The sequence below is a fragment of the Alligator mississippiensis genome, chromosome 7 (genome assembly GCF_030867095.1).
Source record: "Alligator mississippiensis isolate rAllMis1 chromosome 7, rAllMis1, whole genome shotgun sequence".
Taxonomy (NCBI): Eukaryota; Metazoa; Chordata; order Crocodylia; family Alligatoridae; genus Alligator; species Alligator mississippiensis.
The window spans coordinates 6,399,440-6,470,239 of record NC_081830.1 but is presented as its reverse complement, the minus strand read 5'-3'; the positions used below and the strand labels follow the sequence as shown (position 1 = coordinate 6,470,239).

General features: G+C 52.4%; 2 gene segments (V, D, J or C); both read right to left on the bottom strand.

Moving 5' to 3' along the window:
• Nucleotides 1-31,806: 31,806 nt before the first annotated feature.
• Nucleotides 31,807-32,345, bottom strand: LOC132251570 (Ig heavy chain V region PJ14-like). The segment is given in 2 exon segments: nt 31,807-32,153; nt 32,245-32,345. Coding segments are annotated over 2 exon segments (393 nt in total).
• A 13,704-nt stretch (nt 32,346-46,049) lies between these two features.
• On the bottom strand, nt 46,050-46,430 carry LOC132251569 (immunoglobulin heavy variable 3-72-like). The segment is given in 1 exon segment: nt 46,050-46,430. A coding segment is annotated over 1 exon segment (381 nt).
• Between the last annotated feature and the right edge of the window lie 24,370 nt (nt 46,431-70,800).

The following is a 70,800-nucleotide window of genomic DNA, read 5'->3' as shown; positions in this document are numbered from 1 at the left end:
CATCCACCACCACCCTCTGTGTGAGACCCCTAATTCAGTTTGCTGCCAATTCTACTGTATAATCATCCATGGCAAATCTCCTCAGTTTATTAATAAGGATGTTATGGGATACCGTGTCAAAGGCCTTCTTGAAGTCCAGATTGGCCAACACCAAGTCAAACAAGGCGTTACCCCTGGTGGGCCTCCTTTCCTCTTGTGTTAGGTAGAGGTCCTGAGTGCAGGTTAGATGTAACTGGCTGTTCCTCCCAGCATATGTCTGGGTAGTTAAGGTCCCCCATGACTATCATGTTACTAAACCGCCCAGCGTCTGACAGCTGTCTGGAAAATTCCCCATCTAGCTCATCTTCCTGGTGCAGAGGCCTGTAGTAGACCTGCACCACCAGGTCCCTTTCCTCCTGACCCCCTTGGATCCTAACCCACAGAGTCTCTGCTTGTTCATCTTCTGATCCCAATTTGATTAGGAAAGATATGTACTGTTCTTTGACAGAGAGAGCAACACCCCCTCCATTTTTTCCTTCTCTATCTCTCCTGTGCAACCTATAGCCCTCTATTCCTACCACCCAGCCATGAGTAGAGTCCCACCAGGTTTCCATTAGACCCACTAGGTCAAAGTTACTGCTCGCAAGCAAGAGTTCTAGATCCTCTTGCTTGTTTCCCATGCCCCTGGCATTTGTCTGCTTTGGGCACACAGGAGACCTCACATCTCATGGAATCAGTTTGACAGATGGGCCCCTCTGTTTTTCTCAGGATGGAGTCGCCTATGATGAGCACCGCACCCGGTGTCTCCTCTTCCTCTGGGTGTTTTGGCCTCCTCCAGTCTGTGCTGTGCGTGGAGTGGCCTCCTCTCCCGGGGTTTCCTCCTCCAATGTTGCCATGGCCTCATACCTGTTCCCCAGCTGGACTGGGGGAGCTGATACTGCACCACCGTGAGCAGCCCTGGCTCTGGAGGGAGCCTTCTGCCATTCTGCTGTGGGTGGCACTGCCCAGGGTGCTTCTGCATCTGGTGCTTGGCCCTGCAGAGAATGGAAATACCCAACAATTTAATCCTCTGCCTCCCTGATCCCCCTCAGCCTACTAACCTCTGCCTGGCGCTCCCTCACCTGCCCCTCCAAGGCCTGAAGAAGGGCAGTTGTGAGACAGGTGGGGAGACCCCCGCTCCCTGCCCCTCCTGCCCCAAAGGGCATCCACACAAGCAGGGGGGCAGGGTGTCACCATCCCCGCTGTGGGCTCCATCTGGGTGGCTGCCTCAGAGGAGCCCCCGGTAGGCGGCACCCCGCGTCCTTACCATTACTGTAGTTTGTGGTGCCTCCTTCCCCACTTTGCTGCAGACTTCCTCCTGGCCCTCCTGCTTTCCCTCTTGCTTGCCCACCAGTGTGAATACCAGTGTGCCCTTACAGAGTACACCTGTTTGTGCGATCTGTTCACATGCGCAGCTCAGGAGCGTGGCTCCCTGCCGGCTCAGTCAAAAAGGATCTTCGGGGCTCCCCCTCCTGGATCCTCCTCAGCTGCGCCGGTTCCTCTACCCCACTTACCTTCTGGGGATCAGCTGCTGCTGCCCCCGCCTCCACCGCTGCTGGTAAGATTTAGGGTTCACGTGTGTGTGGCAACTCGCGTGTGCCCCGTTTCCTTCCCCTTTTCCCCATGCCTCTGCCAGATCCCAGCTGCCAACTGACTGCTACAAAGCAAACGCCGTGCCCCCATTCTGGACAGCTCTGTGCTGAGCCCTGCTCTGGCCCCAGAGCTCCACTCTGTCATGTGGGTTCCTCCGGGGACAGAGGGAGCTGACTCTTGACCCCAGGAGCCTGTCTCTCAGCCCTATCACTTTTGCCCTGCCCATCTCCCTCACACTGCTGTTGCTGAGTTCATTGACAGTGATGGGGACAAATGGGGACAGATAAGAGTGCAGGGGACGGCCAGTCAGAAAGACATCTGTACATGATAGGACACTACAGGGGCCAGGCTTCCTTCTCCCATGGTCCATGCAACACTCCTTCCCCTCTTGTGTCCTGCAGGTCAGAGTTCTCCAGACCAGGGCTCCTGCTTGCTGCCAGCAGGACCCTCTGTCCCTGCCCCAGGCCTTAGGAATAAGTGTGGCTACCTGAGCAGGGCAGCAGAGCAGGGCCAGAGTTGGGGCCAGCTTTTCAAGCCCAGGCCCAGTCGGAGGGCTTGAAAGCAGGGGGAGCTTTGAACCAGGACCCCACCAGGCCAGGGCTGGTCCTGCTGGTTTCCAGGTGGGTGTCAGAGCTTTATCATGCTTTGGGCTTCAGGACAGGCAAGGGATTCAGGGGTCTCAACCCCCCCACAAACCTGTGTCTAGATGTGAGTCTCTGCATGGGGTTGAGATCCCAGGGAACCCCTGCCTGGGTTGCTTTTATTCTTGTATTTTGTTTGTCTGGCTCTCTGTGTCTCAGAACAGCACTTGTCACTGATGACTAATAAGGACCTGCTTCCCCTTTCCGTGCAGCCCCTGCTCAACTCTGAAGCACTGTGTATAGATCTGGCACAGTAATAGGTGGCCGTGTCTGCAGCTGTCAGTGATGGAAGTTGGAGGGAGAACTGATTCTTGGCGGTGTCCCTGGAGATGGTGAGCTGGCTTTGCAGGGATGGGTTGTATTTGGTGCTGCTACTGTAGCTAATCTCCCCCATCCACTCCATCCCTTTCCTTGGAGGCTGCCGGATCCAGTGCCACCATGTGTTGCTTGCTGTGATGGATTGTCCAGAGACAGTGCAGGTCAGGGTGAGGGTCTCTCCAGGCTTCACCACTCCTGGGCCAGACTCAAGAAGCTGCACCTGAGAGACAGCACCTGGGGACAGCAAACAGAGCATGTAAGGAATTAGGCCCCTAACGACTCCTTCAGTGTGCCCCTATTCCCCTCCTCTCCCCCCTGAAGACTCACAGCCTGGGGCAGAGAGCAGGGAAAGGAAAAGCAACAGAAATCTCATCCTTGTTGGCTGTGATTGAAGGCTTCTTCCCTGAAGGTAGGAGGCAGTAGGGCAGGGGCACGGCAGGGACTGAAGTTCTGGGACCTGGAGCTCTATTTACGCAGAAGTCACCAGGCAGAGATTTGCATGGGGTTTCACTTGTCAGGAGGGGGATAAGAGCTGAAAGTATTTGACTCCTGCCTGCCCTGGTGGGTCTGTGCAAAGGAGAGGCATCCCCCTGAGGGAGGGTTGAGGCAGGGTGGGAGTTTGGGGGAGAGTTAGGGTTGCTGAGGCTGCAGGTGAATGCTGTTGGCACTTGGAGAGTCTCCCTTGCAGACACCTGGGCTGCACCAGGACTTCCTAGAGCTCTGCCCCCCTAATCCCGGGACTGGTGTCTGCAGTGCAGCAGTGTGAGGATGTTAAGTTCCTTACTTAAAGAATACTGAGACTTACTTTTCTCCAGGCCCAAAACAACAGGCTGTTTTATTCAGGAGCAAACACCTAAAAACTGGGGGGAGGGGGGACAGGACAGTAACTCTGAAACAACAGAGGGTGGAATTCTAGCTCTCAAGCTCCATCCCATTATAAGAAGGACTAACAATTTAACCCCAGTTAATCACCCAATTACTATATTCCTCCCCTCTTAATTTGCAACCCAGATATAATCTTTCAAATAACCAGGAGCTCTCTGTTCTCTGGCTGGATAAGGTTGGTTCGTAAGCAGATGTGGTCCTGATGTTGTGTCACCATTTGGCCATTACTGACTCCATTTTAAAAGATAAGGGTCCTATTTGTTCTTGGATCCTGCCTACAATCCTAGTAGGTTGGTGGGTACTGAAACTTTTTTGTCTAAACAGGATCACCCTCCCCCCCCCCCCCCCCAACACTCTGTATTTAGTGTGATAATCATGGTTGTGTTTTTGAAGGGTCTGTTTTTTCCATACTTCTTCCTTTATATTGGGATACAGTAAATCCAAATGAGTCCTGATCCTCCTTCCCATTAATATTTGGGCAGGGCCCATGTCTGTGGTGGTTTGAGGTATAACTTGATATTTCAAAAGGAATTGAGTCAATTTTGTCTCCAAACTTCCTCTGGTCATTTTTCTCATCCCTTCTTGGAAGGTCCTCATGGCTGTCTCTGCCAGACTATCTGAAGCTGGGTGGGATGGTGATGTTTGAATGTGCTTAATTCCATTCTTACTAAGGAACTACTTAACTTCATGACTAGTGAAATTTGGGGCATTATCTGTGACCAATACAGGCAATCTGTGTGTGGCAAAAGTCTGTCGAAGCTTGTCACAGGTTGCTTCTGAAGTTGTGGAGTTCATGGGGCACGTTTCCAGCCATTTTGAACGAGCATCTGTTATGATCAAACACATTTTTCCTAATTAGGGACCAGCATAGTCTATGTGCAGATGAAACCAAGGCAGGTCCCCATCTGCAAGGAATTTTTTCATTTTGACATCACCGGCTCCACAAACAAATCTGGCTCTCAAACATATCCTTTAGGACATTTCCAAAAGAGCAATGTTCAGTTACCTTTTTGAGCTCAGCAATATACTCTAAGATAGATGCACCTTCCTTCCTCATTCTGTTATGGGATTGGAAATGTTTTACAATAGTGTTTGGTTTTGGAGTATAATGCTCAGATAAGATCTTTTGCATTTATGCCAAATGTTTATCTCTTGGCTTTTGAGGTTGCAACAAACTTTTTAAAAGGGAATATGTTTTGCTGCCACACACACTGTGAAATATTGCCTTCTGTTTGTCACTGGTTTCATTAGCTTGAAAATAATGGCCCAATCTCTCAATATATTGCTGCCAATTCTCAGTGTCTGGATTAAATTCCTCAATTTTTTTCCCATAGGAAGACATAATTAGATTTTTTTCATCACCACTATTAAGTTCCTTACTTGACAAATAATACTGAGACTTACGTTTCTCCAGGCCCCAAACAACAGGCTGTTTTATTCAGGAACAAACAACACCTAACTGGGGAAATGAAAGTAACTATGGAACAACAGAGGTTGGAGCTCTCAAGCTCCATCTCATAATAATGACTAACAATTTAACACTATAATTGCCCAATTATGGCACCTCTATTCAGGGCCAGCGGCAGAATAAGCCCCTACCTGCTGGGAGGGAACTAGCCCCCAGCACAGAGCAGAGGTGACGGCGGCTGGGTTGGCCAGACCATAGTTTCTCAACCTCTGGTACATGTACCCCTGGGGGTATGCAAGACACAAGCAGGGAGTACGTGGGTACCCCAACACTCTCTTTTCCTCTCTCTCACACCCCTTTCTCCTCTCAAAACTATAGGAAAGAAATTGGTGCACCACTTTAAAATCCCCATTAAAAATTTGGTGTGCCACGGTTTGTGCCCCCCCTAGCTTTGGCCAACATCACCTCTAGCCCAGGTACATACTTGAGTTGTGCACCCCTGGTGTAAAAGGTGGCAACACTACCCACACCAGATCAGACATCTGTCACATCATGGCATTGTAAACGCAGCCCCTCTTCCAACATATTAGTCTGCAAATATAAAATCCCTGGGAAAATTGAGTTTTGGGGTACTTACTAAAATTTTCAGAAGTTAGGGGGTACTTGCTACTTAAAAGGTTGAGAAACACTGGGCCAGACCCCACTGCCATGTGAGTGGCGGCTGTGATTGAGGCCAGCTCCCTCCTGGCAGGTGGGGACTATTTGGTGTCCTCAGGTTCAGGGAATGCCATCAATGTCTTTGGGCTGCCAATAGGTGAGCCGCCGGCATGTCATCACGGCGTCCGGATCTCTGTTGAGGTCTGGACAGATGTTCTTCGATGTTTCACATTCTTAAAAGCAGCTAGGGGCCGCCACTGGGTGGGGACTTCTTCTGCCACTGGCCCTGAGCACAGGCCAAGTGACAGCTGCAGGCTGCAGTGCCAGTGGCAGAATAAGCCCTCTCTTACCAAGAGGGGAATTGCCCCAGCCAGGGCCATCCCTAGGGGTGGGCAAGTGGGGCAGCTACCCCGGGCCCCGTGCTTTTGGGAGCCCCATGGATAGTGCCATACAGTCCCCATCATGGCTGCTGTGCACCACCAGCTGCAGAGTGTGGCCGCTCGCTGCCACCCCCTTTCCCCCTCCACGCTGCACAGGCTGATATGCACACCCCTAGGGACAGCTCTGGCCCTGGCGCAGAGTGAGCGGCAAGGGCTGGCTTGCCAAGCCCAGCAGCTGGAGTGGTGGAGCGGTAGAGGTGAGTGACAGCCCCTTCCTGGCAGGGCCCGCACTGTGGGGCTGGCAGAACTGCTGTGCCATGCATCGGCACTGTGGGGTGGGGGGGACGGACTCTGGCCCACTTGGGACCCCAGCGCTGCGTGCAGCCAGCCACAGCTGTGCTGGCCCCACAGCACAGCCCCTCACCAGGAAGGGATCACGCTCCCTGAGACTGTGACGGGGCTGCTGCCCCCAATAAGGGCCCTGCCCCCTCCAAGTGCAGCAATGGGGAGGGGGTACAGCCAGTCAGTGCCCCTGGGGGGGCAGAGGTAGGGGTTATTCCTCCTCACTCTGGGCCTCCGTTGGAGGGGTAGCCGGGGGCCTATTTCAGGCAGGGAGCGAGTGCGGTGGTCACGGTGGGTAAACCCAGCTGCCAGTGGGATACAGGGGAAACTAGCTCTGCTGCCTGCCCCCGTCTGCCTTAGGGGCCATGGTGCCCCCCTGCTGCAGCAGCGAGGTGGGAGTGCGAGCAGACCCAGCTTGGGTCCCTGCCAGTTGCACAGGAAGGGAGAATTACATCCTTCTCTGGCCAATTCAGCCTGGGTTGGCCACCCTCCTGCCCTGTTTGTAGGAGGGGATGAGATTGGTTAGACAAGACCTACCTACGATGAAGCCGTGCTGGCTGGCATTCAGAATCTTACCCTCAATGAGCGTATCACATTTAGATTCTTTAATGACTTTTTCCAGCTACAGCTTTGGGTGGTGGCAAGGTGCAGCAGGGCTGGGGAGCAGGGGCATAAGCAGGGTATCCTGCCATGTACCCACTGCCCCCATTTGGTTTTTCTGGCATGCCAGGACTCCAGCACCTTCCAAGGTAGGCATTGTGGGGTTTTTTTGCACTCCGGCCAAAAAATGTTGCCTACCCGTGTAGTACCACCTAGAATTCCTATTAATCTACAAACTAGTGATGGCAGCCGGTATCTCAGGAGGTGTCACAGCCAGCTTCTACCAATCTCAAATCCTGTAAGAGACCCCAGATGTTCACTCTCTCCTTCCTGGACTGTTCATCTTGAAAAGTGTTGGACTTATCTACCTGCTCCCCTGACATGTCCCTATGTCATGGAAACAGTTCTGAGATAAAAGGACCTGTGTACTTTGGAACCTAAATCCCTTTGGATTGCCCTGGAATTAGGCTGCTCCCCCCCACCCTGGCAGTCTTAGCTTATGTAGTCCTATTGACATCACCTTTGGGGGCCCAATGAAGGCCAGGTGTATTGGGTGTTAACCGATCAATTTAAAAAGCATCACAGGTACACTCAGAGATTGACATCTTTGCAGCCCCTTCCCCCTGGCCATGAGGTCAGTGCCCAAACAAGAGAGGTTAGAGTAACCTGGGGCAATCAGGTTGACAGACAGGTGAGAGAACAGGACACATGACTTGCAGTCCTGGGAAACTTGAGACAAAGAGGAGCAGGTCCCCGCTCCCTCAGGAATGTCTTCAGCCCTGTTACTTTGGAGACCAGGTGCCTCGAAGGTTTGTGACCAGAGGGGGACAGGCAGGCAGAGAGGTTGATTCCTCCACACAGGCCACCTAAATATATTTGGGCATCTGTCCTCTGGTGCTGTCCTTGGAGGCACAGAGTGTATAGACATCCCTGGCTGCCTTCAGGCCTGGTTAGATTTGCAGGAAGAAAAGCAGACATCAGGACAGCTGGTTTGTAGCAGAAAACGGATGTTCCTCTTCTCTTTCCATGACCAGATCAGAGTTGGGAGCAGGGTCGGGCTGGTGAGGGGCCCTGGTTGGTGCAGTATTCAGCTGACACGAGCATTGAGCTTTGCAACCTGCTAGTAAGTGGGATGAAGAGAGCCCGAAATTCTGCACTGATGACCCCCCTCTCTGTGTGTCTGTCCAGTGCAGACTTCTGATGATCAGTCCCAACACTGATGATTGGCGGAGTCCCTGTGTGACTAGGCTGTGATAAGGACTCCAGGGCGTGGGGGCCAAAGTGAGCAGAGCAGTGGAGCCTATGCCTCGAGTGCCTTGCAGCCCTGTGTCCTGGGGCTCCTAAATGGCCACATCTCACTTCAGGTGCTGGACAGTACTGCCAAGCCCTGACACATAGAAGGGCAGATGAGTCGGTCTGAAACAGATGTCCCTTCCATGCATGTCCTGCTGCAGATAAATATGGTGCAAGTAAATGTTCTTGCTCTGGGGAGACACGTTTTTGTATGGGCACTCCATTGCCTTGTGTCACTGTGTTCTTATGATCCCTGGCACAGTAGTACGTGGCTGTGTCGGCTGCTCCCATGTTGTTCAGTTGCAAATACACCCGGTTATTAGAGTTGTCCCTGGTGATGCTGATTCGGTTCCTGAAGGCTGGATTGTATTGCACGTTTCCATTCCCTTGGATATGCCCTAGCCACTCCAGACCTTTGCCAGGACGCTGTTGGACCCAGCTCCAAGTGTGATCCCAAATGGCAGCACCATAGATAATGCACGTGAGCGAGGCAGACTCTGTGGGCTTCACCAGCTCCGTTCCCTCCTGCTCCAGTCGCACCTCAGAGACACCCTCTGCAAGAGATGCACAGAACAGGTAAGACCCTGAGACTGCTGGTCCATGAGACATCCCTCCCAGTGCTACCCACTGTGAGGGCAGGGAGTATCTAGCTTAGGGCTCAGCCCAGCCCTGATGAGGCCCTCAGGGGTTATGGAGAGGGATGAGCACTGACCTAAGGGCAGGGCCAGGAGGGAAAGGACAACAAGGAGCAGATGCATGGTGGCTTTGACCTGGGGGCTTCCCTCAGCTGCTGGGATGGGGCAGTGATGAGACGCCGAGGGGCCCGATATATATGGGGTGCGCTCAGCTTAGGGATTTGCATAGGGATGGGCCCAGGCAGTGGCAGTACAAAAGCTGCCAGAATGATCTGGCTCAGTGCAGCTCAGCCCATCCTGCTGCAGGGACAGCAGGAGTTGGAGCAGCCTCAAGAGCCAGCTCCTCCTTCACTGCTTCTCAGCAGACAGAGCTCAGTGCAGATGGGGAGAAGGAGCTCAGGGATGTGGGACTCAGGCAGGAAACACACTGCCCCAGTCAGCGGTGCAGATGGAAGAGCTGCCTGTGTCCACTCCAGCCTGTCTGTCTGTCCACCCCTCCGCTTAGGGCCTGACAGATGACTATTCTGTCTGTGTCCTTTAGTCCCAACTCAGATCACTACTGGGTGCCAATGTGTGTCACTGCATTATGGCAGATTGTGAGCCCAGTTCCTCAGAAAGTGCTCAACGGGGTCCCCGGAAGAGGTTGGAGTGGACGGGGTCTCAATACACAACCAGCGGCACCATGCACTATACCCCCCCCCCCCCCTTGCAGAGCCAAATTAGACCAGGTCCCTTGGGTAATTCCCACAGACATCTTGCTGTGTGGTTGGTCTCCATAATACTCTGATCAATGGGGCTGACCTGGGTTCTAGTCCTGGATGTGACCTTGAGTAAATCTCAATACCTCTGTGCTCAGTGACCCTGCTCTTGTCTCATCCTGTTTATAAGCTCCTTGTGACAAGGACAGCTTCTTGCTACTGGAGTGTGCAGCATTCAGCAGCGCAGGTGGGGTGCGCTGGCCATGCGCAACATGAATGATTAATGCTCCTCAACCATTGCGAAGGTCCTAGTCTGGGTTAATTAGACAGGGCACCCATGGCACAAAACAGTGCTTTTAAAGGCTGGTATTTCAGAGCTGCTGAGAGGGGAAGGTGTGTCCAAATCCTCTTGATTTCTAATGGTAACTCAATGTCAAAATCCATTGGGTTTATTTTGAAAAGCATGGTCTAAATAATCATCTGTCCCAATGCCTATAAATGAAGTTCAAATGCTTGAGAAAGCGTGGCCAGGAGCCCCCTGTCCTCTTGAAGCGTGCATTTCCTGGGATTCCCTAAGGTCCTAGGAGGACTGACCGAGTGCCAGGTCCTGTAAGGGGTTGCAGTTGCTCAGAGCCTCTCTTGAAGAAATCCCAGGCCCAGAAATCTGAATAAAATCTGTGGGGCTCCTCTCCAAATTCAGTCTTTGTACAATGCTACCTCATTGTATCATGGGAACTGTCCCTTTTGAATGGATCAAGTTGGCACCGTCAAGACATTTCTTTCTTTCTTTCATTACTTACTGGACATTTGTCTGTGGGACAGAAGAAAAGAACTCTTGGAACTTTTGTTCTATTATTGTTATTAATGATAATGTTCATGACACCTTTTGAAAGAGGGTCTGAGATTAACAGGTCCCTGGGGGAGTTTTGTTAGACACTGGCTAATCTGTGTCTGTGGCAGAAAGCCACCTTTGTCTTTCCCCCCAAAAACTCTGCCCTGTGACAATTTGATTAGGATGGGCCCAGCAGAGGATACACACCTTTACCCTATCTCTTTAGGTAACCTGAGCTGGGTACATTCCCGATGGAGGGGGGGAAACCTGCTCCATCTGCCTACGTAACTAGTATCTGGGAATGGGTCTAGATTATGCCTTGGGGTCCCCTTGGTTCGGCTGACTAAGGGAGACCACTACTTGTGCTTCCAACTGAGGGAAGCATCCCAACTTCTTGAAGTGAATGAAGTACCCTTGAGGACTACTAGGCCTGTGTTTCCCAGGGTGCGCAGAGCCAGAATGAAGTCCAGATCTCTGGGTGGTGGCAGGGGAACCCCCCAGGCTAGCAGGTGTGCTTTAGGAAGGGGGTCGGCCAGATGTGAGGTGCCCCCAGGGAGGCACTCAGAGCCTGGAAGGTGGACAAGCGTAGTAAGGTGGTTGGCTCTGCACAGGAGCGCCCCTACCGGCCCGCCACAGTGTCCTCATTCACATAATCTCCTATCCTCTTTCCCCCTTCCCAGCTGAACATGTGTGCACCCTCCTCTTCTAATCTGTGCTTAATTACCTGGGGGGTTCTTGCCTGCTTCCCTGACAGGCAGTAATAGCCTGGGCTCTTGTGTCTGTCTCTATGTAGGGTAAAGCCTCCGGACTATCCAATTTCAAATCCTCTAGCGGACCCTAGTTTCCTACAGCCTTCTCCCTGAAACAACCAGCATCATCTTGTCCAGATTTTCCTGTGCAACAAGAATTAAAGTGAGAGTGTAATGAGTGATTTAGGAACAATAAGCATCAAATTAAAATTGGTTTGAGTGGGAATCTAGTTCTCAGATCCCTTTAGAGATTCAGGACAAGACAGACACTGAAGGTACTCCTAGGTGAGATCTCGCTAGGGTGTCCAAGGCCCCTGGATCAGCAGGACACCTGGCTTCTTTTTAGGTGTGTTTTTGTCTTGCTGTACATGGAGCATGTCTCACTGTGCAACATGTACAGTAACACATGGCTGTGTTGTTGGTCTTCAGACTGCTCCGCTGCAGGTAGAGAGTGTTGATGGAGGTGGTCCTAGAGATGGTGAATCGATCTTTGACAGCCTCAGCATACCAAGTGCCAGCAGAATTGGAATCAACTCTTTAATCCTTTCCTGGATAGTTCATATATCCAGATCATGTTGTAGTTGGTGAATGTGTAGCCAGAGGTTTTACAACTCAGCTTGGCCGACTCCCCAGACTTCTTGACTTCTGCCCCAGACTGTGTCATCTGGATCTGGGAGCTGACACCTGGAGGAAAAGATCAAGGGAAGAATATAAATACGATTCCCCCCCGCCCTTTTTTTTTCCATTGTTTCCTCTCATGTATATACAAGTCTGTCTATATTTATTCATGGGAATCATTAAACTGCTTCTATCTTGTTACAGCTGCATCACAGCCAAATGGGACACAAGTACTCGAGTACTGACAAGACAGAAGGGCACAGGGAGGCTCTGCTTGGGACTCACATTACTTAATGGATTTGGACACCAAATCCCCACCCAAATGACTGCTTGGTACCCAAGTTTCCCAGATGGGACTGAGAACACAAACCTAATTCCCAGCTCTGGGCTGTGATGAGGATTCCCTCCTTCCCCTCCCAGACCCACTTTTCTAACCAGATGGCTGTACCTCTCCTGCACTTACATGAGCAAGCTGTCAAATAAAAGCAGCATAACTAGACCCATCCTTTCCATGCCCAGAGGCCTGTACGGACTCTGATCTCTTTATTCCTCTGCTGGTGGATTTTCCATGGTATCAGCTACTCTCCTTTATCAGAACAGGGCCTTTCTTATTTGCATGTCATTACCACTAATCATTTTCATGAATCTCAGCTGCTACTTTCCCTGCCCTTACATGATGCCCTAGCCCCCAGGGCTGGCAGTGTTAATGGATCCTGATTCAGGAGCACCCAAAAAAACATTGCCCTCAAGGAGAAAGAATGATGAGTTTCACGTTAACCAGGAAGACCCTGTGTCCAGGGATTTCTTGGACTGTGGTATCCACTACAAATGCAATTGGTATCCCTGAGATGCAAAGAACACGAGCCCACTGCCATAGAAAAGCTTTTCTTCTGGGATTCCTGAGGTTTCCAAGGGGAACTAAATGCTGAGTTCCCATTTCTTGAAGAGGAGATGTGGGTGCTCAGAGCCACACTTGGGAAATCACAGCCTCAGTAGCTTGAAGAAAATGAAATCAGAAAGGCTGGACCCTCAGTTCCATCATCTTAATGAGTTTGCCCCCAGTTTAGCAAGTCAGCTTCCTGCAAGTGTGTGGCCATGCTCTTTTGTTACATAGATCAGTGATTTTCAAACTTGTGAAGTCACACAACCCGTTCATATCACTATTCCTGCCACCACTCTGCCATTACCTCCAATCTCTTTGCAGAACAAACCCCTGATGACCCAGCGCAGAACCCTAGGGTCCCGTGGAACAGTTTGAAAACCCTGGTAAAAGAAGCAGAACCCCTGTAATTTCAGCTTTCAGAGGACTGGAAAAGGGCCAATGTGGTTCCCATTTTCAAAAAAGGGAGGAAGAAGGACCCAGGGAACTATAGGTGAGTTAGTCTTACCTCGATCCTGGGTAAGCTTTTTGAGAGAATTATCCTGGCAGGGACAGGGGCTGTTGGACAGGAGGGGGATGTGGGAGTGCCCTGCACTGCCTGCCATGTCCTCTGCAGGGAACCAGCTGTGAAAGTGCAAGGGCAGATGTTTGTCTAGGCTCAGCCTGCCTTTCCCACACTGTTTCCCTCTTTCACAGTGATACTGGGCCATGTCTTCGGGTCTCAGGCTGTTCATCTGCAGGTAGCCCTTATGGTAGTCAGGGCTGTAACAGTGAGGGATGGTCTGTATTATTTCATAGTACAATCACTGGCCTGGCCCCAGCAGCCTGGGGGTTTCTTGCTTTATTCAGAAGGTCCCTATTCTGGGATAGAAATGACAGCATTTCCCAGCTGGGCTGAGGGAGGGCTGCCTCCAGAAAGTGAGTGTCCAAGGTACTTGTTATACAGCTGCTTGTGTGGGCACAGATACAGTTGGGGTATGGGGCTTAAATGCAGCATGGCCCATTGCAGGAAGGGGGGCAGTTTTTGAGTTGAATATTTTTCTTTGAGCTTTCTAGGGAATTGGGGAAAGGTGGACCATAATGATTCTTTCCTCTGTCTGGCCTAGCGTGCGTCTTTATGGGCACCTTCAGTCTGTGTGGAAGTAGAGGGATTTCTGTCCTAATACCACCACTCTATTTTATGATTCTGGGAAATCTCTTGGGGACTCCCTGGCTGCATTTCTTGGGCAGTATTTTCACTCTTGGGGTCCCAAATTAAGGCACCTGGAAGTTGAAACTCCCATGGCACAAGCACCACCCTGCTCAGGTGGGTTATTTGTCCTGAGCCCCTGGAGCTCCTATTACCAGTGGGCTGAGACACATCCTTCTCCTCAGCAGTTGTATTAATTCAGGTGCTTACATATTGCTCTGGGGACTTGAGCGGCTAGTCTCTGGGTTATATGATTGTGGCTGCTCAGCTCACTTTGGATGAGACTGCAATATGCACAAGGCTCAGAAATGTCATCTTGGACTCAGGACACCTGCAACTACTGAAAAGGAGGCTCCAACTGCTCTGGATATGATGATGACAGATATTAAGTTGTGATCCTGACAGGAAATGGAAGAGTTAAATCTGTCTGCTAGATTTCTTCCCTCCATAGTAATGCCCTGTCCCCATTCCTGTCCCAGGACTGTGTTGCTACAGTCACTGGTGCCCTCCTGTGGGCACTGGGGAAAGGGCTGGACTCATGGTTTTTTCATTTGGTCTAATAGGAGTCGCCTCACTGTGTTTCTGGTACAGTAATACATGGCTGTGTCCTCAGGTTTCAGGCTGTTCATTTGCAGGTGCAGCAGATTCTTTGGGTTGTCCCTGGAGATGGTGAATCTCCCCTTCACCGAGTTAACGTACTGTATGGTACTCCCAGCCCAGTAACTAATCGTGGCAACCCACTCCAGCCCCTTCCCAGGAGCCTGTCGCACCCAGCTCATCCAGTAATCTCCAAAGGTGAATCCGGAGGCATTGCAGGAGAGGCGTAGAGAGTCTCCAGGCTCCCTCACATCTCCTCCAGACTCTACCAGCTGCACCTGGGACCAGGTACCTGGGAAAAGAGATATATCAATGATGTGAATCTCGCCTGCAAATGCTCCAAGGCTCCATGGTGTCTCATTGAGTTACAAGTAGAAAATACCTTGCAGAGCTGCTGCCATGAGAATCAAGCTGAGCCACAGGCCCATCTTTCCTGGGGCTGAAGGGCAGAGAGCTCAATGCACTGGATGAGCACTGCACAGAAGGCAAGCTATGAATTCTCTCCAGCTGCAGCCTGGGCAGATGGAGACACAGATTTAAGCAGGAAACTGGCCACCCCCATTTGCATGTATTCCTGCTTATATGGAACAAAAACCCCTTGCACTAATGATCAGAGCCATCTGCACTGGGGCAGGGACAGTATTTGGGGTTGCACAGTCCACACTAGGGTAGGGCTGCATTGGCTACATCTTTGTAATGATGAGTGCTGTTAAGAAGAATACCTATTTAAGAAAAGCAACTATTGTTTATTATTTTTAAGAAAGACTCTAGAAATGTTTTGCAAACAACTCTCTGCAACAGCTACAGCTCAGGTCTGTCTCTCCCAGCAATCCTAGCTAGCTCTGAGTAACAAACTAAACAGCACTAGGTTTCTTTTCAAGAGACAATGCACTATTCCCACATCTCCCCTTTTTAAACAGCTAGCTTTCTACCTATAGCACAACTTTAATGCCATATATTTTTAAAGAAATTACATTATAACATTATTGTGTTCAATAAGCCTTTGTGGTGCTTGGTGTAGTCTGTTTGATCTGCTTGGTGCTGCTTCAGCCTCTTTAGTGACTGAAGCGGGTGTCTCTTCTTGCAGTGCCTCTGTAGTCTCCTCTGAGCAGCTTTCCTGAGCCTGCTTGTGTGTAGTCTCCAGCTGTTCACTCCTCCTATCCTCCTCCCCTTGTTCAGAAATGTGTTGCAAATGTCTCCTGTTACTTCAAAAAGACTATCCATCCTGAGTCAATATGACATAAGATTGGGGAGCAACCTTATGAATAACCTGTACTTTCTGGTCCCAGCTGTCACCATTATAAATACGAATTCCACCATTGGGCTTCAGTGCTTGCATTGCCCATGCCCCTTTGTCATAGTTCAATTCTTGTTTAGCTTTGGCCTGGTGCTTATAGCTGTGCAAGTAAGTGTCAGGCCTGCGAGTTGTTACTATCAGCCCACGTAACCTAGTTCTCAACTTTCTGTTACATAAAATCTCAGCAAGGGACAGGCCATATCTTAGGGGAACTGACCTATAATTCAGAATTGCTAAATATTCAGGTGCAGCACCCGGATCACCACCTGAATCATTGGCTTTCTTTAATAATCACTTTATTATCTTAACATTTTCCACAAGCCCATTAGGCTGAGGGTATCTTGGGCTTGATATAACATGCAAACCGTAGTCTGTGCAATTTTTTAAAAATCCGTGCCCCAAGAACTGGGAGTCATTGTCTGACATAATCCTATGTGGAATTCCACATCTGGAAAAGCTTGATTTAAGATGCAGTATAATTGGTGTGCTGTCCTTCTCTCTTTAAAGGCTGGCTCAAGCTCCTCTCTCTAATGTGTGTTTGATCACTCTCTGGTCCCCAACCAGCTTTCCTTCATGTGATCCCCCTGCATCATGTCCTTTGTACACTCCTGTAGTGCTCCCCATCTGCCCATAGCCATCTCCATGGCACAACCAGTGACCTTGTTCTGTGTAGTCTTTCCTTGGGACTCTTTGGTGGTCAGCAGGTCTGCAAATGACAGCTTAATAATGGATTTGGGAACTGAGGAGCCTAACATTATGTTCAGCTTGAATAAGACTCTGGGTCCCAAATCCCTGTAGAGACTGAGGGTAATAGAGGCACTGCTTACACCCCAGGATGAGTGCTCACCAGGGCATCCAAGAGGCTCTGTAATAGCCAGATGCTTCTTTATACAGTTTTTGTCTTGGTCTAGATGGGGGTTGTGTCACTATGTACAAGCACAGTAATACACAGTGGTGTCATCAGCCCTCAGGCTGCTGAGCTGCAAATAGGCTGTGCTGATGGAGGTGTCCCTGGGGCCCAGTTCTTCCCTCTGCAGCTGTGGTACCCCCAGGACCACCAGCAGGTGTGTGCTGCCTGGAGGTGCCGCTATGGAGGGAAGCACTGCCGCCCCCACTACGCAGCTCAGGGGCCCCTCACCCCACCGGCAGTTCACCCCCCCCACACCCTGCCGCCAGAGGCAGGTAAGGATCAGGCCCCACCCTTGTGTATATGCCATGGGGGTTTAGTTCAGTTTAGTTCTCCCTAAATTGAAGAAATGTTTTTAAAAACCCAACATTACAATTTAGGAAGAATTAAACCAAATTAAACACCTGTGGTGTGTACAACCAGCCCAGGTGTCTGTCTGCCTGTAGTGAAAAGATGGGTGGTGAAAAATATTACCCTATCCCAACTTCCTTTAGGTTTATTGCATCATTTCGATATATATTTTTTCTCTTCCATGAAAAAAAATACAAAACAAGATAATTTTCCTCCTTTCTTTCTTGAGGGTTTTCAGTTTTCTGTTACCACAGCAAAATCTAAGTTTGTTTCTAATCTTTCCAGCATGATGCAAATGATTTTTCTTCCCCTGGCCCCTCCTCCCAACCCATCGCCAATCACAGGGATATAAATTCCTTCTGGCCCTTCTCTCTATTGTGTATGTATGCTTTTCGATCCAAATCCCACTTCTACCCTTCTTGATGCAGCAGTGAGAGAGGTACTGGTCTTTCTCTGATCAGAACTAGGCAGGAGAAGAGAAGAGATGTGGCTTGAGAGACCTAAGCAGGGTAGGTCCTGATGGAGAGGGAGGGTATGTGGAGAGGTGGGAGGCTGCACGCATGCACCACCCTGAAAAAGAGGCAAGAAAGACTTTCAAGTGTTGTGAAACGTGTCAGCATGTCCTGCATAGTACATAACAGCATTACACATTGAGACTGATGTAGTGTTGGCAGGACAGAGGTGAGTGGAACCTGGTCCTGTTTGCCCACAGTGTACCTTCTGGTGAAAGAGCCTCTTATGGGGTTGGGCTTGCTCATGGCCCCTGTGACAGCTACTTGTGTAACAGAGGCCCATGCTAGAGTTAACTTAATAAGTAACTCGGGTACGTATAAATGTGTCAGTCATTGTGTCTGTCTAGGTCATCTCACACCACCCCTGGGCAGCACACCCTCCTCTAGTGCTGCAGCTCCCTCTGTCATGGGGTATGAAGATGCTATATTGTACAGATGCCAGTGGATCTCCCCTTCCCAGCCTGATTCCCTTCCTCCCCACCCACCCCTTTGCAAAGTACCAGTGATAACCTGTCCATGCTTTTCTCTCCTCTTGGAGTGGGTGAGGCAAGCTAATTTTATCCCTCAACACCCCCTGCTCCATAACCTACAGTTGGGTCCCAGATCCATTCTGTTCCTTACAAGGGCCTTTCCTCCTCTGGCAACAACATCAACCCAAGTCTGAGCTGGAAATGTGATGAGGCTATTCATAGCCTAAACCTGGTGGATCTGCAAGAGAAGTCTTGATCCACCTCCTGGCTTTGGACAAAGGTCCCTGCAGCCTCCTGCACCACATAAGTGTTTATCAGGGTAACCGTGTTGACAAGAAACCAGGATTCCTGTAGAGTGAGGTTTTTGTATTGCTCTGGATGCATTTTGTCTCACTGTACAGTGGCCACAGTAATACATGGCCACATCATTGACCCTCAGGCTGCTCAGCTGCAGATAGGCCATGCAGATGGAGGCATCCTTGCTGACAGTGAGCCCTATAAGGCCTTGGCATAGTCAGTGTCCCCAGAAGAAGGGTTGATGCATGCCACCCATTCCAGCCCTTTCCCACAGGGCCGACGGGCCTAGTTAATGTTATTGCTGGTGAAGGTATAACCAGAGGCTTTGCACATCAACTTCACTGACTCCCCAGCCCTCTTGATTTCTGCCCTGAACTGGGTCAGCTGGATCTCAGCGCTGACACCTGTGGGGGAAGAACCATCAGTAGCTGCTAGCCATGTCATCTCTGCCTGTTGCTTCTCTCCCCAGACCTAGACACATTCTTCTGCTGCTCCCTCTTGGGTGCATCTCACCTTCTTGCAGGTATTAATGCTCCCAGAGACACCCCATTTGTTTCAGGGAGGAGGATGGTCTCATCCTTGCTTTCATGAGAGGAAAGTGAGGCATAGAGACCAGCATCTTGAGGAGGGGATGTAGCTGCCTCTTGCCCAGTGAAGTAGGTGATGTACAAACCTCCTGGAGAGGATGTAAGACTTGGAAGTCCATTGTCATCATCCCCGGGCTGGCCTGTAACCCCAGCACTCTGTGATTTCCCAGTCAGGCTGCCCCATGTCCCCAGCGTTACCTAAGCAAGCATCCAGGAAGAGAAGCAGCCCAAGACCTGTCATCTTCATTCCATGCAGCGACCCTGTGGGCTGAGCACACTGGAGCTCTTCTCTTCACACCTCAGTGAGGATCAGATGCTCTCCTTTACCAGGGTGAGGCCCAGTCTTATGTGCATGTGGTCACTCCTAAATCATATGCATAAAACCATGGTTTGCCCTACTGTGCTCGTAAAGGACATGAGTCACCTGAAGGGGCAGCATCCTGGTGGCACATTGCATCCCTGTCAGGTCAACCATGATTCAGGGAAGCGCTGTCATGTATCCATGTCAGTGGGGCTGAAGCATAAGCTTCAACACAGGAATCCAATATCCAGGTGTATAACACTGAGGGTACAAGGGGTGATGCCCAAATTGATGCGAGTGTCCTTGGCATGAATAGAATAGAATAGAATAGACCTGTAAGATCAGTCTCCTGCCATGGGCATGAGGTAATTGGGCTCAAACAAGCACAACAAGGTGCTTGTCCAGCCTCCTCTTGAGTACCTCCAGGGATGGCAACTACACCACCTCTGCTGGGTATGTGTTCCAGACTTATGGAAGAAGACGTTTTTCATTATGCCTAGCCTAAATTTTCCTCAAGTAGCTTGTGCCCATTGGACCTTGTCCTCCCAACGGGTGCCTTTCTGAAGAGTTGCTCCCCTAGATCTTGGTGTTCGCCCCTCACATAGGGAGCTATGAAGTCACCTCTCAGTCTTCCCTTACTCGCACTAAACACACTCAGTTTCTGGAGTCTCTCCTCATAGGGCCTATCCTCCAGGCCCTTGATTATATACATGACCCTTCTCTGTAACCTTTTGAACTTATCTACATCCTTCTTGAAGTGTGGTGCCCAGAACTGGGCACGGTACTGCAGCTATGACCTCCCCAATGCTGAATAGAGGAGGAGCAACTCTGTGCATCTATCGGTGACACACCTGTTGATGAACGCTACAGTTCTATGTGCCCTGCTGGTGACTTCATCACTGGCTTCATCTGTTTGCCCTACTGGCTCATATTCATCCTCTGGTGAACTGTCACCCCCACTTCCCTTTCAGATGTAGTGTTAGCCATTGGGACTCATGAATGGGAGCATGCTTTGCTGGTGAGTTAAGCACCGTAGGTCTTAATTCCCTGCTTCCCCCACCCTCCCCTCTCAAGAGCTGGACAGTGTGGTGTCATTGTTTGGAAAAAAGCATCCTCCCAAATCTCTCCTTCATGGAGATGAGGATGGGAAAAGCCCCAGGGTCTGTCCTTAGTGCTGTCTTCTAGTAAGTCTATATCATTACTAACATGTGAACTTCTGGTGCCACCCAGTGGCTCTGTGACCTTGTGAAATAGCAAAACTTGACTGAACCAAAGAAATGCTCCTTCTTTGTTAAACAATGCAGTGCAAGCCCCAGCCTGAAATAAAGTGACCAGGGTAAACTGGAACCCAGTTCCCATAGGCTTGCTCTGAAGCTGTCTTTCCTAGTTTGTCTAATGGCTTTAGAAGAAGGCCATAGAAACTAGGGCTGTGCGAAGCTTTGGTCCCTGATTCAATTTGGTGGAGATTCAGCCCAATTCGGTGGCCGAATCTCTGAATCTGAATTGAATCAGAGAACCCTTTAATCTCTCTGAATTGAACTGAATCCTGTGGGATGCTCCATCTGCCCCAGCATTGCAGCATTCACAAGCCTTGCTGGTACCTTGAGGTATGTAGATACCTCCAGGGAATGTTTTTGCCCTTTTCTAATTAAATTGAACATCTGAAGGCCTGTCAGACTGTGGATCCTGCAGGCCTCAGCACTGCCTGAGCCAGGCCTGGCCCAGCCCTCGGCCGGTGTGGGGCGGGGAGCTGTGGTTACAGGGGCAGTGGTCAGTGCTCTCCTTCCTAAGGGCAGAGCCGGGGCTGTCACAGTCCTCCCCACCAGGGCTTCCCCTCCCAATTCTTCTGGAGGTTTATGTCTGAGCTCTGAATAGGTTTCTCTCACTGTGGTTCTCTCGTGCAGTAATACCACGCCGTGTCCTCGAGGCTCAGGCTGTTGATCTGCAGGTTCAGCAGGCCCTGGGAGTTGTCCCTGGAGATGGTGAATCGTCCTTTCACCACACTGGCGTAAGAAGTGCTTTTTCCATCATCAGTAATTTTAGCCAACCACTGCAGCCCCTTCCCAGGAGCGTGTCGGACCCAATACATGTGGTAGCTGCTGAATTTAAACCCAGAGGCTTTGCAGGAGAGGCGCAGACAATCTCCAGGCTTCCTCACATCTCCTCCAGACTCTACCAGGTGCACCTGGCATTGAACACCTGAAAACCAAGGTAGGATCCAAGAGTAACTAGTATCAAAACAGCACCAATGCAGCACTCCCCTCCCTCTCCCTGCCCTGCCCTGCGGGAGGATGAAATACCTTGCAGAACTATTGCCAGGCCAAGGAGGTGGAGCCCAAGTCCCATCTTCCCTGGTCCTGGGGAAAGCTCTTGGGTGTTGGCCGGTGACTGCGCAGACCCGAGGGGCTGTGGGTTGTCTGTGCAGGTGCTGCCTGGGCAGCAGGACAGATTTATCCAGGGCAGCCTGCCCCTGATTTGCATCTCCCCTGCCTTACCCCTGCCCCTGCTGATTTCCCCTGGGCGGGGATAAGTTGTACTGGGCATGGACAATGGGTGCTGGACCCTCCCATCCCACCTCTGTGGACATCTCCCATGCCAACCCCCATCTCCTGCTTGCTGTTTAGCTGATGGGACCTTCCCCAACCCCTGGGAGAATGGTGCCATCTCATGTGGGGGTTTCTAATATTAGGGAAGGCTGCCCAGGCCCTGTGGTAGGCTCCCAAGGAGCAGAGATTCAGGGCTGTGCTTGTTGGGTGCTGTGGTCATAGTGCTGAGGGCCAGCAGGGAGTCTCTGTGTACTCAGTGGGTCTTGGCTAGGGGCTGTAGGACTGAGGAGCCCAGCTCTGGGCAGTGCCAGCCATACCCACTGCCTCCAGACTGCTGGGAAAGTAAAGTCTGGGGAGGCTTTTGGAAGTGTCCAGTTCATGGAGATTTCATATTTCATAGACATTAGGGCTGGAAGGGACCTCGGAAGATCATCGAGTCCAGCCCCCTGCCCCAGGGGCAAGAAGTCAGCTGGCATCATAGGATCCAAGTAAGAAAAACACCCAGGTTTCTCTTGAAGGTGTTCAAATTGGGTGCTTGAACCACCTCTGGCAGCAGGCTATTCGAGACATTGGGGGCTTGGACAGTAAAGAAATTCTTCCTTATTTCTAGCCTGAAATGGACTTGCAGGAGTTTATAACCGTTCAACCTTGTCATCCCCTGGGGCACTTTGGTGAACAAATGTTCCCCCAGATCCTGGTAAACACCCCTGATAAACTTATACGGGGACATCAGATCACCCCTGAGCCTGCACTTTTCCAGGCTGAAGAGTCCCATAGCTCTCAGCCTCTTGTCATAAGATTGGTTTTCCTGACCTCTGATCATGCACGTGGCTCTCCTCTGCACTCTCTTAAGCTTCTCCACAACCTTTTTGAATTGTGGAGCCCAAAACTGGACGCTGTACTCCAGCTGCAGCCTCACCAAGGCCAAGTACAATGGGAGAATGACGTCCTGGGATTTGCTTGAGAAGCATCTACAGATGCAAGCCAGCGTTTTGCTCGCTTTACTGTCTGCAGCATCACACTGAAGGCTCATGTTCATCTTGTGGTCAGTCCTGACCCCCAAGTTACTCTTGTCCGTAGTGGTAGCCAGTGCGGCACTGCCAAGTCTATAAGCATGCTGCAGGTTTTTCCTCCCAAGGAGGAAAACCTTGCATTTTTTGGTGTTAAACACCACCAGGTTGTCATCTGCCTGTCAAGGTCAGCCTGGATTACCCCCCTGTCCTCAGGTGTGGATGCTTTACCATAAAGTTTGGTATCATTGGCAAACTTGGCCAGTCCGCTTCTGACTCCAATGTCCACATCATTAATGAAGAGGTTGAACAATACAGGTCCAAGGACAGAGCCTTGAGGGACCCCACTGGTCACAGGGCACCATGACGATTGACTTCCATCAACCACCGCTCTCTGGGTCCGACCATGGAGCTAATTCCCCAGCCAGTGGATTGTGGTGGACCCAAGGCTGCAGTTGGCCAGTTTTGCCAAGAGGCAATAATGGGATACCAGATCAAAAGCTTTTTTAAAGTCACGATATATGACATCAATCTTTTGAGAAGGGATGTCTGTAAATCTGCACAGTGAGGATGAAGTCTTTGTTGAGCTGGATGCTTTGTCCACGGCCCTTATCCTTCTCTGGGTCACTGTGCACTGTCTGGCACAGCTATGAGACTGCTGCCTAAAACTGGCTGGGAGTGACATCCACATCACAAAGCAGCACCCAGGAAAGGGTTAACTGGGATTCTTGCTTCCTCCAGCTGTGGCCAAGCTGCTGGGAGAGACTACAGCTCAGATGCATTTGGGCAGCTTCTGCAGGTGCCTGGCTGACCTGACAGGACAAGGTGAGCTGGAGAGGCGTGTGCACATCCCGCTCACAGACACTGTCTCATGGCCTTGTCAGTCTATCTGGTAGGCAGAGATAACACAGCCCCCGCTTCCTTCCTTCCTTTCTTCCTTGAAGGCAGGGATGTGAAAACCTTGGTGGTTTTTTATTGGACTAAGAGTGATGGCAAGGCTGAAGGGGATGGATCAAAGGAATCGGAGAGACCCTAACAACACCTGCCCTTTGCCGTCCATGTTTCTGTCTGTGTATTAGAGGTCTACAGGACTCTGCTTCAATGGCAATTATTGGCTCAGGTCACTGCAGCCTCCAACTGATACACCTTAGAGCAGAGCGAGCCCTGGGTGCAGCGCTGCCAGCAGCAAACACTGAGGACATAGGGATGAGCTTGCCTGTGATTCTCCCAGGTCCTTTCTCCCCACTGCTATCATCAGCTTGACTCCTGCCAGCTGGGGCTGAGCTGTGTCAGCAATGAACAGCTTCCTTGGAAGTGCAGGGAGAGGTTTTCTTTAAAGGCAGGTGCAGGCCACATGTTGTGTGTACCTCTACCAGTAGTGCAGAACAGTATCCTCAGGCTCCTGATCAGTCATGTCATGAAAAACCAGTGCTTTCCTTGAAGCATGTGTGTTGTTCCCCAGCAGGAGGGCTGTGATACAATAGGCAGCAGCAGCAGCAGCCCTTCAGACCCCTTTATCAGGAAGGCAAAGGACACTGCTCTCCTTCATTAGGTATCAGAAAGCAGAGGCTCAGGGAAGTGTAGGGATATGACCAAGGTCACCCAGCCAGGCAGTGGCAAAGAGGTCAGGTCCTTTGGCACCTGGTTCAGTGCTTGTCAGTGATGGTGAAATATCCTACAGGCCTCTGTAGCCCCCACCTCAGTTGTCGTGAAGACAGAATATTGTGTCTTCTTTTAGCAAGTTCAAACCAGTGTCAGCATGTGCTGTCTGGATGTGTTCAGCATTGCAGTGGGTTGAAAATAAGTCTCTCTGTGCTTGTGCCTGATGGCCTTAGCAATGCAGGAGGGATGGATTCACCCCATTTGGAAATGGCCCCAACCTGCAGAGACTGAAAATGCCAAGGGCCTGTTTTTGTGATCACTTCTGTATCTCTCCTCTCTGTATCACCTGCATATCATGGCTCATTAGCACCCGCAGCATGGAAGGCCATCTCCTGGCACTTCAGGGAGAGGTTTTTGCCTGGGTTCACAATCACTTTCCCTCACTGCATCTTTTACACAATAATACAGGGCTCTGTCCTCTGGGTGCAGGCTGCTCATGTGTAGGTAAAAGATGGAGCTGTCCTTGGAGGCCGTGAATCACTCCTAGATGGGGGTTTGTAATGATTGTTCTCAGTGCTTTAATACTCCAGCAGCCACTCCAGCCCCTTCCCAGGTACCTACCTTACCCAGTACATCCAGGTGCTGCTGAGCATGAACCCACTGGTGGCATATTGTAGCATGTGGGACTCTCCAGGCTTTTTCGTGGCTGCCCCCGACTGGATCAGAAACACCTGGGGGAGGGAAGGGGGAGACAGTGGTTAACAGGTACAGCACACACTCAGCGCAGGACACAAGGAGCCAGTTGTTTTGGGCAGGGACTCAGGCACAAAGAGCATTTTCTGGGGCTAGAGTCAAACTAGGGATCAGGGAACTGGGAATACTAAGCTCCAGACCAGGAATCCCCAACCTCCCAGTGTGTTTAGGGGGAGAATATTGCCTTCCAGGGCTGTTTCCATGACAGCCGGGGCAGAGAGAGACACTGATATATAGGACCTGGCTCCATTTGCATAGTGTGCTTTGCATAGGGGACACCCCCTCCTACCCTGATGGAGGCCCCTGTCTGTCTGTTTTGTCCATCCTGCCATTACTCCCCAGCTACCTCACCATCCTCAACTCTTCTGTCCTTTGTGCTTACAAGGAAAACGTCATGGCCTTGACCCAGAGCACAAGGCTTTGCCTCTGTCCTGTCAGCACTGGGGAAATTCAGAGAACTGTTGAGGGGCTGGGAGCTGGGAACAGTGGGGTTGAGTGAGCTGTGCTGGGGGAAGTGCCTGGTGAGGAAGTCACTACAGGTAATGGGTGAGGTACAAGAAGAGAGTAGAAGTCAGTGTATTTTGGGTGTCTCTGGGGTGGCAGTGACTTGGGAGCTGCAGTGGAGCCCAGAAGCTTTGCAGAAGGATTAGGAAGAGTCTGGACTTCTTCCCATACCCACAAGACTCCATCAGAGGTGGCTGGGTTTCTAACTGGGCTCCTGGGATAAAAAACACCTGCTCAGAAATTGTATTAAGTCAAACGCCTCTTTCCATTTCCGTTAACTCCCTTGAGCAAGTGCAATCACATCTTCCAGAACTGGTGCAATGAAAACCAGGCCTGTCCAAGGTCTCCATCCCCCATTGACAATGGATAGGAAGCTGTTCATTGGATCCCTGGTCCCTGCACAGACAGGAACTGTGACATGTTCCTTTGGGGGCAGCCTAGGCACAGACAGACAGACACAGAAAGATGCTGCCTGCCCTTGCTCAGTGCCCTCTGCACAAGAGTCCCTCAGGCTGGAACTGAGCAGAGCTATGGGTTTCACTCTGTTCAATGTCTGCAGAAGAGCTGGACCCCAACGTCCAGCTGGGCCCTGTCCAGGCTTCCTGGGGTCTCCACAGCAGCTCTAGTTCCACTCTGTGGGCCATGGTGGGTCCATGCATTGGAGCATAGGCAGGTTTCATAGATTTAATAGATTTCATAGATGTGAGGCTCAGAAGGGACCTATTAGGTCATCGAGTCCAACCCCCTGTCCTGGGCAGGAAAGTGTTGGGGTCAGATGACCCCAGCCAGGTGTTTGTCCAATCTCCTCTTAAATACCTCCAAGGAAGGGGAGAGCACCACTATCCTTGGCAGCCTGTTCCATATTTTGGCAACCCTCACCGTAAAGAATTTTTTTCCTGATGTCCAATCTGAATTTATTCTCTTCCAGTTTGTAGCCATTGTTTCTAGTTACCCCGATGGGCACCCTGGTAAACATTGTATCCTCTATTACCTGCTGTCTACCCCTGATGAGTTTCTAGATGGCCACAAAATAACTTCTCAGCCTTGTCTGGCAGAGGCTGAAGAGGTTAAGGTCCCTCAATTGGTCCTTATAGGGTTTTTTTCTGTAGGCCTTTAACCAGATGGGTGGCCCTCCTCTGAACCCTTTCCAGGTTATCTACATCCCTCCTGAAGTGTGGCACCAAAACTGGACACAGTACTCCAGCTATGGCCTGACCAATGCCACATAGATGGGAAGTATCAACTCTCTAGACCTGTTTGTGATGCACCTACTTATGCAGGAAAGAGTGTGGTTACCTTTACTTCTTACTTCATCACATTGGCAATTCATGTTCATTTTGGAATCAACTACGACTCCGAGATCCCTTTCCACAGTTGTGCTACTTAGAACGGTACCTCCCAGGCTATAGGAGTGCTGAAGATTGTTCTTCCCCAGGTGCAACACATGACACTTATCCTTGTTAAACTGCATCCTGTTCTGTTCTGCCCACTTTCCCAGCCTGTCCAAATCTGCCTGGATTTGCTCCCTGCCGTCTAGTTTGTGTACCCCCCCCCCCCCTTAGTTTGTTATCATCTGCAAACTTGGACAAGGTGCTTTCTACTCCCTCATCCAAGTCACTAATGAAGATATTTGAATAGTACCGGTGCCAGGACAAAGTCTTGGGGGACTCCACTGCCCACATTTTTCCAGGTAGAAACTGACCCATCTACCACCACTCTCTGGGTGCATCCCATAAGCCAATTTTCCACCCACTAGACTGTGTAATAATCTACGTTGCAACTGTTTAGTTTATTTATAAGAATTGGGTGCGACACTGTGTCAAAGGCCTTTTTAACATCTAAGTAAATAACATCTACCTCTATTCTTTCATCCAAGTATTTTGTGACCTGGTCATAAAAAGAAACCACGTTAGTCAGGCAGTGTCTGCCTGCTATGAAGCCATGCTGGTTGCCCGTAGCATTATTTTACCCACTGGTCCCCCACAAATGTGATCCTTAACAATTTTCTCAAAGGTCTTGCCAAGGAGAGAGGTGAGGCTAACCTATAGTTACCCAGTTCCTCCTTTCCCTCCTTCTTGAAAATAGGGACCACATTGGCCCTTTTCCAGTCCTCTGGCACCTGTCCTGAGCGCCACAAGTGCTCACACAGTTGTGCCAGCAGATCCTCTATGACTCTAGCTAATTCCCTAAGTAACCTAGGATGAAGATCATCCAGGCCTGTTGACTTAAATACATTCAACCCCTCCAGGTGCCCCTTTACTAGGTCAGCATGAACAGTTGGTGGTTTGGTATCCATTTCATGGTTACTTAACGTCCCAATGGGATGCATTTTTGTATCCAGGAACACCGATGCAAAGAAGTCATTTAAGAGCTCCGCTTTGGCCATCCTACCAGTTACCAGTTGCCCTAGTCCATCTTGAAGGGGCCCTATGTTACCCTGTGCTTTATTTTTGCTTCCTATGTATTTAAAGAATGACTTTTTGTTATCCTTAACTTTCGCTGCCAGCCTAAGCTCCATTTCTGTTTTGGTGCTCCTCACTGCTTCCCTGCAAGCTGGAGCCAAGCAGGTATACTCCTCCTTGGTGGCTGCCCCCTTCCTCCACAGCCTGTAGGCCTCTCTTTTCCTCTCTGGGCTCTCCTGGATTTCCCTGCTCAACCAAGAGGGTTTCTTTGGTCTTTTGTTCCCCTTTATGTGTACTGGGATGGTCCCTTTCAATGGCTGAAGGATCAGTCCCTTGAGAAACGCCCACCCTTCCTGGACTCCCATCTGCCCAATGCTTTTACCCATCAGTCCCTCCCTAACTAATCTCCTGAGCTTGTTGAAGTTGGCCTTCCTGAAGTCTAGCACTTTAGCCCTACTAGTTATCTTCCCCACATTTTGCTGGATAGTGAACTCTATCAACTGGTGGTCACTGGAACCTGTCTCTGGCCGAGGTGTGATGCACGTGCTAGGCTGCATGTGCATGAGAGGCATAAGGATCCAGTGTCATGCTGGGCCCCAGTGGACTCTAACCAGTACCTGGGAAGACTGGAGTGCAAGGGAGAGGAAATAATTGGCAAAGACCTGACACAATCATTACAAGTGTGTGCCAGAAACTGAACGAAGGGAGCAGGGGAAGGTGCAGACTGCCTGGGCTGATGTGACCAAAAAAAGCAGGGAATGACATTTACATTTCCAAGCAAAACCTGTAAGGGGCCAGAGACTGGGATACCTGAGAAGAGACAGAGACTAGGCCTGTGCAAAGCAGCTAGTATTCGCTTCGAATTTGGCCAATTCAAGGGACAATGATTCAATTCAGTGATTCGAATCGCTATCCCAAATCAATTCAGCCAAATCTGATTTGGATATTTGGCTGCTGTCAAATCGGCCAAACCTCTGAATCACACAGGCCGTGTCCCGCACTCGCTCTCCCAGCCCTGCCCTGCCCCAGCTCCCGGCTCAAAAAAAAAAAGCCCCCACTCACTGGGTGCTGCCGGGTAGGAGGCAATGTCCACTGCCCCTCACTGCCCAATGCCATGTGCGGAGCTCTGCCATGAGCCCCCTGACCCCCACCCACTGTCCCAGCCCCCCCATGGCTGCCCCATGTACCCCAGCTCCCGTCCCTTTAAAAAAAAAAACCCAACAAACAAACCCTAGACTCACCGGCTTCTGCGAGGCAGGGAGAGCGATCCCCGCTGCACCACATTGCCCAGTGCTGCATGGGGGGCTCTTCCACGAGCCCCCAGAAGCCCTGTGGCCACTGCAGCAGTCAGTGAGCCAGGGTTTTGTTTTTGTTTTTTTTAAAGGGCCGGGAGCTGGTGTGGGCAGGGCAGCCGTGGGAGGGCTGGGAGAGCGGGCGGGGGTTAGGGGTGCTCAGGGGGGCTGGGGGAACAGGCAGGGGATGGGGCCTGGCAGTGGTCTCCCCCATGGTCCCCTCCCCTCTCTCCAGCCCGCTCCCCCTACTTACCAGCTCGGAGCCCAGATCCAGCTCCCTGTGGCAGCGAGTGGAGACTCCCCGAATCAATGCTCTCCAAATCTTTTCCAAATTGATTTGGAGAGCTTTGAATCAATTCAGACCTTTTAATTATTCCCCTGATTCAGTTCAGATTTGCAGATCTGGCTACCGAATTGGGCCAAATCTCCACCGAATCAAATCAACTCCCGAAGCTTTGCACAGCCCTAACAGAGGCACTGAACACATGAAAGTCATGAGGGAAGTGCAGCACATGAGGAATGGGAAAACATGCTGTGGTCAAGGCGCCCAAGGGGGAGAAGGAGCTGCAGACTCACCCTTACAAACCCAGGCAGAGATGAGGCCTGTGGGATCTCCACATCAATGCCTAAGAAGACCTATGGATCCAGCAGAAGGACTTGGTGAATCCCTGGATGCAAGGAGATGATCTGCCCTCAGGATTACTTAAGACGCAGGCAAGGCTTTCTGGTGTCTTTTTGGTCTACTATGTTACATTTTAAGACAGGCTAAGTTTTGTGTGTTGTCACTGTGTCATACTGGGCAAAGCTTAGGCAAAGCTTTTTTGTTGTTCTTTGTTGTGTGCTTGAAATTGCTAATTGCTGTGCTTAATAAATGCTCTCTTCAGAGAACAGGCTATTCTTGTTCAAACATTTCTGAATTCGGTGCCACTATGTGACATGTAACATTAAATCTGGTAACAGTGCAAGGTGTTCTCCTGTGGTTGTTTGGGAATCTCTGGCCTTAATTATTTTTCTGTGACAGTCTGTTTTCACATCCACATTTTCCATACGGGCATTCGGTGCCCTGGCTGAGCTGTCCCACATGCTGGGACAGGAGTGCAGGCTTTGTGGATTCTGATGGTTTTTTTTCTGGGACTGTAATAAGCTGTGCAGAGGGGTAAGAAATTCCTCTGTGCTGCCACCTGGCCTCTGCCCAGCCCCAGAGGCAGTGAATTGTCTCTGCAGGTGCCCCTGGTCAGGGAGAGAGACAGAGGCTTCCCTGTCAGGATGCTTGGCCGAGACCAGCTCTTTCCTCTGAAGAATGTGGCTCTCTTTGCTCTGATGCTCTGCACATTCAGCCCCAACTAGCAGTGCCGGCCCTTCCTGACCTACCCAGGTCAGGGCAGGCAATGCCAGGGCCTGCTTCCTGCCCTGGATTGGATTTGCACCCATCCTCCACATGTCTGTGATCAGCTCAGCCCAGCAGCTCTGGGAAATATGGATGCCCTGAGGCAGGGCTGTGTCCCAGCTCTCCCTGAAGGGCCTTGGGTGAAAGTCTCTTTTCCCCCTGGGGCATGGGGATGGGCCATGGGGGCCACACTAAAATATCTGTGGCAGGAAAGTAGCTTCCCTGTGGTGAGGAAGAGGTCAAGGAGGAGCTGTGGAGCAGGGGGATCTGCTCAGTGCATCTGCCAGTAGTGGCAGTGATGGAGAGAGGACGAAGGGAGGGCAGCATCTGGATGGGGCCAGGCGAGGCTGCAGGAAGTTGTGGTTTTCCTGGAGCAAGCGGCTGCCCAGTGCAGGGTGGGGGGGGGGGGGGGGGATTTGCCCTGGAAAGAGGGTGAAGGTGGGTCAGTACTGGGGCTGTGTAGGAGCTGCTTGGGGGCTGTGCAGAAGGTTCCTGGTGCTGCCTCAGGCCCACAGCTGTGGCTTCACTTGCACGTGGCTGGTGCAGGTGAGTGTCAGGTGCTGGAGGGGATGGAAGGACCTGGGAGGCACTGGGCAGCAGTCAGTGAGTCCTAGAGAGCCTGGGGATGTTCCATCGCTGCATCTGGGCTTTTTCGTCTCACCTCTCTGTCCCAACAGGTAATGACAGCCCTGCTGACTGGGCTGAGCCTTTGCAGAGCTGGTGACCTGCCTGACTTCGGCCCTCCGGGTCTGGAGCTACTCCTGGTAACTCCTCTGTGTTCCTGGACCTGGCCTCCTCTGCTCCTTTCAGTGCCTGTTCCCACCCATTGAAGGAGGTGAACACAAACCATCCTTTTATCTGGCATTAAGCTCAGGCTTTGTCTGCTTTTCTTCTAGACCTAGGGAAGTGCATTGTGTTCCCAGAAGCTAATCTTACATCTCTCCAATTTATGTAGTTCATTAAGTAAAAGGTGTTCCCACGAATCCTGGCCTGTCACATGCCCTGGACCATCTCCCCTAGAACTTGTATTCCTGCAAGAAGGACAGGCAGAGCAGTGAGCCCTGATGGAGACCAGGGCAGGACACCTGGGGTCAGTTCTGAATATCAGAGATTTTGACCCTGTGGCCACTTTTGAGCCTTCCCCAAATTTAATCCTGGTTGGTTTCTGTGATCTAAAAGGCCTGATGTGTCTGACCCAGCAGGCAGAGCCTGGGGCTGGCAGCTGCTGCCTCTGCTGCTCACACAGGCAGGCGGGTCATGGTTTTTGTGCAGGCTCCCATGGGTTTTCATTCACTGTGTCTCTGGCACAGTAATACCGGGCTGTGTCTGCAGGCTGGAGCCCGGTCAGACGCAGGTGCACTTGGCTGCTGGAGGTGTCTCTGGTGATGGTGAGGCGGCTTTTGAGAACACTGTTATAACCAGTGCTTCCATCATACCAGATAACTCCTACCCACTGCAGCCCTTCTCCTGCTGCCTGCCGAACCCAGCCCACACCATAGCTAGTGAGAGAGAATCCAGACACGGTGCAAGTCAGACTGAGGGTCTCTCCGGGCTTCACCACCCCAGGGCCAGACTCCTTCAATGTGACCTGGGACAGGACACCTAATAGAGAAATGAACACAGTGTTAGATAATGTACCCTCTCTCTCTCTGCCTCTGCATCCCTCTGCCCCCCTATGGTAGCGGACACTCACCCAGGGGGGCTGCCAGCAGGGACAGCAAAGCCAGTGCTGGCATCATGGTTGTTCTGGCTAATGCCCGGTGTCCTCAGCAGGTAGGAAGGGGCAGGTCTGTGGAGACACTGAGAAACCCAGAGCAGGTCTGGTGCTTAATGAGGACGAGCCTTCCAGGAAATAAACAGGAAATGGGGTCACACCATTTGCATGTGCTTCTTTTATAAAGGCTCTTTGCAAATTTTACTGAACACATTGTACACCTGGCTATTGACTAACCGGGGGTTGAGACTCAAGGGGTTTAGGAGCACCCTAAAACCTGGCTGATTTGCATGGGGCACAATGCCATAGAAAAGGGAGGGAAGGTTGTCGGGAGGCCCCATCTCCTCCAAGCTCCATCTCACAGCAGGACCCCACATGTCTGAACCATCTTGGCTTAGTTTGTCCCACCAGCTGCTGAACTTCAGAGGACAGAGCTCCCCACTTTATCTCAAATCCATTTTTCCTGCCTGGCAATTTAAGGCCATTGGTCCTTATCCTGCCCTCTGTGGCAACAGGGAACAGTCTATATCCTACATATAAGCACCTTGCAGGTGTTTGAAGGCTTCTATCAAATCAATAGAAATCTATAAATCACCCCTCAGTCGTTTCCTTTCCAGACTAAGCAGTTCTAGTTCTTCCAATATTTCATTGTAGATCCTGTTTCCCAGACCCCTAGTCCATTTTTTTTTCTCCTTACTGGGCCCTTTCCGATCTGTCAGCATCCTTCTTGGGGCCCAAAGCTGGACACAGTGATCCAGGCATGGCCTCACCAGAGCTTAGTAGAGTGGGCGAATCCATGCCTTAGATGTGCAGATCACAATCCTATGAACACAGGCCAGCGGGCTATTGCTTTCCTTTGTCCCAACAGGGGCTGGCATTTGGGGCTCTCAGCACAAGTGCTGCACCTGCACTATTGTAACAGAAATCTCTTGGTGGGTGTCAGAAAACCCCATGCATTGTAATAAAGTGTAGAAGCATTCAGGATTTTATTTTTTCTTGCTGGATGATGAGCTCTGCTTACTGTGAGTGTCCAGTGGGTTAAAAGCCACTTGCACATGCACTTCTAGCTGCTCCTGTGTAGTGGAGAATTTCAAAACAATGCCGGTGCTCTGTGCTCCTTGCTTCCCAGCACCAGTGTAAATTAATAGCTGACTCCTGTGGACTCTTCTCTGTATGGAGAGCAACCTTCCTCTTCATTGCTTCCCTGCATGCCATGTAGATATGACCCATGGGCTCAGCCATGGCAGAGCAGGGGGAAGTGAGTTGTAGGAGGGTGGAGGTTGCAGTGGGCTGGTGCACATGAGACTTTGGAGTCTGCATCCCTGGCAGTGGAGACAAGCAGGATCCCAGACCATATCCTGCCTATGGACAGGAGGACCCACTGCCTGAAGCTGAAGTGCTTCCCCAGAGCCTGAGAGCAGGACCAGGGTATCCCAGGAAAGACCCAAAGTAATTTGCAGCAGGGAGCAGCAGCACAGAGCCTGCAGCATCCCTGTCCTGTGAGCACAGTGTTTCTGCATGGGAATTCAGCAAGAAGGGCTGGGACGGGACCCTAAATACCAGTGGAGCTGGTCTTCCTTGTGTGCAAGGTAAGACCTGGGCACATGCCTCCCACATGGGAGCAATGAGGGGTGGGCAGCACCAGAGGCTTCAGGGCCATGTGGCCTCCTCTCCTGGCAGGGTTTGCCTGGGCAGGCCAAGCCCATGCTGTTCCTGATCCAACCTGGACAGACCCAGCTCTACCTCCCCCATCCCACCCCAGCTGTCACCCCTGGCTCCTCCTCAGCAAGAACAGGACTGGCCCCCACTGGGTCCTCACTCTGCCCCAGGTCCTGGCCCTGCTCCCTTCTGCTCCCTTGCAGGGTGGGGCCCACATGGGCTCTGGGATCCCCCTCCTCACAGTGGTGCTCAGTCTCACCCAGCCTTATGCACACCCCTCATGTCCCCTCAGCACCACATGCCACCCTGGGTGCATATGGGTGGGCAGGCAGGAGAAAGACTTCCCCATATTAAAGGCTTTCCATCTTCAACCTCCCTGGGTGAAGGCCGGGAGAGAAGGGAACCTACACCCAGTGAGTTTGGGTCCAGCCTAAGCTGGGGAGGGGCTTGTGCGGTTTCATGGGGAGGGGGCAAGGTCTCTGCATGATGGCACTCCTGGGCCTCCATTCCCAGGGGGCCAAGTTGATCCTTGGTATGCCCCCCTAATGAATTTTATAGGCAGCCATGAGATCACCTCTCAGCCTTCTTTTGTGAAGGCTGAAGAAGTCCAGGTCCCTTAGTCTCTCCTCTGAGGGCATGGCCTGTAAACCCTTAACCATATGAGTGGCCCTCCTCTGGACCCTCTCCAGGTTATCCACATCCTTCTTAAAGTGCAGTGCCCAAAACCGGACGCAGTACTCCAACTGCGGTCTGACCAATGCCGCATAGAGTGGAAGTGTATTACCTCCTTGATTCCATTTGTCATGCATTTGTTGATGCACGATAAAGTGCAGTTAGCTTTGCTGATGATTTTGTCACACTGACGACTCATGTTCATCTTGGAGTCCGCTATGACTCTGAGATCCCTTTCAGCTTTTGTGCCGCTGAGAGGGTCATTTCCCAGCCAGTGGGTGTGCTAGATAGTTTTATGTCCTAGGTACAGCACTCTGCACTTGTCCTTGTACTGCATCCTACTGTGTTCTGCACACTTTTCTAACCTGTCCTGGTCTGCCTGCAATGGTTCCCTACCCTCTGGAGTGCTCACTCCACCCCATAATTTAGTATCATCCACAAACTTGGACAGATTACATATCATGCCCACATCTAAGTCACTGATGAAGACATTGAAAAGTGCAGGTCCAAGGACCAAGCCCTGTGGGATACCACTACCCACATCCTTCCAGGTCGATACCAACCTGCCTGCTACCACTCTCTGGGTGTGACCTCCCAAGCCAATTTGCCACTCACCGGACCATGTAAACATCTAAGTCACTGCCTCTTAATTTATTTATGAAAATGGGATGTGATAGTCAGGCCTGCTGCATTATTTTTCCCTCTGGACTCCCACAAATATGATCCTTAATAATCTTTTCAAAGACTTTTCTAAGGATGGAGGTGAGATTGACTGGCCTATAATTACTGGGATTCTCCTTTCTCCCCTGAATAGGGACCACATTGGTGCTCTTCCAGTCCTCCAGGACCTGACCCAAGTGCCACAAGTGCTTAAACAGCCGTGCCAGTGGTTCTGCTATGACACCAGCCAATTCCTTCAGTACCCTCGGATGTAGCTTTTCCAGGCTGTCTGACTTGAACACATCTAGTGCATCCAGGTGACTCTGCACCAAGTTGGCGTTGACAGTTGGTAGGCTGGTGTCCCTCTGTGCAACTAAGAAACCATTAGATTTATTTTGACCCTTATTCAAGAACACCAAGGCAAAAAAACTCATTGAAGAGCTCGGCCATGACCCCCCCGGCCCCGTCTAATTGCTCCCACTTGTTCAGTAGGGGTCCTGTTCTGCCCTGCATCTTCCTTTTACTTCCTACATACATAAAAATAATAATAATAATACTTTTTGTTGTCTTTAATTTTTAATTTGTCATCATAGTTGACTCCAAGATGAACATGAGCCGGCAGTGCAACAAGGCCATCAAACCCAATCGCACCTTGTCGTGTATTAGCAGATGCATGACCAACAGATGAGGGAGGTGATGCTCCCCCTCTGCGGCACTGGTCAGGCTGCAGTTGGAGTGCTGTGTCCAGTTTTGGGTACTGCACTTCAGGAGGGACATGGAGGATCTGGAGAGGGTTCAGGAGAGGGCCACTCGCATGATTAGTGGCCTCCGTGAAAGACCCTATGACGAGAGGTTGAGGGATCTGAAGCTCTTCAGCCTTTACAAAAGACGACTGAGGGGTGACCTTGTAGCTGCCTACAAGTTTATCAGGGGAGGACAGCAGGGAATTGGGGATGCACTGTTTACCAGAGTGCCTCAGGGAGTAAGTAGGAATAATGGGTGCAAACTAGTGGAGAGTAAATTCAGGTTAGACATTAGGAAGAAGTGTTTTACAATAAAGGCGGCCAGAGTCTGGAACTGGCTTCCAAGAGAGGTGGTGCTATCACCTAACTTGGAGGTCTGCAAGAGGAGGCTAGATAGTCACCTGGCTGGGGTCATCTGACCTCGGTCCTCTTTCCTGCCAGGGGCAGGGGGTCGGACACGATGATCCATTGGGTCCCTTCCAACTCTATAATCTATGAATGCAGGAGATAAAGCACTTTCTCCTCTTCCTGTGGCTAAACCAGCCCTGTCCATTGCAGGATGAGATGGGGCAGGCCCACCTCACTGGGAGCAGCCAAAGGATGATTAATGAAAGAACGAATTACCTCCCCTAGCTGTGGCCCAGCTGCAGGTGTGGTGGCCCCAACCTGCCCTGGGAGGGGCTGTGGCAGGATGGAGGAGCAAGGGATGGCACCTGGCCTTGCCCCAACATCCACTGAGAAAGATGCTTATGCAGAATCCCTTTGCCTTTGTGCCCAGCCTGCCTTTGGTCTGTGTCCCCATGACACTACCACAGACACAGTGATCCAAGGTGGTGTCTGCAGGCTTCAGGAAGGGGGATGTGGTGCATGATGCTGCTGTCTGTTTATTGAGACCCTGTCCACTCCAGCTCCTTCCCAGGCAGCTGCCAAGGCCAACTCCAGGCGTTACTGCTAATGACAGATGCATCATTGACTGTGCAGGTCAGGGTGAGAGTCTGTCTTTAACTCAGTACCTCTGGATGGGCGAGAGTATCCTGGTGGGGAGTCCAGGTAGCAATGGTGGGCATAGAAATTGGGGAGCCTTCAGAAGGGATGTGTGAATGAAGGGATTTGGCTGTCCATGTGAATCTGGCTTGATTTGCTGTACATAATCCACTTCCCTTTTTGCACAGCCCAAGCCCTGCTCTGAGTCAATGTGACTCTTACACAGTAATACGTGGCGGTGTCTGCAGCCATCAGGGAGCGCAGCTGCAGGGAGAACTGGTTCTCTGAGGTGTCTCTGGAGATGGAGATTCGACTCTGCAAGGCTGACTTGTAGCTGGTGCTGCCATCAAAGAAAATGTGTCCCACCCACTCCAGCCCTGTCACTTGAGACTGACGGATCCAGTGCCACCATGTGTCGGTTGTAGTGATGGATTCTCCAGAGACAGCGCAGGTCAGGGTGAGGGTCTCTCCAGGCTTCACTACCCCAGGGCTGGCCTGGACCAGCTGCCCTTGGGATAGCACACCTGGAAACAGAAAGGCTGGAGTGAACAACTCATCTTATATTTGGGGATGAGAGCAGCTGCGTTCCCGACTGAGTGAATAGCAAGACTGATTGTAGGGAACAGCCCCCAGAGACACCAACCTGGGGTGAGGAGGGAGAGGAAGGAAAGGAACAGCCATAATGATGCCATCATGTGCTGAGAGAGGCAGTGTCTGCCCAGAGCTGCCAGTTCCTCCTGCAGGGCTGGTACCATAGCCCTGTACGAGCTGGAATTTAACCAGGGAACTCAGGGCTGGGATTTGCATTAGTGGTGCCCCTGGGGAAGAGCCCTGCCCAGGAGGCCTGTCTCTCCTCTCTGCCCTCCCTCACGGCTCAGCTACCCACTCTGCTTTGCAACCAGCTTCTTTTTCCATCTCTGCCTGCTTTCTCTCTCTCTCTCTGGCCTTGTTCCTCCCACTTGTACCTACTCTTTCTCTCTAGCCCCTAGGAATCCTGTTCCCTTCAGACCCCTGCCCCCCCTGCCCTAACGACTCTGGCCTGGCCCCCACACAAGACAAGGGGGTCAAGCCTATGCTGAGCCCCAGCAGCTTTGTCTCTGCCAAGCAGGCAATACCTTGTGCCCAGTAGCAGGACACAGAGCCAAAGTTTCTGTCTCCTGGCCCTGCCTGGACAAGGGGTTCCTGGGGGACACTTAGAAACTAACAACCCAACTTCCCTCTCCCCAGGCTAGAGATACTCCCTGCATGGATACCTGTGTCCTGGAAGCCCAGGGAGGGCCTGTAAGAGCAGTAAGAGGAGACCTGGACCAGGAACGTCCTGCCTGGCTTGGGGAGCAGCATGCACGTACAGCAGATATCTGGTGATAGTTTATAGGTGGAAGAAGTCTGTATTTCAGAGAGTTTTCAGACTTGGGGAGCACAGACCCCAGCGCCAGAGAGGGCACCACACTTGAGACAGGGCTGCGAAGAGCCCAGCGCCAGGGAGGGCACTGCACAGAGACAGGGCTGCAGGGAGCCCAACGAGGGCAAGGAGACAAATTAATAAGAGGCCTAGGCAAGACAACGCCTGTATCATCTGTGAGGCTTGGAGCATGGTAAAGGAGTGGTTGGAGCTACGCATACGGCCCATAAGGCTGAGAGGCTCAGGAACCATCCACAGTGAAGCAGGACGTCAAAGGTGGGGGGGGGGGGGTATAAACAACGGGGTTAATAGGATCTAGCCCAACCGTGTCCAAAAGTAAAGCTCAAGGGCAGGCTCCCTATATTTATTATACCAACAAGATGTGGCGGGCGAGAACAAGGGTGCTTGTAGGGTGAAGGACTGGCACGGTTAAGGACCTTGGGGGGGTAACACAGCCACCCTTAGGTACCCCAGCTTCCTACAGGAATCATCAGCAAAGCTAACCGCACTTTATCATGCATTAGCAGATGCATAACAAATAGAGCCAAGGAGGTGGTACTTCACGCTGTGCAGCATTGATCAGACTGCAGTTGGAGTACTGCATCCAGTTTTGGGCGCTGTACTTTAAGAAGGATGTGGGTAACCTCGAGAGGGTCCAGAGGAGGGCCACTCATATGGTTAAGGTTTTGCAGGCCAAGCCCTATGAGGAAAGGCTTCACCACCCCAGGGCCAGACTCCTTCAGCATGACCTGAGACAGGACACCTAACAGAGAATTGAACACAGTGTTAGCTAGTGGACACTCTCATCCTGCTTCCTATTTCCCTGTTCCCCCAGCATAGGAGAGAGTCACCCATGGGAGTTGCTAGAAGGATGAGCAAAGCCAGTGCAGGTGTTATGGCCATTCTGGCTGATGCCCAGTGTCCCCAACAGGCAGGAGGGTCAGGTCTTGGCAAACACTGAGATACTGAGAACCAGGACTGGTATTTAAAGAGGAACCTTACAGGAGTTGAGCAGGAAATGGGGCTGCACCTTTTGCATGTGCTTGTTTTATTAGGCTCTTTGCAGAGCTTAGTGAGCATAATGCCAATCTGGCTGTTGACTAAAGGGGCTCTGAGAGCCAAGGGGTTTTGGAGCCTGGATAAACAAAGAAAGACCCACAGGAGTTTTGGATTTGCCTCTGGCCAGATTTTATCAAGGCAAAATCTTCCATGGTCTGGGCCTTTCCTTCTCTCCCAGCAAAAAATGCATTCCCTGGTGTGGTGTTGTGAGCGCTCTGTGAGGGATGGGTCCATGCTGCTTCAATGTGCAATTGGTGGATTGAGCCCCAGAACCTGGGGATGCAACTTTATTCAGACAATCCCTGTCCTGGGGCAGAAGTGGCAACCTATTTCATAACAGGTGAGGGAGTGATACCCCCAGAACAAAAAATTCTAATTAAATTGGACATGTTTGTTTGCAGGGGGAGGGAATCCCAGGGTGTGAGGGTTTAATGCTGTGAATTTCCTTCTTGTCTGGGGAACTGGCTCTCATTTGAGATGACAAATGATGGAATTGGGGAAAAAAAGAGCATAAAATTACTTCCTTTCCTAACAGCACAGTTGGTCCTTTGTATTTGCTCTGTACTTATCTCTGCCCATGCAGGTGTGCGGGGTGTCTCCGCCCTGTGGTGAGTGTGTGTGGGGGAGAATGCTGCACGCACGGATCTGGTGTGTCCATCTGTATCACAACACGTGCATGTGCACTCTTCTGGTGTGTGGGATAGGAGAAGGGCCAGGTCAGTCAGGGATACAACCCATCTGGCACACCCTTGGGCACCTAAATCTTTCTGATGCCTGTAGAAAACTTGAGTATCCTGGGGTGGTTCAGGCTTTGGAGCCTAGTCCTGCACAGCTGCATAAAGCCCCAACCCCTGGGTGTTTTGAGGCCTACTGGAGTAACTCAGGTTTCCCCAGGACTTTTCCCCTCTACCTGCAGGGTATGGGCAGTGCTGAAGCTGCCCTTGAGTGCTGCATGATGGGGCATCTCCCAGAGCAGAGCCCAGGGCTGGGGAGCCCCATCCTGCCCTGTGTGTGTACAGGCTGCAGGAGGCCCAGTCCTATCAGCATCCTCTTGTTCAGCTAGGGTCTCCTGCAGCTGCTCTCAGCAGTCCTTGGACTGGTCCCTGCAGGTATGCCCAGGACTGGCCCTGCTGTTGACTGGCATGGAGATATGGCCCATGGTCTCGGTCATGTCAGAGGACAGCACCAAGTCACTGTGTCTCTCCATGACCCCAGGGCCTCGCTCTGTCCATGTTTAGGACAGACTGGACATGACCCCTGAGGAGAGGCAGCTGTCCCATCACCCCTTTGTGTTAAAAGACAGGGCTGCACAAGGATGCCCCTCACCCCCACCATGGGCCCCAAGGGCCTGGGAGGGCCTGGCTGTGGCTGTCTCAGTGTCCCCAGCTGGATGCGTTTCCTGCATGAGCATGGGGTGCTGAGCAGGACAGACTCCTCTGTGTAGCTCCAGGGGAGAAGCGCAGGTCTCCTGACTGCTCCATGCCCCCTTGCTTCCTGCCCTGGCTTGCTTCTGACTCCCAGGTCCATCCCTCTGCAGCACCAAGCCCTGACTGCCCATGGCCATGCTGGGTCCCTGATGCTTCTGGCTAGGGCAGGGCTGTTTTCTGTCCTGTTTCTTGTACAGGGAGGGGCTGTGCAGCTGAAGCACAGGGATCTGCCTGAGGGAGGGGCTGCAGCTCTGACCAGGCTGCACGCTCCAGTGTTGGCCAAGCTGCTCAGGCTGAGGTGACTGCCCGAGGCTGAGGGAGCTGGGAGCCTGGTGCCCAGGCCAGATGGGTGGGATCTGCAGAGCAGAGTCACTGAGGCTCCCTGGAGCACCCCCTGCAAGCAAGGCCGGTTCCTTCTCTGGGGTTGTCTCCTCCCTGGTCACACTTGGCCCCAGCTGTGGGGATCTGGGACTGTCCTGGTCAGACTCCAAGCACCCACCAGCCAGAGGCTGCATCCAGCATTGCTCCTCCCTGTGTCACAGCTTGTGGGTGTTTCCCAGGGGTGCGAGTGTTGGAGAAGTCCCATCCAGTCTGTCTGGGACATTTGCAAGCAGTCCCAGGCTGTGTGTCCCTGGCTGTGTGAGGTGCTGGGGCGGTTCCCCAGGGCCCGGGGTCTCCTGGCTGGCTGGGTCTGAGCTGGCTGCTGCAAGGAGGAGGATGGGTGCTCAGACCAGGCTGCTGCTGCCCAGCTGGGCAGGAACCAGGCGATCTGTGTTCTCCACTGTGTGTCATTCCCACTGCCCATGGAAGGGGCTGGAGCCCAGAAGCAGGAATGTGCCTGCTGATCTGTTCAGGCAGTGTCTGCTGCTCGCTGCTGGACCTGAGCTGGCTGGAGCTTTGCACAGAGGTTTTCGTATTTGTATTAGGCACAGAAGGCTTCTCATCACTGTGACGTTTTGCACAGTGACAACAGGCTGTGTCCTCCACTCTCAGCCTGTTCATCTATAGGTACAAGGGGCTGCTGGAGTCGTTTCTGGTCTGGAGATGGTGATTTGCCCCTTCACCACAGCACTGTAGTGTATGGTGAGGTTAGCAGTAGCAGTACTTATACTTGTGACCCATTCCAGCCTCTCCAGGTTTTGCAGAAGAGGGGCAGAGACTCTCCAAGTGTTCTCACATCCCCTCCAGACTCCACAGGCTGCAACTGGGACTGGAAAACTGGGGAGAAAAGATCATGATTTGGGGTCCTGTCCCTGCCATCCTATGCCAAAACCCATGGAGCCAGGCGGGCACTCACTGCATATTTTCCATTGGCCTTTGGATCAGGTGAGGATTATTATTTGTTGTTCCCCAGGGCTCTGCAGGGAGGTGTGGTAGGGGGTTCAGGACTCACTTGACAGGACAGCGAGGAAGAAGAGGAGAGATCCCCAGGCTGACATAGTGCTGGGTTGCAGGGGGGGCACAGGCCCCTGGTCACTCCTTGCTAATTCCAGCCCTGCAGGGCCAGAGGCTGCCAGAATTTATGAGGCCTCTGCAGCACTGGATGTCCATCTCTTGCTCCTCTTAGAGCCCCATTCTGACTCCAGCCCTCTAGCACCATCTCTGGGAATGGGAGAGTCCAGTGCGATGGAGGACTGGGCCAGAGGGGTTGAATGCAAGTCCTGTATGTGGGGTCCTGACTGTGCGGTCACCATGTAGATACTCACTACTTGTTAGAGGGATCCTCCCTGCCCCCTCCCTTCCCTCTCAGTCTCCTCTGTGTCTCTGCTGTCCCTGACTGAGGGTCTGCACTGTCAATGAGTTAACCTGGGGGTAGTGTTGCTGCCCCAGTGGTACGGGTGTAGGCACTGGGGACCCTGTTCCCAGGTACCCTGAGGCCCCTGCCCTTCACTGATAACCTTCTACACTGCAGAATGGGGCTGCTGGCTCTGCCCAAGCAGGGGAGTAAGGGGCCTTAGCCCCAAATTTAGGAGTTTGACTGTTGGGCTTTGCCAAATTGAATTTTGAACTGATTTGACCTTGAAAAAGATTTTAAAAAAGAAGAAAAAAAGTTCTTTCATGCAGCAGCGAGGGAGCAATGCTGCAGCTGAGGTTGTCCAAGAAATGGTAAGATACCTGGGGTTATTGGGTGAGGTCTTAGTTGGAAAAACTGCAGTTTGGGCTCCCAGGTGGACTACATTCCTGATCACCTTTGCCTGGCAGGGCCCTCATGCGGGGATTCTCAGAGGAGGGAGCACTGGGAGCCCAGTTTCCCCATGATTCCCTAAGCCCTCCTAGATCCTGTGACCTTTCCCCCTGCCCAAACCCTAAGGGATGTAGGCAGCTTGGCACCAGGCAGCCTGTCTCCTTCCCTGTGCAGGGTAGTTCCCAGGTCATAGGCACTTACTTTTATTTTTTGCTGTGGGTAGGGGGGCTAAGATGATGGACATGAGGAAAGTTTTACATATTTCAGGGGACAGAGCTCTTCTGAAGGGGCCCAGGGCCCCCAGACCCCCCTACCTACTCAATGCCTCTGTCCCAGGTCATCTTCTGCCCAGTATCTTCTGCTGGGTCACAGCAAGGAGTGACCTGCAGGCTGCCACGTCCTCTTGGGATAGGGCTGGTGTAAGTGGTAGCTGGAAACTGGTGTGAAAACACAGACTAGGGTGAGGGAGATCCCTTACCCTCCATCAATGCTGACTTTGTGAAGGAACACCTTGAGAAGCTGGCTACCTTCAAGTCAGCTGACCCTGACAATCTGCACCCCAGAGTACTCAAGGAGCTGGCGAGCATCATAGCCCAACTTCTGGCACGGATCTTCAAAAACTCCTGGTGCTCTGGTGACGTGCCTGAAGATTGGAAGAAGGCCAATGCAGTGCCTATGGTCAAGAAAGGGAGGAAAGTGGGTCTGGCACACTGCAGGCCCATCAGCCTGACCTCTGTCACAGGGAAGGTCCTGGAAAAAAAATTATCAGAGAGGCCATCCTTAACAGACTGGCCAATGGCAACATCCTGAGGGACAGCAAGCATGGGTTTGTTGCGGGTAGGTCTTCCCTGACCAATCTTATTTCCTTTTACAACCAGGTGACCTATCACCTGGATTGATGTCATATATCTTGACTTTAAAAAAACCCTTCCATCTGGTATCCCATGATCACCTCTTGGCAAAACAGGCCAACTGCGGCCTCAGCCTCACAACGATCCACTGGCTGGGGAATTGGCTCCATGGTTAGACCCAGAGGATGGTGGTTGACAGAAGTCAATCGTCATGGTATCCTGTGACCAGTGGGGTCCCTCAAGGCTCTGTCCTAGGGCCTGTATTGGTCAACATCTTCATTAATGATGTCAACATTGGCATCAGAAGCAGACTCGCCAAGTTTGCAGATGACACCAAACTCTGGGGTACAGCATCCACACCTGAGGACAGAAGGATGACAGGCTCAGGAAATGGGTGGACAAGAACCTGATGGTGTTTAACACTGAAAAATGCAAGGTTCTCCACCTTGGGAGGAAAAACCTGCAGCATGCTTATAGGCTCGGCAGTGCCACGCTGTCTAGCGCTACGGACAAAAGGGACTTGGGGGTCATCATTGACCACAAGATGAACATGAGCCTTCAATGTGATGCTGCGGCTAGTAAAGTGAGCAAAATGCTGGCTTACATCCATAGATGCTTCTCAAGCAAATCCCAGGACATCATTCTTTCGTTGTACTCAGCCTTGATGAGGCTGCAGCTAGAGTACTGCATTCAGTTTTGGGCTCCACAATTCAAAAAGGATGTGGAGAAGCTTGAGAGAGTGCAGAGGAGAGCCACGTGCATAATCAGAGGTAAGGAATACAGACCTTATGATGAGAGGCTGAGATCTATGGGACTCTTTAGCCTGGAAAAGTGCAGGTTCAGGGGTGATCTGGTGGCCACCTACAAGTTTATCAGGGGTGCTCACCAGGTTCTGGGAGAATGTCTGTTCACCAGAGCGCCCCAAGGGATGACAATGTTGAATGGTCACAAACTCCTCCATGACTGTTTCAGGCTGGACATAAGAAAGAACTTTACTGTCCAAGCCCCCAAGGTTTAGAATAGCCTGCCGCCAGAGGCGATTCAATCGCCTACCTTGAATGCCTTCAAAAGACATTTGGATATTTATCTTGCTGGGGTCCTATGATCCCTGCTGACTTCCTGCTCCTGGGGCAGCGGGGTGGACTTGATGATCTTCTGAGGTCTCTTCCAGCCCTAGCGTCTATGAATCTATGAGATCTTGCCCATGCTGCTTTAACTTCCAGAACTTGCTTTCACTTGTATCCGGTTCCCATCATCAGCTGGATCCAGTCAGCAGAGGGAGTGGTGAAAGGCCAGGCATGATGGGCTCCAAAGCCAGTTTCTCCATTTTGCTCATGGGTTTGGGTGGCCAGGGTAGTTGTGAATTGCCATCCCCAGCCCCAGCTCCTGAAGGGAATGTGCAGGTCTGGGAGTCTCCCAGGGGCCCAGGACAAGGCCAGCTGCTCTTCCCATGGTCTTTTGCAGGCAGCAACTGCTATCTGTTGACTCCGGCAATGAGCTGCAGATACCACAAAGCTGGGCAGCATGCTCTGTTCCCTCCAGGGGTTGCTTTTCCTCCATGTTGCTTAGTCAGTGGGTTATAACCTTGCTTGAGTCGATCAGCCTGGGTCCTGTCTGCTTACAAGGTAATGTTCCCATTGGGCTTCACAGAGGCCTGGGTATGGGAGCCCAGAGAAAGGCATGACCAGAAGTTGAAGCTCCTTTTCTCTACAGCTCATATGGCCTCAGTACAGAGCTTATGGGCTTTGATGTGTGTATGGGAGAGCAGGTTGCTCTGGGGTGATAAATCTTTGTGCCTCTGAGTCCCAGGTGGGCCCTGTGCAGCTTGGCTTCATTTGTGGGGGCACCAGCATGAGGGGAGAGAAGATGTGCGAGGGGTCTCCACAGACACCTCTGTTTCCTGGGGTCTGTCAGTGCCTGTATGTAGAGCAGGGTTAAAGGAGAGCTGGGGAATGCACCCAGACTCAGGGATTGCCTAGGATAGGGCAAATACAATGTGCTTTGATGGATCAGTGCAGGGGGCAGGTCAATGCCAGGGGGCAGCTTTAGGGAGCTGAGGGGCACCTGGAGCTGGTCTCAGCCTTTTAGTGTTGGTAAGACAGTGTCTGCTGCTCTCTGCTGGCCTGAACAGCCCACAGCTATTCAAGGTTTTTGTATGACGCCCAGGAGGTTTGAAATTACTGTGTCTCTGGCACGGTAATACTGAGCTGTGTCCTCGACTCTCAGGCTATCCATCTGCAGGTATACAGTGCTGCTGGACTCCACCCTGGAGATGGTGAATCGTCCCTTAACGGCGCTGTTGTACTCTGCTGTGAGACCATTACTTGGGTTGCGAATCATTGCAACCCACTCCAGTCCCTTCCCAGGAGCCTGGCGAACCCACTCCATGTAGTAGTCGCTGAAGGTGAATCCTGAGGCTTTGCAGGAGAGGCGCAGAGACCCCCCGGGCTTCTGAACTCCCCCTCCGGACTCCACCAGCTGCACCTGGGACCAGGCACCTGGGGAGAAAAATTCTGTAAGCATCGCATCCCTGCAGGACCTGCCCCACAGCCCCTGGAGCCATGGGGAAGCATCCTGCTGATCTGAGCCTGCTCCATGTCAGGGGAAGGAGGTTCCCTGGGGTCTGTGAGGAGCCTGGGGAAGGGCGGGGGCTGGGTAATTACATGGCAGAGCTGCCAGGAGGAACATAAACTTCCCCCAAGATGTCATCTTCTCTCTGGGGCTGAACAGAGACTGATGGGCAGTGCCAGACCACGTGTCCCCCTGCTCCCTTCTGACTCAGAGGCTGAACCTGTGTCAGCTTTATGCAGGGGCCGAGGCCCTGGATTTGCATCTCTGTCCTGCCCAGCCCCTTTCCTGCCCCAGCCCTTCCTACAAAGGCTTGTGGGATTCAGCTATAAAAGTGCCTTGTCCCTCAGGTCAGTGCCATGGGCTCTCCAGGAAGGTGTCTCACTGCTGACTCCTGCCCACAGCTCTGGCTGTGTCTGCTCTGGGTAGCGTGTGTGTGTGCATGTGGCCAGGATGTAACTACCCTAGCATTTCTCTGCGTCCCCGGTGGTGGTTGTGTGCGGGCAGGGGCCCAGGGCCTGGAGATTTCCAACTCTCCTGTGGGCCAAGGGGTCTCCCTGGGCAGTGCTGTATGACTGTGACAAGCGGCTTGGGCAGAGACTTAGGCTGCTCCTCAGAAAAGCCCTAGAGGTCCACTTCCCTCTCTGGTCACTGCAGACCCCTGGCTTTGGCTGTGGTCCTTCAGATCCCAACCCTGCCTCTGCTGGGCTTTTGTGACTGTGGGCGCTGTCGCTTTCTAGCCCGTGGCTCTCACCACGCTGCTCAGGGTAGCAGCAACTCTCTTCAGGCATCTCTCACAAGATGTTTGGGTCTGTCTGGACCTACTGTCCTGGATCAGGCATGGCTGTGGGACTTATCTGAGGCTTGAGATCTCAGAGACGCCAGGACCAGGTCCATGATGCTTGTGGGGCGGGAGCAATCACCTCTGGATCTCATGGGGTGGTGGAAAGGTGCCCCTGTGTGAGCAGGGTGAGGTTAGCAGAGGCACTGGGGACCAGACGTGACTGTCTTTATCATCTTTATCATCCTGTCCAAAGGATGTACTATCAGACTCACGAACTAGCAGACCAGGCCCAGGGGTTTGATGCTGTGTTTAAAATCACCCTGGTTCTTTCCTTGTGTAACATGGGAGGAGGGAACACACTGGGCATGGCTGTGGAGGAGCCCTAAGTGTGGAGGTGGCAATGGGCGGCTTGTGTGAAAGAGTCTTTATGGTTCTGTACCTGGAGCTGCTGCTTCTCTTTTTCCTCTCACAGACCTGATTCTTGCCTCTAACCCCCAGACCAAGGAGGTGGAGGATGCTGTGGCTCCAGGATAAAAAGACCCCAAAAGGACAAAGCAGTGGTCATTGAGTTCTGGAGGCCCCCAGCACTGTGTGTGTGGCAGTCATGTCCCTGTACTGCACCGTAATCACGTCCCCTTTTTGCACAGCCCCTGCCCTGCCCTGCGTCTTCCCTGGCACAATAATGCATGCTGGTGTATGCAGCTGTCAGGGAGCGCAGCTGCAAGGAGAACTGGTTCTTGGAGGCATCTTGGCTGATGGTGATTCTGCCTTTCAAGGTGCTGGTATAGTCTGTGCTCCAGCTGGATCTGTAGTATATTTGCCCAGCCCATTTCAGCTGCACTTGAGCTGCACGTCCCACAAAGCTGGGCAACGCACTCTGCTCCCCTCATGGAAAGCAAACCCATAAGTGTCATTGAGTCGATCAGACTGGGCCCTATCTACTTACCAGCTGACTTTCCCATTGGGCTTCAGGGAGGCCTGGGAAGAGGAGCAGGAAGAACGGCCTGAGCAGAAACTGGAGCGACTTCTCTCTGCAGTTCATATGACCTCCATGCAGAGCTCATGGGCTTTGATGTGTGTATGGGGAAGCAAGTTGCTCTGAAGTACAAAGATTTATCACCCCAGAGTCCCAGATGGGTCCTGTGCCAAAATAGCACCGACTTTCCAAGGTCCTTGGGTGTTTCTGGAGGCAGAGAAGTATCTGGTAGAAAGGGCTGAAGTCCCTAAAGGAGTTGGGCTCATAGGGCCAGTATTGAAAAACTGCTCAGGCTCTAAAGGAGGGGAAGAGACACCTCATTTGTCCTACAGTCACCGGGGCCTTTTTCTTCTTTTATTGCAATGGACATGGGCTTCTGGAAACAAAGGGAATCCCTGTGCTTCTCCAGTGAGGAGTCCAGATTGCAGCTCAGTCCTGCCCTGTCAGCATCTGTGAAATCATGCTATGTCCATGGTTGGGGTACAGCCTCAGAGAAGCAAGGTGTCAATGGATGACAAGAGGGGTCTGGTGGGATTCCCAAAGAGTCAGGGTCACTGGCTTCACTGGGTGCAGTCCTGCTGTGTGGGAGGGCACAGGTGATGGGAGGCTTTTACACATCTCTCTGGAATGACTGGGTATTGGGCACCTAAATATTTTTCATCATCTCTCCGCGTGGTGCTGTTCTTAGAGGCACAGAGTATTTAGAAATTCCAGTTCCCCCCTCAGGATAGATTTGCAGGAAAGCAGACAACAGGAGAGTCAGGTTTTTAGCAGAAAGCCCATGGTCTCTTTCCCTCTTTATAACTTTTCCAAAGGATCAGAGTTGGGAGAAGGGTCAGGCATATGAGTCGCGCTGGCTGGTGCAGTGTTAAGTCTATATAAGTACTGGGTTGTGCATGCTGCTAGTGGGTGGGAGGAGGAGATCATAAAGCTCCCCACTATGTCTGTCACATGTAAATTTCTGATGACCTGGGCTGATGTTGGTGGCTGCTGGAGTCCCAGTGGGACTAGGCCGTGATAAGGAATTTGGAGCAGGCAGCCCCAGGATCGCAGTGCTATGATGTCCATACCTCAGGAAAGGCCTTGCAGTAGTGTCCCTGGGCTCCTAAATGGCTGTATTTCACCCAAGGCTCTGGGCAGAAATGCACAGCCCTGAGACACGGGAGAGGTGGTGAGTCTGTCTGAAAGGCGAGTCCCTTCTCTGCATGTCTTACTACAGATGAATATGATGATGTGTCAGTGCCAGGACGTACTCACACTTGGGGCAGGAGGGTTTTTGTATGGAAAGCCCATTGTCCTGTGCCACTGCTCCCCTGGCACAGTAGTACGTGGCCATGTTGGCTGCTCCCATGTTGTTCGTTTGCAAATGCACCTGGTTCTTAGAGTCATCGCTGGTGAATCTGATTTAGTTCCTAAAGCCTGCATCCTACCACAGGTTTCTGTTGTTTCAGATAATCCCCAGTCACTCCAGCCCCTTCTCAGGAGGCTGCTAGATCCAGCTCCAAATGTGATTCCCAAAGGGCAGCACCATAGACACAACACACGTGAGTGAGGCAGACTCCAGCTCCATTCCCTGCTGCTCCAGCTGCACTTCAGAGATGCCCCCTGCAAGAGATGCACAGAGCAGGTGAGCCCCTGACATTGGTAGTCCATGAGATGTCTCATCTCATGTACAGGGCCAGGAGGGAAAGGACTGAAAAGAGCAGGTGCAGGCAGCTGTGACTGGGGAGAGAGGAGGAGAAGGGAGGGGTCAAGTTTCTCAGCTGCTGGGATCCAGGAAATAGTGATGAAACTCCTGGGGGGGTGTCTCTATGTATGTGGTGCATCCAGCTCAGTTATTTCCCTGGGGCTGGAGAGTATAAGAGCTACCAGGAGGATCTGGGTTGGTGCAGCTCATCCCATCCTCCTGCAGGGACAAATGGGGTTGTAGCAGTCTCAGGGGCTGGCTCCTTCTCTGCTGTTTCTCATCCTCTGATCCCACAATGGTATGTTGTGGAGGGAAGAGCCCTTTCTGTGCCCACTCCATCCTCTCTGTCCATCCACCTCTCCCCTTAGTGCCTGAATGATCATTATTCTGCCTTGCTCTGCCCTTACCCTGTAGTTCCAGCTCAGGTCACTACTAGGTGCCAATGTGTTGCAGGGTGTCATGGCAGACTATGAGCCTAGTTCCCCAGAGAGCACTTAAATGGGTTACCTGGAAGGGGCTGGAGTGCATGGGATCTTGATATACAGACATCAGCACCATGCATTGCATCCCCTTTCTGCAAAGCTGAATCACTCCATGCTCCTGGGGCGATGCCCACATAGGCCTTGCTGTGTGTTTCAACAGGGCACTGAGTTCAGTCCTTTCAGGACTGTGCAAAGGGGTTTTGCTGTGGGACTGGATGAACTCAACGTGGGAGGAAAGGATCAGGCAGCAGCTTGTGCAAAACAGTGGGCTGGGGAAGCCAAAACAGGGAGGGGCGTTGTAGAGTGGGGTCAGGCCAGTGCCAGCCCATTGCCTGGATCATGCAGTTGCTTTGTCCTCTCTGTCCCATGCCAGGCTCTGGGTTATTCCATCTCCCACTCACTCTCTTTTTCCTGTAGTGTTGGGCCATTGTGGAGGTTGTACAAAAATGATTCTTCATTTTCAGTGTATGTGTGTTTTTGTCTGAGTTTGTGCCTGTGCATGCTGGCACGCACACATCACCGCTTTGTGTGCATGTGTGTATCGCATCCCTGTTGTGCACATGTGCATGTCAGGGGTGCCAGGCTGAAACTGGTCAGAGGGAAGGGGTGTCCCACTTCTCAGCTTAGGGGTGGGGTGGGCAGGGAGGGTGGGGGCTGAGACCAGGTAGAGGGTGCAGGGGTCTTGACCTTGCCCCAGACACAGAGACGCTCAAGCCTGAGTCTGGGTGTGAGTCTTCCCTGTGAAGTTGAGCTCCCAGGAAGTGCCAGCCTGGGCTTGCTCTTGTTCTTGTACTTTGTGCATGTCCCTTGCTTTCTCTGTCACAGAAGGGAAATTGCCAGGGCTGCCTGTTAAGAATCCACTTCCCCATTTTGTGCAGCCCCTGCCCTGCTCTGTGTCACTGTGCTGCTGCCGACACAGTAATACATGGCAGTGTCTGTGGCTATCAAGGAGCTGAGCCGCAGGTAGTACTTGGTGCTGGAGGAGTCCACGGAGATGGTGATTCTGTTCTGCAAAGCTGGGTTGTAGTTTGTGCTACCAGTCCATGGCCCAATCCACTCCAATCCTTTGCCAGAAGCCTGCCGGATCCAGTTCCACCAGTAACTGCTAGTGACAGAGCCACCAGTGATGGTGCAGGTCAGGCTGAGGGTCTCCCCAGGCTTCACCACCCCTGGGCCAGACTCCTGGAGCTGGGACTGGGACTGGATGCCTAGAAAAGCAGGGATCAGTCAGCATCAACTCTGCCAAACTCCTCAGTCCCTGCCACCCCCCACAGCCTCCCCAGGCACTCACCTGGAGCCAGGGCCAGGACGAGCAGGGGGCAGAGCAGCATCATCACGGATGATGATGAGCAGGAGGGGAGCCCAGAGCTGGGAGGGAAGCTCAGCTTTATGGCACTGTGGCCCTGAGTGCCCTGGGAAGACTACTTCAGCAGGGAACTGGGCTGGGATTTGCATAGAGGGGCTGCACTGAGGTCTGGCCTAGAACAGATGGGAGGGGCCCAGGCATTGCATGTGCATGTATATGTGGTTCCCCTCTCTCCCCCTTCACCCTCCTGGTGCTGGTACCCTAGCTGCTTCAGAGCAAACCCCACGGCCCTATTGTCAGCAGGTCCATCCTGAGGGAGGTGACACCTGGCCTAAGGGTCCCCACATCCTTAGCCCCTTCCCTCAGGTTGAATCCCAGTCCCTTCCACTGCTGCCCCATAGCTCAGAAACAGTGATGGGGATGGATGTGTGACAGACAGGGATTCAGGGGAAAGGCAGATGGACACCAGCTGTGCAGGTCCCAAATTTACAAGGACCAGATCTCTCCTCCACTCTGACCCCCACCTGGATCAGACAAAAGATTGACTTCAGTTCCCCATGTGGAGTTTCCAGAGCCTAGCAATGGTGGGTCAGTCCTGGCCCAGCATCTGCAGCAGGGACCTTTCCCAGGAGGGTCATTCCCTGGTGCCCTGAGCATCCCCCAGGGCCAGCAACTTCCCCACCATGGTGCCCCTGAGCTGCCTCAGGGCGTTAAGCTCCTCTTTCTGTGACCTGGGAGCTTGCAGTGGGGATAGAGCTACATCTCTTAGGGGAGTGAGATGCTGGATGAGCAGGGAGAAGCTGGGCAGCCCAGGATGGAGCCTCAGGGCTGGGTCAGAGCCAGGTGGGGCTGGTATTGCTCCACAGGGAGGCACTTTCCAGGAGCATCCACCTGGCACCAGTGAGATCCTCCGCTCCTGTGCAGGGTCTGAGGAATGAGCATGTCAATGTGAGGGACCATGAGAAAGCGTGGCAGGGATTGGGTCTAGCTCCAGGATGGGGCCCTGGAGCCTGGTCATGCTGGGCCAGAGCATGGGGTGGGAAGATGCATGGTGGAGAAAGGCAGGCACTTTGTAAGCAGAACTGATGGGGAGGGGGTTGTTTCTCCCCCCTGCTGGCTGGGACAGCATAGAATAGGGTTACCATATTTCCAGGTTCAAAAAATAGGACACCTGTTGGGAGTGGGGTGGTATATGACTGTGGGGGTGGGCAGTGATGTGCTGCTGCCCTGCTCCTGTCCATGCCATTGCCCCTCGCTCCCAATGCACAGACCCCCCCCCCCCCCAGCCCTGCTGTTGTTGCTCCTTACTCCCGACCTGCAGACCACTGACCCTGCCATTACTGCTTACTCCTGACACCCCCTAAGCCATGATCGTGCCCCTCACTCCCAACCTGCAGCCCCCTGCTACTATCTCCTATCACCCCTTCCTGCTCAGCTCTGCCAAGCCTGAAGCAACTCATTGCTAGGGCAAGGCAGGAAGTGCTGGGGGGGATGGGGACATTGATGCTCAGCAGAGCAAAATCCCAGATATGTGTTTATATTTAAACAAAAAGAAACAAACACCTGGATGGAGATAGGAGGACTCAAAAAGAGGACATGTCCGGAAAACCTGGACATATTTTTGCCTGGGATGGTCCTGATTTGAACAGAGGGTTAGACTAGGTGACCTCCTGAGGTTCCTTCCAACCCTCATTTCTATGAGTCTATATGATAACCTACCCTGGAGAATGTGCACATAAGTGCATGTGTGTGCATGCAGGGGTCCTTGTGTGCAAAGAGGGAACCTCACTATGTGCCTCCTTCTCCCTTGGGGAACTCAGCCTGGCTCAGGCCATGGAGATCCCTGTCCCGTCCTGATACTCAGAACTGGGGTCTCCCTCCAAGCAGGAAAAGGGCTTGTGCTGATGCTGACAGTTTCCTTCGGCATCACATGCACTGGGTATGTTCTGCAGAGAGAGTTCATGCTGGGCGGGACTGAGAGACGAGGACTCAGTGCTGGGGAGATGCAGGGGAGCAGCTTGTATGAAGAAATCTGCCCTGTGCAGGCCCAGCTGGGGTAGGGAAGGGGCAGGCCAGAAAGCAGCAGCACAGAAAGGGCTAACAAGAGACCTAATCATCACCTCCCCAGCTGCACTCAGCCCCATCGCCCAGCTGCTCCAGCAGGCTGCAGAGTCTGGCAGGCTCCTGCCCCGCAGCTGGGAGAGGAAGCTGAGGGGAGAGGTGTCTGACTCCCTGCCCTGGGCTCCAGGTTGAGGCCTCAGAGCTGAAGACCTGGAGTGAAACCTCCCCCAGGAGCCAGACATCCCTGGGCTGGAGGCTGAGGTTCTCTCTGCATGTCCTCTCTGGCCCCTGGAGAGCCTTTCTTCTCTGGGCAGTGAGAGCCGCTGGGAGCTGAGCCCTGCCTGGCTCCAGGCCAGGGGGTGTCTGTGTCTGCAGGATTCTGGGTGCTGCAACCAGAAAATCATCTTCTCCCAGCCCTTTCCTATGGGAGTTGATGTGGCAGGGCCTGAGCTCAGGACACTCCCTGGGAGTTGGAGCTGGGCAGTGCTGCAGGGGCAGGCAGAGCTCTGGGGTTCAGCTCCTTTCCTTGGTAGCTGCTGAGCAGGGAAATGGTGCAAGGAAAGAGCCAGAAATACATATGAGAGAGAACTAGCCCCTGAACCAGTCTCTCCACCTGTTGCTAGAGTTGCCCCTTTTCCTAGAGACACTCACAGGGAAGAGAGGAAAGCAAAGCAAGGACAAGCAGGGAAGCCTTTATGCTGGTTTTCTTAACGTAAGAAACCCTCAGCAGTCAGAAGAGAGGCAAAGCAGTGTGTGGGCAGGGTCTGAGCTCCTGAAATCCCTTCTAAAGGCACCCTCCAAGCAGTATGTTCAAGCAGGTTGACAATGGGGAGTATGGAAACCTGCAGAAAATGATCAAGTATTTTTTTATAGCTGGTTCATCTCTTTTATCAAAAAGAAAAAAACAAATGCAGGCTTTGACTGAGATTTTCATAGGTGCCCAAAGGATGTAGACACTTGGAGCCAAATGCTAGTTCATTTTTAAATGCTGAAGTGCTGGTTACACAGCCATGGAGCAGGAGGAACACCACCTGCCTTGTAACTTAGAGGCTAGGGAGAGGAGGGTCTAGGTCCCTTGTATCAAAGAGCCCATTATTCCTGCCTGCCCCAGATGCTTAAACTCCATGAACCAGACCCTCAAATTTATGCAACATTACAGATAATGAGGGTTCTGACCAGAAAAGCTCACATTGATAAACCTATCTCTGCATTCCCAAGGCATCGCTGCTCTCTTCCTTAAGGATACGTGGCAATCTCAGCTACTCCAATGGGTCCAGGAGCTGAAGCTTAAAGGAGATCAGCCTTATTGGACAGGTATGAACTGAACATGGATAAAAGTCTTCCACGGCTAGGTGCCTGGTAGACCTCCTCCCTGCTTGCTTCCACTCACCTCCCTCTTTCCCACCCTTAGAGAGGGCTTCTGGGAAACCTTCACTGTCTGCACTTTTAGAGATGCATGGAAAGGGGAGGGATGTAGCTATCTGATTCTCAGTCTTTCTCTCTGTGAGATAGTTAAGGGGCTGTTTTCTCACCTCAACCACATGTACTTTGACTCTGATGACAGCCCTAGGATTGGTAGAGATACAATTGTTTAATTGTTTGTTTTGTTGCTTTTTTTGTTCTTACTGTGTATCAATAAATTTGCCTATTATCGACTGGCAGATGTTGTGGCAGTGTGAGGGTTGTGCCCACCTGGAACAAACATATATGTTCTGGGTCCAAATCCAGTGTCAACAGGGACCTATGGGAAGAATAAAGCATGGGCAAAGTTACTCCCTGGAGAGGGGAAGAAGAAGAGAGAGTGAGCCCCAGTCATGGGAGGGTGATGGCGGGGACCAGAAGAAAGAGAGACCGCTGTTTTGGGTTCCCTGCAGGGAAGAATGGGGCAAACAGCCATGTAGGTTTGGGGGCTGTTTGAAACCCAAGAGCTGGAGCTGGGCATATTGCTCATAGGCTGACCCTCTCCAAGCACAGGCTGTGTGCGTGGGTGCCCCTTGTTCTCAGTGCTGTGTGGGAGGATGGGTGACAGCCAAGCAGGGCAAGTAGGGGCAGTTTCTCTGTGCAATGCTTCCCTCCCTCACCTGTGGGAGGATGAAATGCCTTTCACAGCTGCACTCAGGACAAGCAGTTGGCTCCTAAGTCCCTTCTTTGGTTCTGGGGAAAGCTCTTGGGAGTTGGCAGCTCACTTCATAGACCCGAGGGGCTGTGGCTTGTCAAATGTACTGCTTGATCACCTCTGTCTTGTCCAATGACCAGGGAAGCTCTCAGGCCTTTGCTGTCTGGAATGTTATAAGCCCAAATATAACAACCCTCAGATGGCCAAGGATGATCCTATGAGAGTTTCCCTCCATGTGTGTGAGGTTTTCAGGTGGAAACTTCCTTGTCTGGGCTGTTGTAATTTTGCCACAGTAAGAAGAACAGGCTTCCCCTTTTTGTACAGCCCCTGCTCTGCTCTGTGTCACTGTGTCTCTGGCACAGTAATACGTGGCCGTGTCTGCGGCTGTCAGAGAGCGCAGCTGCAGGGAGAACTGGCTCTTGGAAGTGTCCCTGGAAATGGTGATGCAGCTCTGGAAGGACGGGTTGTAGTATGTGCTACCACCGCTTCCATATATGAACCCCATCCACTCCAGCCCTTTCCCAGGAGGCTGCCGGATCCAGCTCCAATAGACATTACTGCCAATGGAGTAACCTGTGACAGTGCAGGTGAGGGTGAGGGTCTCTGCAGGCTTCACCACCCCTGGGCCAGACTCAACCAGCTGCACATCAGACAGCACACCTAAAAGAAAAAGAAAGTAAGTAAAAAAGAAGGTCCATGGAGAAACCCCAGAGCCCTGGATTCCCCTGAACCTTCCTCATAACCTACATGGGGGAGTAGAGAGAAACAACAGGAATAGGAATAAGGAGTTCATTGCTGCTGCCCTGTAACAAGGGAGACTCAGCAGGCAGCAAGGGGCTGGATACAGACTGAGGCTCCTGGACACAGGATCTCTATTTAACCAGTAGCCCTGGCCAGGGATTTGCATGCTGCTCCCAGGAGGGTATAAGCAGCCCCAGGCTGGGAGCGCTCAGCACAGGGCCCTGCTCTCTCTGCATGGGGCTCAGTCTCTGGCACAGGGGAGACAGTGGGGTCAGCACACCAGAGGGGAAGTGCTAATAGACACTTGGCATTAAATTGGGCAAATGATGGAAATGGGGGAAAATGCAGCATACAAATTCTTCCTGTCCTCACATTCACAGTTAATCTTCTGTAGTTCATTTTTTATGGCCATCTGTGCCAGTGGTGCTCAGCATTTTTGGCGTCTAGGCTGGATGGCCAGTGCAGGGTACCCAATTCTGTGCCCAGGGCAGGGGAAGTGGGCCCCATCCAGCTGCATAGCACAGGGCAGTGGGCAACCTGGCTCCAATCCTGCCATGTAAGGGAAGGGGTCTTGGCCCAGCCCTAGCCTGTACCTCCACGGGGTGGAGAGGGAGCATGGCTGATCCACCTACTTTTTTTTTTTTTTCTTCCAAAAATATTTATTTCTATATATACAGAAATATATATCCAGTGGAGAGGGTACGGCATAGAGATTTTTAGGATTAGCTCCTCTGAGGAGGGCAGTGGGTGGGGGTACGGGTATAGGGATAGGTGTGCGGTCGCATGATGCAAACTGTGTAATGGGTTTCTAGTCGGCCTGTGCGAGTCGGCAGCGATCTGATCCGGCTTTGGATCCGGCCACTTTGGATGGCTGTGATCCGATCCAATCCAATCCAGAGTTCCCCTCAAACTCCTGCGCTGGTCTTCTTGAATCTTGGCAGGCTTTGTGGCCTCAGTAAGGGTTACCAGCCCTGCAGTTTTCACCCCACTGTGTTGTAACACATAGATGTGACAGGCGTTTTGCTTTCAAGAATTTGGGGTGATGTTACTCCCAAACCACTGCATTGATATACTTGAAACTTGGCAGGCTTCATTACTTACACAGAGTCTACCATGCCTCAAAATTTCATCCTAATTGGAGAAAAAACAACAAAGTTATAGGTATTTTATCGCTTCCCCATTATACCCTATGGCCGGATCTCCAAGGCGGCTCCAAAGTGTTGTAGCGAGACTGTCCTAGCAGGCAGTGACTGTTGAGCCTGTGCTGGAAGTCAGCAGGTGAGTGCAGGGCTTCAGTCCAGATGGTGTCAATGCTCTTTCCATAATGCAGGGTCGGGCGTGCGGAGAGTCCCTGTCCCAGGTGGCTCATCCAGGAGTCAGCACACTGCGGGCATCTTAGTGCCCAGAGCTGTTGTGCCCCTGGTTTGGAGGTGGTCATGGTTGTGAAAAGCAAAGGGCAATGTGCTGTGCCCCTGGTGCCCAGGGGATTCTTTGAGTAGTCCTAGGAAAACCGCAGTGTGTGACCATGTCTGACTGCCAGTCAATCGGTTGCACCCTTGGCAGTTATCCTGCTCCTTCTCTCTATGCTGCTGTACCTTTAGTGAGGAAGGAGGTCCCAAGCAGCATCCCCAAAGCTGTCAGGAAATCCAGAAGTTTCCTGATCACAGGTGCTTGTTCTCATGGGGGACTTCAATCACCCTGGCATCTGCTAGAAGTGCAATACAGCAGTATGCAGGCACTCCAGGAAGGTTTTGGAGAGTATTGGGGGTGACTTCCTGGTGCAAGTGCTGGAGTGGGCAAATACAAGCCATGCTCTTCTTGACCTGCAGCTCACGAACACAGCAGAATTGGTGGGGAATGTAATAGCGGGTGGCAATGTGGGCAGCGTTGACCATGAGGTGATTAGAGTTGACGATCTTGAGGAGCCCAACACACAAGCACAGATGTTCCCACAGGCATGTGCCCCTGCCTGTGATCTTGGGACTCGTGTCCAATGTGTTGGAGAAGCTTTGACAATCCCAGCTGTGGTGAAGAGGTAGGCAAGGCACTTAGCAGGCATTGGGCACAAAGGTATGTTCCCAGTTATTAAGCCTAGGAGCCTGTCACTGGCTGAGGTATCTACACATGAGGTGGGAGTTGTGTGTGAGAGGAATAAGGATCCAGTGTCGTGTTGGGCCCCAAAGGACTCTAACCAGTCCCTAGAATGATAGGTGTGCAAGGGAGGAGGGGAAATTTTGGCAAAGATCTGGCACAATCATCACAAGTGTGTGCCAGAGATAGAGCTAACAGAGCAGGGGAAGGTTCCTACTGCCTGGGCTGATGTGACCAGAGAAAGCAGGGAACCACATTTCCATTTCCAAGTACAACCTGTAAGGGACCGGAGAAGACACAGAGACAGTGAACACACAAAATTCATGAGGGATGTGTATCATGAGGGACGGGAAAAAACGTGCTATGTTCAATAGGCACAAGGGGGAGAAGCAGCTGTAGACTCACCCATACAAACCCAGGCAGAGATGAGGCCTGTGGGATCTCCTCATCGATGCCTAAGATCTGCAGATCCCCCAGAAGGACTTTGTGAATCCCTGGCTGCAAGGAGACGCTCTGCCCTTGGGATTATGTAAGACCTGGGCAAGGCTTTCTGGTGTCTTTTTGGTATATTGTTACTTTTTAAATGGGGCTAAGTGTTATGTGTTGTCACTGTGTCTTACTAGGCTGTGTCTTAGTTTAGGCAAAGCTTTTGTGTTCTTCTTTGTTGTGTGCTTGAAACTGCTAATTGCTGTGCTCAATAAACGGTGTCTTCAGTGAATGGGCTATTCTTGTTCAAGCATTTGTGAATTCAGGCCACTACCTGACATGTAACATAGAATCTGGTAACAGTACAAGGTGTTCTCCTGCAGTTGTTTGGGTGTCAGTGGCCTTAATTATTATTTCTGGGACAGTCTGTTTTTACATGCACATTTCCCCCGGGGGATTTGGTGCCCGGGCTCAGCTGCCCCACGCGCTGGCACACACGTGCAGGATCTGTGGATTGTGATGGTTTTTCCCGGGACTGTTATAAACAGTGCAGAGGGGTGAGCAATAACTGTGCTGTCAGGTGGCCTCTGCCCAGCCCCAGAGGCAGTGAATTGTCTCTGCAGGTGCCCCTGGGCAGGGGGAGACAGAGGATTTCTTATCAGGATGCTTGGCTTGAGACCAGCTCTTTCCTCTGAAGAAAGAGACTCTCTTTGCTCTGATGCTCTGTGCGTTCAGCCCCACAGGCAGTGCTGGCCCTCCTTGACCTGCCTGGGTCTGGGCAGGCAGCACCAGGGCCCCCATCCTGCCCTGGATTGGACTTCCTCCAGCTTCCACCTGTCTGTGATCATCTCAGCTCAGCTGCTCTGGGAAATATGGGCCGTGTCCCAGCTTTTCCTGAACAGCCTCTCTGTTCTGCCTGGAGCGTGGGAAGGACCCTTATGGGGATGGGCTATGGAGGTTGCACCAGGGTCTCTGTGGCAAGGCAGTGGCTTCCCTGGGGCAAGGAAGAGGTCAAGGAGGAGCTGTGGAGGAGGGGGCTCTGCCCATTGCATCTGTGAGCAGCCGCAGGTGTGGAAGGAGGACTAAGGGAGGAAAGCAGCTGGGAGGGGCCAGGCAAGGCTGGAGGAAGGTGTGGTTTTCCTGGAGCAAGGGGCTGCCCAGTGGGGGGTGGGTGGGGGGATTTGCCCTGGAAAGAGGGTGAAGGTGGGTCAGTACTGGGGCTGTGTAGGAGCTGCTTGGGGGCTGTGCAGAAGGTGCCTGGTGCTGCCTCAGGCCCACAGCTGTGGCTTCCCTTGCACGTGCCTGGTGCAGGTGAGTGGCAGGTGCTGGAGGGGATGGAAGGACCTGGGAGGGACAGGGGAGCAGCTGGGGAGGCCTAGGTGTCTGGGGACATCCTCTCACTGTCTCTGGGCTGTATCTTCTCACCTCTCTGCCCACAGGTACTGACAGCCCTGGTGACTGGGCTGGGCCATTGCAGAGCTGGTGACCTCCCTGAGTGCAGCCCTCCAGGTCTGGAGCTACTCGTGGTAAGTGCTGTGTGGCTGGACCTGGCCTCCTCTGCTCCTTTCAGTGCCTGTTCCCACCCATTGAAGGAGACAGAATCCAGACATGGTGCAAGTCAGACTGAGGGTCTCTCCGGGCTTCACCAGCCCTGGGCCAGACTCCTTCAGCGTGATCTGGGATAGGACACCTAATAGAGATATGAACACAGTGTTAGCTAATGGACCCTCTCTCTCTGCCTCTGCATCCCCCTGCCCTACACGGAAGCAGACACTCACCCAGGGGGGCTGCCAGCAGGGACAGCAAAGCCAGTGCTGGCATCATGGTTGTTCTGGCTAATGCCTGGTGTCCTCAGCAGGTAGGAAGGGGCAGGTCTGCGAAGACACTGAGAAACCCAGAGCAGGGCTGGTGCTTAATGAAGACAAGCCTTGCAGAAAATAAACAGGAAATGGGGTCACACCATTTGTGTGTGCTCGTTTTACAAGGGCCCTTTGCAACTTTTCCTGAACATATTGGACATCTGGCTATTGACTTAAAGGGGTTAAGGCCCAAGGAGTTTAGGAGCCTGGGGAAGCCGATGAAGACCCAGAGGATTCAGGGAATCTTCTTATGACCCAGTGCTGTCAAAGCTCTGGTACTTCCTTCCCCACCAGGGATCAACCCCTTCCCTTGGATGCTCTTGTGATGGCCTCAGGGGGGGTGGGTCAATGCACTTAATTGTACAGTCCCTGGACTCAGCCCCATCAGCCTGGGGGTGCCTTGATTTGTTCAGCAGGTCCCTGCTCTGGGGAGCAGTGCCAGGTTGTTCCCAGCCCCAGTCACTGCCTTGACGTGCCCTGACTCCACAGCGCAGTGATCAGACCAGGCCTGAGGTCCTGGCACCAGGGGCTGCTGTTTAACCAGGTCCTCCTGAACCAGGGATAGTCCTGTTGTTAAATGCCAGGCGGGTGGGGGAGCAGCTGGTCCTGGAAGGGCGCGAGAGCCATGGAGACAAGTAGGAGCCCAGACCATGCCCTGCATATGGACAGCAGGACCTGCCTGCCTGAAGCTGAAGCGCTTCCCCAGAGCCTGAGAGCAAGGCCAGGGTGTCCCAGGAAAGACACAAAGTGCCTTGCAGCAGGGAGCAGCAGCCCTATCCTGGCAGCACAGTGTTTCTGCACAGGGATTCAGCATCAGGGGCTGGGGCAGGACCCTAAATACCAGTGGAGCTGGTCTTCCTTGCATTTGACATACTGGTGCATGACAGCACGATTGCGGAGCCTTCCACAAGGAGAATAAAGGAGGACACGACCAAAGAGTTCAGGGGCTAAGGTTGTCCCAGGCTGGTACCACTCCCAGGCCAGGCCAGACCAGCGGCGCCCACAGCCCCAGCACTCAGCACCTTGCCCTGTGGGAGGGAAACCCCTGGTTGCTGTGGCAACAGTGCTGCTCCCTGCAGTGACATCACAATGCCAAGCCCCAGCGTCAGCTGCTGACGTTCCCGATGCTGATGCCGATGTCTTCCTGGCCGAGCGCAGACAGCAGGGAGTCACAATACGGCGCACTCCAGAGGCAGCACATCAACACGCCGTCACACCCACCATTCAATGATGCCTACTGCAACAGGAGGATGAAGAGACAGGTGATGATCACTCCCAAATGCAAGCCCTTCATCACCTTCATCCATGCAGATTTATCAACAGTAGGAGCCATCTGCACATGGACCGGGACTAAGAGGCTTAAAATCAGGTATTACAGCAATGACAACTTCTATGTGACCGACTGCAAACTTATAAGAAAGGACCCACGGCAAGGCTGTGTGTACCATGCAGCCACTGTCTCCCGGAGGATTTGCGGAGGACAAACCAAAACAAATACAATATTACCCTGGTTTAACTGAGTATTTAGGGAAACCTAACTAAAGCTTAATTAATAAAATTCAGGTTCAGAAAGCTATGCCTAGAGAGAAAAAGAAAGAGAGAAAGACAAAGAGAGAGCGAGAGCTGGGATCTCCTCGTTCCAAGGCACTCGGGTGCTTGGTTGACAAGCAAAGTTCCCAGCATGATGGTTGAAGGGAGAGGATCTGTTTCTCCCAGCTTCTCGAGAACACCTGCAGATGGTGTCAGAGAGATTTTTCTCTCTTGAAGCATACTCTTTGCTGCTTTTCTGCTTTCTGATACCTGTCATCCAACCTCTTCAAAGCATTCTTTGAATTGTTTAAATCAAGAGGGTCACAAGCCATAATTGACAGGGAAAATCCTGTTAAAAGGAACAGTTTCAATTTAAATTTATTACCTTTTTCAGTGACAAGGGAATATCTGGTTTGGAATATCTCAAGAAACTGATTAACAACCAGGAAAAAAACATTAAGCTTTATGGAGTAACCAGACACCTAGGAGCCAGCTTGAAAGTATTATGAGTGTAGAAGATATACTGGAAAGGATATCAAATTGTTTCTTCTCAGATGGCCTAGCTATGCTTGCACTGTGAAGTCAGCATCCGTTTCCTGTATTTTACCTGTTGTGAATAAGCCTCAGCTTAGCATGACTTTCAGATCTTACTGCAGTCTTTTAACAGACTTAAGGGGATTACTTGCAGTGTTCATAAATTTTGTGGGGAGGACTTCTACCCATCATCCCTGGAAAAGTATGACAGCATTTGTGGTCAGGGCTCCAATGGGCTGGACACTGTGATGAACCTTTAACTATTATTCACATATCGCCCAGACCCACTCTGACTCAGACTCTTGCTCAGCATTCCCTAACCTGGCAACCCAGTTTCAGCCAATCAAGTTTAAATAGGTCTCCCATATTGGGACCGGGGAATGTACGGCCCGAGATGCATATTCAACTTTTCTTCTGCTTACTTCTGGTTAGATGAAGGGGGGGGGGGGGTGAGTAGGGGGGTGTAGAAAAAGTCTTTTGTAAGTGCAGAGAGCTGGGTGCCAGGGCTCCCTCAGGAAAACAGAGCTGGCAGGGAACAGCAGAGCCCCTGGGCCGCACCCACCGGACCTCAAAGGCATTCAAGGAGCCAGTGGACAGTGGAGATGTGATGACAGGTTTTTGCATTTCTCTCTTTCTCAGGCAGGTTGTGGCCCACGTGGTGCCTGTGGCTCAGCAGGGAGTTTGCTTCTGCTATGGTGTTGGATGAGGTTTGGGGGCTGTTTGAAACCCAAGAGCTGGAGCTGGGCATATTGCTCTCAGGCTGACCCTCTCCAAGCACAGGCTGTGTGCGTGGGTGCCCCTTGTTCTCAGTGCTGTGTGGGAGGATGGGTGACAGCCAAGCGGGGCAAGCAGGGACAGTTTCTCTTCGGGTTGCACTTCAGGCTGCCAGACCCAGTGCCAACCACAGCTGCTGTCAGTAATGGAGACACCAGAGACATCTCAGGTCAGGGGGAGGGCCTGTCCAGGCTTCACTGCTCTTGGGCCAGATGTGACCAGTGTCACTGCAGAGACAGCAACTGGGATAAAAATAAGGCCTGGAGAGAGTTAGCTACTAACATATCCATTTCTCTGCTGTTTTTCTTGCCTTTTGCCCCAAGGACACTCGCAGGTTAGAGAACAGGGAAAGGAGCAGCAGGGGAGTCTCCATCCTGGGCTTCAGAAGAAATGAATCTCGCAGGAGGCAGGAGGAGGCAGTGTCCAGGCTGCCCTCGGACTGAGGCTCCCGAACTTGGGACCCATATTTAAGCAGGCCAGCTGAGAGGGGGCATTTGCATGAGGGTCTCCTTCAGAGTCATGGGGTTTCTCTGCTGCCGATGAAGGTGAGTTGGGAGCAAGAGAGAGGCCGGGGATCCCAGAGATCCCTTCTCTCCAGGCAGGGATGATCTCCCAGGGAACTTATTTCTAGGCAGGGGCCTACTACTACTTGGGGCGGGGAGCAATCCCTCCCCCTGTGCCTTGACATGCCCCACTGGCATCTGGCTTTGAGTCCTTTGGATATAGGTGCCCTGGAAACCTGCTGAACAGGGACACTATTCAGTTAGCCCAGGAAACAGCAGGGGCCAGCCCTTCGGTGGGCATGTGGGGCTGGGTGTGCAGGGGCTCCAACAAAGGCTGCATCGGCATTGCTTTCACAGAGACCAGCCCTTGCTTGGACATAAGGATTCAACCATGTGAGGAAATCTAACAACATGCTGCATTAGAAGGAGCTGGAGCGCGGGGAGGCACCAGGCTGGAAGAGAGCTACAGAGCCGTGTCTGTGCAGGGAGGTGTCCTTGTGCAGGCTTCCCCGTGACAATGGTCCCTGCAGAGCTTGTCACCTGAGAGAGTCTATGCAGCTCAGTAAAAAGATGAGCTTCCAAGATGCCAAAGGTATTTGGCCACCCCGGTTCCATAACAGCCTTTGGGATCGCTGTGACAAGTATTCCTGAGTGGGGTTTGAAATATCTGATGAAATATAGAAGCAGGAAGGAAGGTCCTGAGTGGCTGCTGAGAATGTGATGGCCTAGGAGGATTCAAGGACGTGGAGGAGTTTCTCTTCCTTGGTGGCCATGAAGAGGAGTGCTATGGGAGCCAAAGGGAGTTAGGAACACTGTCATGAGGATGGAGAACTGGCAGCAGCATGACCCGAAAACTGGCAAGAATTGAGAAAAGAAAAGTGGAAACTGTGCTTCTGGAAAAGCTGCTTGATGCACCAGGAGCATCACCAAAGAGAGAGGAGGAGAGAGGCATGACACGGGGAACAAAGAGGCGCTGATTGTAAAGATGAGGATGAGAAAAATTGACGGCCAGTTGGCTGGGAAGGACAGGAGACCGCGTCGGGTCAAGGGAAACGTAATAAATAATGACCGACAAGAATAGTCTCCTGGAGTCAGCGTGACGTTGAGAAAGCGACAGTCAGCGGAGGAGGGATGGCGGAGTTGCACAGTGACAAGTAAAACTTTTCTTAAACCCTTCATTTGCAAATCAGGGAGGGTGAAGCATCATTGTAATGGAGAAACCTAAAATAAAATACAACAAACCAAACAGAATTTAAGCACTTAAAGGGGAAGTCACCCTGCTTTGGGGCATTTCTATTTTAGAAGAAAAGACAGAATCTCATTTGAGTTTCCATTGCTTGAGTTTGTTTGGAAGGTTAAAGATTATAAGGGACATAACACTTACCTCTACTGGAGAAGGCATTAATCAGTAGCTTGGGAAACAGGCTTCTGTCAGTTCAGCCAACTCAGGCGATGCTGAGATCTAAGAATCAATGTATAAAAATTAGATAGACAACTAAAAAAAGATCTTTAGCACAAAGAACACCCGGTGAGTTTTCATTTTTTGGTTTAAAAAAAATATTTTTTTTTTTTTTTTTGGAGAAAGATCAGTACCTCAATTGGATAGACCAGTACTCCATTGATCAGTGGTGTTTAACTTACGTCCTCCCAGATTAACTCTTTTAAAACAAGACATGGGAGGCAAGACTCAGGGTCACCACTGAAAGAAAGAATGAGGAATGATCTGGTAATTTGAGACCTGATTTCCTCAACTGTGATTTATACACGCCAAGAGATTAGAGCGAATACTCCACAAACCCTCACACTCTTCCGGAAAAACTGGAGGGGGAGAGGAGAACCTGCATACTTCCTATCAAGCATTTTGGAAATGTTTGGTGAATGAAATTGCAGCAAAGACGTGTGTTTTGAATTCAGGAGTATTGTGCTGGTGGCCCTTTGGGCAGGCAGTGAGGAGGAGCCCCACTGCCATACCCATCCATGCTGACAAAGCCCCAAATGCTCTGTGATGAAGCCTTCTTGAGACTTGTACTGCTTGATAACCTCTGTCTTGTCAAATGCCCAGCGAAGCTCTCAGGCCTTTGCTGTCTGGACTGTTAGAAGTCCAAATATAACAACCCTCAGATGACCAAGGATGATCCTATGAGAGTTTCCCTCCATGTGTGTGAGGTTTTCAGGTGGAAACTTCCTTGTCTGGGCTGTTGTAATTTTGCTACATTAAGAAGAACAGGCTTCCCCTTTTTGTGCAGCCCCTGCTCTGCTCTGTGTCACTGTGTCACCGGCACAGTAATACGTGGCGGTGTCTGCGGCTGTCAGAGAGCGCAGCTGCAGGGAGAACTGGTTCTTGGAGGTGTCCTTGGAAATGGTGATGCGGCTCTTGAGGGATGGGTTGTAGCTTGTGCTATCAATGCTTGCATATATGAACCCCATCCACTCCAGCCCTTTCCCAGGAGGCTGCCGGATCCAGCTCCAACTGCCACGACTGCTGATGGAGGAACCTGTGACAGTGCAGGTGAGGGTGAGGGTCTCTGCAGGCTTCACCAGCCCTGGGCCAGACTCAACCAGCTGCACAGCAGAGAGGACACCTAAAGAAAAGAGAAAGTAGGTGAAGAAGCAGGTCCAGGGAGGAAGCCCCAGTGCTCTGGCTTCCCACCACCCTTCCCCACAACCTACATGGGAGAGAAGAGAGAAGGAAGAGGAAGAGAAATAAGGAGCTCATTTCTGTTGCCCTATAACAAGGGGGACTCCCAGAAGGCAAGAAGGGGCCGGGCATGGACTGAGGCTCCCCAGCCCAGAAGCTGTATTTAAGCAGGAGCCCCTGGCCAGGGATTTGCATGCAGGTCCCAGGAGGGTGTGAGCAGCCCTGGGCTGGGAGTGCTCAGCACAGGGCCCTCCTCTCTCTGCACAGGGCTCTGAGTCTCTGCACAGAAGAAGGTGGTGGGATGAGCACAGACAGAGGGGAAGGGCCGGTGCTTGGATCCATGGCTGAACCAGGCTGTGGGCAGGACTCTGGCTTCAGTTCCCTGCTCTTCTCCCCCCTCCTGATGACAGGGCACGAGTATCTCAGGGGCCCTTGATCCTCAGCCTTGGTCCATTTGGGCCTTCTCTCCTTAGCTGGGATAAGACATCCTCATTTGCCCGGTGTACAGGAGACGATGGCACCTGGCAGGGATGAGGCCAGATCCCAGCAGGTCATGTTGTCTGTGGTTTTCCCCTTGCTCATGCCAGGTCCTCCCATGTTCTTACAGCTCTGACTGGCTACAGCTCTGGTCCAGCCTTTGTTGTGCTCGTGCTGCACCGGCCCAGAGCAGACATCAGGGCCCTGCCCCAAGGAGCTCCTGCTCTTCCAGGAGATGCAAAGGCAGCAGGTGGGGTGGGTGTGGGGCAGCACAAGCTGATGAGGAGGCCATGTTGGAGTAAGAGATGGAGCTTGGAGCATACAGATGCAGGATGGGGCTTCCCCGTGCTCTTGGGAATCACCTAGAGTTGGGGTAGGTATTACAGTGAATGGCGGGGGCCTGGGGTGGAGCAGGGGGCTGCATTGCTTTGCCTTCTGTCTTACTGAGTGCAGCCAGGGGAAATGCTGACAAAGGCACTACCTGCCTGTAAGGGACCTGCTTCCCTTTGGCCCAGCGCCTGCCCTTCTCTGTGTGCCTGTGCTGCCTGTCTCCTGTGCAATATATGTAGGGGTCTGCAGCCCCCAACCCTCACCTGGGATTAGGGTCTAGAGGAGCAGGGGGACAGAGCAGGGCACTGCAGGAGCAGAAACTACAGCCGAAGAGGGAAGCTCAGCTCCTGGGTGCAGTGGCACTGAGTTTCCAGAGGCAACTACATAGTCAGGTTTGGTAGGGTGAGCTAAGCTTTCACAGGCAGAGTTTGCCAGGGTCTGATCTAGGAATAATATGGAGTGACTTATATGTGTGTGCGTGAGTGTGTGCATGTGTTGCTGCTCTCTGTGTGTGTACATGTTCTGCTCTGCTATTGGCAGTGCCTGTTGGTCCATGTCTGTACCCGTTGCCAAGGCACACACACAGTGACCCTGCTGCTTGTCTCTGTGCTCTGGCTGTTGGTCTCACTCCCAGCAGAAAAGTGCATGGCATCAGTGCAATAGGTCAGTGCTACAAGGATCGCTCAGGCTGGGTAGGACTGAGAGACAGGGACTAGGTGTGGGGGAGATGCAAGGGAGCAGCTTGTATGCAGAAACATGCCCTGTCCCGGCCAGGCTGGAGGAGGGAAGGGGCAGGCCAGGGGGAGCAGCACAGGCAGGGCTAACCTCCCAGCTTGCTCCAGCCCAGCTGCTCCAGCAGGCTGCAGGGAGGCTGTTGGCTGCTCCTGGCAGGCTCCTGCCCTGCAGCTGGGAGAGGAAGATGAGGAGAGGTGTCTGCACTCCCAGCCCTGGGCTCCAGGTTAAGGCCTCAGTGATGAAGCCCTAAAGTAAAATCACTTTTGAGAGCCGAGTGTCTGGGGTTGTGGTTCTCGCTGTGTCCCTCTGGCAAAGACAGATCTCTGGAGAGGGGCACAAACGGTGGCATTTCTGACACAAGTTGACGCTTGGGTTTCCTTGGCCAGCAGTGACAGTGGCTGTGCTACTGTGTCTGTCTTGTGGCAGATGGGAGGGAAACTACTGCCGGCCTGGCTGCTATGCCCTGCTGTGGCCATGAAGCCTGCCAGCTGTTAAGGAGATCGGTGCAGGGGGGGTCCAGGGGCCCTGCACCCCTAGCTGCTGACAGACAAAACTCGTGACATGGGTGCTTGTGCAACTGGGGCTCTCATCAGGCAGCAGGACTAAAGACCACCTTGCTTCCTGCCCTGGCCTGCTCTTGACTCCTGGGTCCATCCCCCTGCAGCACTGAGCTATGAGTGCCCACAGCCTGGCCAGGTCCCTGAGCTCTGCCCTACTTCCCATGAAGCGGGGGCCATGCAGCTGAGGCACAGGGCTCTGCCCCAGGCAGGGGCTGCCGTTCTGCTGGGGCTGTGCGCTCCAGCATTGGCTCAATGTGAGGTGGCCGCACGAGGCTGAGGGAGCTGGGAGCCTGGTGCCCAGGTCAGCAGGGTGGGATCTGCAGGGCAGAGTCACTGAGGGTCCCTGGAGCACCCCCTGCAAGCATGCATGGGTCCCTCTCTACAGCCATGTCCTCCATGGTCACGCTTCGCCCCAGCCATGGACATGTGGGACAGTGCTGGTCTGACTCTAAGCACCCACCAGCCAGAGGCTTCAGGCCAGAGCTGCCCTTCCCTGTGTCCCGGCTTGTGGGTGTTTGCCAGGAGTGCAAGTGCTGGAGAAGCTCGATCCAGCCTGGCTGTGCGAGGTGCTGGGGCAGTTGTCCAGGGCCTGGGGTCTCCTGGCTGGCTGTGTCTGAGCCAGCTGCTGCAGGGAGGAGGGAGGATGCTGTGGCCAGGACCCTGCTGCCCAAGTGGGCAGGGGCTGCGTGCTCTGCGCTCCCGCTGTGCGTCACACTACCTGCGCACGGCGTGTGCCTGGGCCCAGTGTCCCCTTCTGCCTAAGCTACTGTGCTCAGGCCCTGGCTGCTGCTCTGTGCTGGCTTGAGCTGGCAGGAGGTTTGCACAGAGGTTTTTGTATTGGGCACAGCAGGCTTCTGATCACTGTGGGCTTCACACAGTGATACCGGGCCGTGTCCTCAGCTCTCAGGCTGGTCATCTGCAGGTACAATGTGCTGCTGGAGTCGTCTCTGGAGATGGTGAATCGCCCCTTCACCGCAGCACTGTAGTATGTGGTGAGGTTAGCAGTAGCAGCATTTATACTTGCAACCCACTCCAGCCCCTTCTCAGGAGCCTGTCGGACCCAGTCCATGTAGGAGCTGCTGAAGGTGAACCCGGAGGCTTTGCAGGAGAGGCGCAGACAGTCTCCAGGCTTCCTCACATCCCCTCCAGACTCCAGCAGCTGCACCTGGGACTGGGCACCTGGGGAGAAAAAAGCATGTTTCAGGATCCTGTCTCTGCCAGCCTCTGCCAACGGCCACGGAGCCAGGGCACCACTCACTGCAGATTTTCCATTGCCTTTGAATCAGGTGAGGATTATTAGTTGTTGTTCCCTGGGGGTGTGCAGGGATGTGTGGGGTGTGGGAGGGGGCTGGGGACTCACCTGACAGGGCAATGAGGAGAAAGAGGAGAAATCCCCAGGACAGCATGGTGCTGGGCTGCAGGGATGGCACAGACCTCTGCTCCCCCCCTGCTCCCCCCAACCTTGCAGGACCAGAGGGTGTCAGCATTTATGAGGCCTCTGCAGCACTGGATTTGCATCTCTCTGCTCTCATAGAGCCCCGCTCTACTCCAGCCCTCCAGCCCCCTCCCTGGGAGGAGGAGGGTCCAGTGCAATGGAGGGCTGGGCCAGAGGGGCTGAACGCGAGGTCTGCATGTGGGGTCCTGTCTGTGCGGTCTCCACAAAGATACTGACTGCTCTTTACATGAATCCTTCCTGCTCCCTCCCCTTCCTCTCG